General features: G+C 39.6%; 2 protein-coding genes across 2 annotated transcripts; one reads left to right on the top strand and one right to left on the bottom strand.

Moving 5' to 3' along the window:
- The first annotated feature begins 1,745 nt into the window (after positions 1-1,745).
- On the top strand, positions 1,746-2,798 carry LOC125744852 (neuropeptides B/W receptor type 2-like). The gene has a single exon (XM_049017134.1). It carries the CDS (start codon positions 1,746-1,748, stop codon positions 2,739-2,741), a length of 996 nt encoding a protein of 331 aa, XP_048873091.1. The 3' UTR covers positions 2,742-2,798.
- Positions 2,799-16,116: 13,318 nt separating this feature from the next.
- oprl1 (opiate receptor-like 1) lies at positions 16,117-40,070 on the bottom strand. Its single transcript, XM_049017964.1, has 4 exons — positions 39,670-40,070; positions 39,111-39,336; positions 24,965-25,320; positions 16,117-21,268 (listed from the first exon to the last, which is right to left on the bottom strand). The coding sequence occupies exons 2-4, from the start codon at positions 39,317-39,319 to the stop codon at positions 20,745-20,747; spliced, it is 1,089 nt and encodes a 362-aa protein (XP_048873921.1). The 5' UTR covers positions 39,320-39,336; positions 39,670-40,070; the 3' UTR covers positions 16,117-20,744.
- Between the last annotated feature and the right edge of the window lie 32,019 nt (positions 40,071-72,089).

Below are 72,089 nucleotides of genomic sequence, written 5' to 3'. Positions count from 1 at the left end.
ATAGCAGTAAGCAATAACGAACTATTTAGTGAGTTCAAAGAGAACATGAAATGCCAATTCAGCATAAAAGATTTAGCGAAAATTCCGGGCATTCATTTCAAGCAAAAGTGTGAGCAGATCAAAATGAATCATAAGAGCTACATCCTCAAGATGCTTGAAAGATCTGGTATAACAGATTGCCAGCCAAGGTTTACCCCATTTAAGCCGAAGTCAGATGATGATCGTCATGGTGCTGTTGATCACACGAAATATCACATAAAATTGTGGGGAGCCTGATATAAGTTACGATGTGTACTAGACCTGACATTAGTTTGATATACAGTAGAATATCAGCAATCATTAGCAAACCACCAAACAGGAGACTTGATTGCTGCTGAATGTGTATTAAGGTATCTGAAGGGCATTGAGTTTGTTTCAGGAAATCTAAGGACGGCTTGGGTCTAATTGCTTTCAGTGGCTCTGATTGGACACGTGGTACAGCAGCACTACTGGTTATTATTTCAGTCTGACAATTCAAGCCGCCGTTATTTCGTGGAAATCTAAGAAGCAAGCCGCTGTAGCGCTGTCCGCATGCAAGGCTGAATACACGGGGCTACCATTCACAACTCAAGAAAGCCCGGTACCGCTTTACAATAAGGCTCCCTTTTGCCACTTGTAAATGGTAGCAACTCATTAATAAAAATAAAACTGTGTTATAACTTGTTCAAAATTGTCTATTAATAATTTACAAAGTGTTACAACCTAATTAATATCCAGACTATAAACCATTCACAAGTTCTTTATATGGGTAGCCTTATTCTAAAGTGGCACCAAAAACACATATTCAAGCCAGCTCTTAAATGGAGAGGAAGTATTACAATTACACTAAAATCAATGGTGACAAATAGACACCGATAATCGAGGAGCTATTTTTACTGAGTAAGAACCCAGTGGACAGTGTATCCCTCTGAAATATATGAACTCGAACAGAAGTAAATGTTACGTTAAATATGATTTAACAGAAACACATCATGGGGGTAGTGGAAACATTCCAGAAATGGTATTTTGCGGAGCATTTAATGGTGACATCAGGGGGCAAAACACATTGAACCATGTAAATACTCTTACAGAAAATACCTTACCCAATGCGGATTTTGAGAATATCTTTCTGTTATGACAGCCCCCCGGTTGTGGTGTTACAAGTGTGATAAGTTGCAAATGCGCAATTGTTAAATGTATTTTTCCTTTCCGTACCAGATAAAATCTCCATTTAACAGAAATGGGTGCATGACGTCACCAATGCGCGCTCCTCTCTTGAACTACTCGGGGGATGATTATTCGATCGGCACTATATTCTCTATCGGAAGCAGGCGGGGGCTATATGAAGCGTTTCCCATTGTGGTAAGAACATTTACAAAAACCTATTATTGTTTGAGCAACTATTTTTAAGCCTTAAAAAGTCTAAGTCATTTAGACGCCAATGCATTTCTTTATAATATGCCCTGTACTTATGTGTATGGCTTACTTATTGGGAATAATTAATGAATGAAGTTCATTTTAATTAATAAACCCTTGTGATTCTGATTAATTATATAATTTTTATTTATCCCATTCTGTTTCCCAGATCTCGTCATGTGCAACGCCCGAGCTAAAAGAGATTTATCTGAACACCGTAAAACCATCAGAAATCCGGAATTAGTAGGTTGAGAAAATTTTAAGATAAATTATACATTCGATTAATTTTATCTCAACATAGCCAAGTAGTTATGGAAAATATATCCAACTCGGGCAACTTGCTCTCAGCCTGCTACAATTCTATCTTCTTCAACTCTACCAATTGTACATCTTCGGATCAGTTTTTATTGAACCCGGATTTTTACGTTATTCTGCCTATCTTCTACTCAGTGATTTGCGCAGTAGGTTTGACCGGCAACACAGCGGTGATTTACGTGATTCTAAAAGCCCCCAAAATGAAGACCGTCACTAATCTGTTCATTCTGAACTTGGCGATCGCGGACGACCTGTTCACGTTAGTCCTCCCCATCAATATCGCAGAGCATCTTTTGCAGTACTGGCCCTTTGGCGAGGTGCTGTGCAAAATGATTCTCTCCATTGACCACTATAACATCTTCTCAAGTATTTACTTTCTGACGGTGATGAGCGTGGACCGCTACCTCGTCGTCTTGGCCACGGTGCGATCGAAGCGAACGCCGTTCCGAACGTACCGTGCGGCCAGAATCGTCAGCCTTTGCGTCTGGCTTTTGGTTATTCTCATCGTCTTGCCCTTCACCATTTTTGCCGGCGTCTATATAAACCCCGATGACACGGAAAGGAAGAGCTGCGTCCTGAGTTTCCCTACTCCGGAAAGTTTGTGGTTCAAAGCCAGTAGGATTTACACGCTGTTACTGGGTTTCGCCATACCCGTCTTTACTATTTGCCTACTCTACGCCATAATGCTTTACAGACTGAGAAACATGCGTTTGAATTCCAACGCGAAAGCGTTAGATAAAGCGAAGAAGAAGGTGACGGTCATGGTGTTCATAGTGTTGGCAGTGTTTTTGTTCTGCTGGACTCCGTTCCATCTCAGCACCATTGTGGCTCTCACCACCGACCTCAGGACAACTCCCTTTTTGATCGGGATATCTTATTTTATCACCAGTTTGAGCTACGCTAACTCATGTCTAAATCCTTTCCTTTATGCTTTCCTGGATGATAGTTTTAGGAAAGCATTCAGAAAAATGCTAGAATGTAGACCTGCTTGAACTTCTTTAAGAAGAGAATGAAACTGCAGTAAGAAATTAACTTGTCTTGACAATTACCTTGACACTTTTCGACTTAAACAAATTTTAATTAATTTTGTTGTATTTTTATGTACTTTTATTATAATACGAGTTTTTTACTCTTTTTGTTTAATCACGTATTAGACGAATTAACATGGAAAGCTTTATTGGGTATATGATGAATGTAAGGGTTTGTCTCCCCCTCGTGTCCAATGAGAGGCAACAGAACTGAAGAGGCGAAGTTCAATTTGAACAACGAAATGACACAAATCTGTATACGAAATGTAATGTCCAAAACGTGTAGGCCTACAACTGCTGCCACAAAAAAAATGTGTATCATATATTTTTATTGTGCCACTGTATCGCTTTTAAAGGTGTTATGTATGTTGTATTTTAAGTACTCCTGTAATTATACTGTTCAAGATCAGTTAATGAAAGGTTCCCATTGATCATCCCCCAATATTATATTCAGAATGGAATTTGTTTGGTAACCATCTGTATAACGATGTAAATTAACTGTTCTGTTTTTATTGTTTTCGTTTAAATAAATAAATCCGAACATTTCTGTGAATAAACCTTGCAGATCTAAGTATTGCTTGAGATACAAGTTAAGACCAAATACATACAAGAAAAGTTCACACTGACAGTCATGCGTTGTAGCAGCACCGTGACCATCCATGCTGATCCACAGTTACACAGTTAATCTCGTCAGATTGTAATATTTTGCCTTATGAGTCAATGTTCAGGAAACGGGGCTGGGTTTTGCAAAGCAGGGGAAGGGGGAATGGGACTCCCGCAATAAATTTTGCCGGCCATGTCTTAACAGATTCATCCCAACAACAGAATGTACATCTGACAATATGCACATAGCCGAGGAATGTAAATGATTTGTGCTGTAACAATGTGCTTAGCATGCAATATAAATAATCTGCAGTCAAGCTCAGAAATATGTTTGCACTCTACAAAAGCAGATAAAATACGAATTTTAAATAAGACACACATCTCATTCCAAACCGTTGAAAATCCTGCCATTCGGCTTAGCATTATGGAATAAGATGATGATTTTCAGGACTGCCTCCCATCATTCATCCATCAGAATTTTCCGAATTACCAGGTAACAGGTATTTATAGCATCTCTTCACTGCAGGGTAGGTACCCAAATGACTGCCTGTGCCCCCCCACCCCAAAAAAATAACATAATCACCTAAAAATAGAACAAATAAGAAATATTGTACATGTACAGATTATGACTTTGCTTTCCCTGGCGGGTCTTTACCTCCTGGGTTGGCAACTTCCCACCTGTGAAAATCTCCTGTTCGTTCTGGTGCTGACACTTCATTTAACTAATTATCACGAGAAACATCCATCTATTCTTTCATCCATCCATCCATTTTCCAAACCGCTTATCCTACTGGGTCGCGGGGGGTCCGGAGCCTATCCCGGAAGCAATGGGCACGAGGCTGGGAACAACCCAGGATGGGGGGCCAGCCCATCGCAGGGCACACTCACACACCATTCACTCACACATGCACACCTACGGGCAATTTAGCAAGTCCAATTAGCCTCGGCATGTTTTTGGACTGTGGGGGGAAACCGGAGTACCCGGAGGAAACCCCACAACGACATGGGGAGAACATGCAAACTCCACACACATGTGACCCAGACGGGGACTCGAACCCAGGTCCCAGAGGTGTGCTAACCACTGCACCACCATGCCACCCCTCACGAGAAACAGTTTACTAAAATCTCAGCGAACATCTCAGATCGTTCATCTTGTAGCCCTATAGCCTGCGCCCCCTATTTAAAAATAGCACTAGCCATTGGTCCCGAAATAAACCGCTTAAAACACCCAAATAACTTATACAAACAAAGTGACATTCACTACTCTTCAAATCAGTCAGAGGGCATCCAAGCTGATAGAAAAGAAACTACCAACAGCTGGGCTTACAAGACAATCAGTCTACAGAGTAATTTCCATCTAACACTCATTGTTTGAAGCCAAGATTGTGATTCCTGGGGTTGGTTCTACGTAGGTAACTCTTTGATAGATATGCAGTTGAGATGGATGGAAAAGGATGGAAAATAATTTCACCTATTATACTGAGGCATGTACAATATAACAAAATTGCAATTTTGCGGTAACAATAATGGGAAAAGACTAACTTAATTGTCGAAAAAACTGAGTTGAGACATAACATTTTTTTTTTACACAGATGAGAAGAGGAGATCATTTCAGAGCAGTAAGTGTGACATGATTGTATAGCCAATGAAAAAAGGAATATAGTGCGTTTATCTCTGAGAAAAAAGTAAATAAAAAACAAGGAGGGTGACATGGGGGTGCAGTGGTTAGTGGTTAGTGGTTAGTTCCTCCGGGTACTCCGGTTTCCCCCCACAGTCCAAAAACATGCTGAGGCTAATTGGACTTGCTAAATTGCCCGTAGGTGTGCATGTGTGAGTGACTGGTGTGTGAGTGTGCCCTGCGATGGGCTGGCCCCCCATCCTGGGTTGCTCCCTGCCTCGTGCCCATTGCTTCCGAGATAGGCTCCGGACCCCCCGTGACCCAGTAGGATAAGCGGTTTGGAAAATGGATGGAAGTAAAATAACAAAAAGGCTAAACATTGTCTATCTCTGGACCATGGTCAAGTTTTTCTTACAATTTACATACATTCAATACATCCATCCATCCATCCATTTTCACAGCAGAGGGCAGCAGAAGCCTGCAGAAAGGGATTTGCTGTTCACTAATTCTTTCCTCATGTTAACTGTAGTGAAAGATTAATACTGCTGGAAACAGCTAAAGATGCAAATGTGAAAGAATGCAAAGAAACACCAAAAAGTGGTGCTGTAGAAAAGTAAGTACAGGAGTAATACTGTAAATGAATGTGAGAGGTCGGACATTCTAAAGACATTGTACCACCATGTTATAACCTCAGACTGCACTCTCCTTTCTCACTCTCTAAGTTTCTAATGATTCTACTAATTATCTACATCACTCCCTGTGAATTAATCGGGCTGATCAAATGAATACATTGGTCATTTTTGAGAAAACATATTAACATAACATAACATAAATGCAATTTACCCGTACTTCCATCCAATAATATTTTTTGGTAACACTTACCAAAGTTAAGTTACAGATAGTATAGTATAACTTTAAGTTATGCTTAAAGTTATCGATATCTTCATAATGCATTATAATGCATTCATAAAGTATTATAATCATGGCTATAGCTATTTATAAAAATATTTATCATGCCTTAAGAATGCTCTGTGAAGCTCTCATCTATACTGCACTATAGATACCTTCATAATGCAGTTCAAAAGCATCCTAAATTCTTACACTGATCATTATAATGCATTATGAAGATATTTATAATGCATTATAGATTAGAATTTCATTGACATAATGCAAAATAAACATGGCTGTAATGTTATGTCTTTTTATAATTCTTTATAGCCATGTTTATAATACTTTATATTATGCATTACTGTATGAAGGTGTGTATGGTGCATTTATATGACTGCTTTAAGTAAAATGCTACCATTTCTTTCTCTAAGGCTATGAGGTGACTTTAAGAACATGGAGAGAAAAGGCAAATCTGCCATTACTGTTAGGTTCTGCACCTTAACCCTCAACACTAGCTGACTTTACACTGATGTGCCAGTATGTTCCAATAAATCCCACATCTAGCTTGTCACAAAATCAAATACATGCCATTTCAGTGACACAGTTTCCCCCCTTGTTTCCCTCAAGCTATCAGCAATGTTTCCATTCCAAATAGGTTTTTACACCAATTGCTTGCTGCCTTTACATCTATATACTCACTTTAAAATGGCAATTTCCAAAAGCACTAGCTGGCTAACATTTCATATCTATAAACAGCTAAAAAATACAGTCATGCTTTTATTTTACACTGCACCTTGCCTGGGACACATGCATTATGTGAGATCTATTGCATTCCTCGCTGAAGATTAAGTGTTTTACTTAATTCATGTCTTCATATTTGGACATTGATGTGTAACCTTACCTTGTAGTAACTGTTAAGCATGTAAATATGTTCCTGTCTTGCAAGTGCAAATAAAATAAAAAGCTTCATCCTATACTGAATTATGAGGTTTTACCTAAAACTTTATTGCTTTTTTATTTGTACAGCTGACAACAAACCTGAAATAAAATAAAAAATAAAATGAGTATGAAATAAAAATGAGTATTATTATTATTATTTCCCTATAGGATATGTAGCCCTAGCATTAAACAGCAAATTGTGGGTTTTGACACGCCAATATAAAACCTGGAATTTTGTAAATATTTTTGAAATGACATAAACAAAACATAAATATGCACTTTGATATATAATGTTCAAGAATAGCATTTCGTTATTATATACATTTTTTGAGCAATTTTATTCTTCGGTATTTTTTTTGATTAGCTCAAATAACCAAAATTATTTTGCTTTGATTTCCCAGAATTCCCCACTTATCAATCTTAAATTGGCGCTAATTCTTTCACCAGACCACAGCTAAAACTAATCAGCTTTCTAAATATAGATGAGTATAAAAGGACGTTTATGTTTTATTGGTGTACACTTCCCCATCCATTCCCCTGCTGCTCAATCTGCTAATAACACCGGGTTGCATTATTGACTTATCTTGCCACCCACTCACTTATTTTTTTCTGCCTGTACTCTGTGCTAACCTCCATTATAAAGTCTGTGTTTATACAGCTTACAAATCATAACACATAAACTGCAGGCACACTGACAATAGCATAGCAACAGTATAGCTTAATTCACATAACAAATCAACCACACAATCCATTAGCAATCTTAAACATTGTTTGCATTGTAAAGCATCCTTGAGTGTGAGAAAGGCGCTATAAAACAAAACTTATTATTATTATTATTATGTATGGGCCTGCATCTTGGATGATTATTGAACTTATATGCATATAGCCTAAAACTATAATGAGTGACACGTTGGACTCCATTCTAGTCTGATGTTAAGTTAGTCAATGATAATAATAATAATAATAATAATAATAGATTCTGTTGGAGCAAGAAAAATATATTCCCCAAGAGTCCCATCACCCCTTCCCCTATGTAATCCCTACTCCCCCCACACCTTCCAACCTCTGTCTCTTGCCCCGCTACAGTTTTCATAGCTTCATACCATCATACTCTCTGTGCATTACACCACAGTATATGGTATTTTACTGGTATTTATGGGGTGGGGGGGGGGAATGTATTCTGTGAAGTTTCCCATGTACTGCTACCCATAAATTCCGCAAGTCTGCGGTGAATTTTTTTGTCATATTTTCAGAAAATTATCTTACAGCTCCTCCCAATTATATGCCGACCCACAATTTGAGAACCAATGACCTATATAATGTTCCTGGGTAATTTGAATACAATCCACAGAATATATTTAGATTTACTGGGTTCACAAGATAAGCTTCTTCTGTAGCTGCCCTTCCCAGCCTTTGATCCCATATAGTGCTGCTGCATCAATTTTGGGGGATTTATCTACAAATGAAATCAGGTGTAGATCTCAACCATATAATGTTTTGTGAAGGGATAATAAGATCAAATCCAACACCATCAAATACTTTTTGAGTTGTCATGTTCACGAGCTCACATGTCTTCTGAGGTCATCCTTTCCTTTGCTGTCACTAAGCATTGTTGCTTTAACTCAAAAGGTCTAGATCTTCACCAATACAATCTGCTAAGTTTGCAAAAGATCCATCAAATACTTCAACAGTTAACATGGTAAAAAGATCATGTGTCTGAGGCTGCCCTTCTGTTTCCCATCACTATGTGGCACTGCTTCGATTTTGTCACAGTTTTTCTCAATATTTTATCAGTTTTAGATCTTCATTCATTACAATGCATCTTGAAACTTAAAAAAAAAGACCTGTCAAATACTTTCTGAATTACTGCCCTGAGAAAGGTCTGTGTCCGGTTCCCAAACCAGATGTAGTCCCAGTCTGGGGAATACAGTTAATAATATATAATGATATATATTTTATACAGAGCTCTACATATAAATTCACTAAATGAAATTTAATTGATAAGACAAATTAAATCGTATAGATTAAAATGAAAAAATAAATTAAGCAATAAAAGGGATGATAACTAAAATGTCATTTGTAATTTCCTTCACAGAACTGAAGTCCTTTTTTCAATGTTTAATGGAAAAATCATTTTCCGGCTTATTTGTATATTTGTGTGCTTAACTTAAAAAAAAATTGCAAGAAAGGCCACGGACAATGTGCTATTAGATATGAGTCATACATAGACTTGCATTTTCAACACAGACACAAAAACAAATTTCACACTTTCATATGGATTTTGCAAATGACAGAACAGTTTTCAATATGGATCCTTCTGGCACTTTGTATTTAACAGCAATCGGTTTTCAGTAGCAACGGCACGTCAGTTTTCTTAAGTACTGAAAGCAGTTTCCTAAAGAAAGAAATCACATACACAGGCCCAAGCAAGCCCACATGATCTATGAAATTATGAGAAGTACCAGAGCAGCACCCAGGATTTAGCAGAAGGATAACACCAAATAGTATACAGTTATGGGTTAAGCAAATTATGTGAGCTGTCAAAGCTACTGTAAATGCTTTAAAAAAAAGTAATATATTGTATTTAAATATGTCTATGTTGCAATACATATTTTCAGGGGAAGCTTCGGACCCCTGGAGACCCTGAGTACGATTTGTGTTTGCAGAATATGGTTCTATGGATGGATATTATCAGGGTTGTTTTGTTTTTATAATAAAAGGAAGACTCTGTTATAGTATAGAGATACTCTCTCTATAGAACATCTCTTTTGAACATGTAGGATACAGCATGGTGTTATCTCATGCAGCAAAATATGATGAATAGCATTTAATGGGCTTAACATATTAGGTTGTAACTAATAACATCGGGTGGCACTGTTGTGAATCCGATAAATTGTTTTGTGAGTTTTCACCTGATTTGTGGTTTATTTTATGTGCATATCCATCTATTAATTTTAATAAATGGCTGCATTTATGGCTGTATGTTTTAAAATAAAAAGCTAACTGGACTAAAATATATTTAAAAAAACTGTACTTCCTTAATGCCTCAAGTTTACATCTATTTAACTACACAAAACAGATGCAAGTTTTTAAGGCAATAATACAGTCTATACCACCAGAGTACTGTTTCCCAATCTGGTCCATGGGGACCTACAGTCAGTCCATATTTTTGCTCTTTCTGATCTCCCTACCAAACAGTCCACATCTTTGCTCTCTCCCAGCTCCGGTAGAAGGAGCAAAAACGTGAACTGTATTTGGGCCCTCGATGACAAGATTGGGAAACACTGCCCTAGGACCAGAGGTGGAGATTTCAGGTCCAGAAAGTAGAAATCCAGACCAGGATTTTGTTTCAACCAACCATTTGAGCATAAAGAGTCCCAAGTCACATAGTGCTTAAGTGGTTGGTTGAAACAAAATCCTGGACTGGATTTGTACTTTCTGGACATGAAATCTCCACCTCTGCCTAGGACTACCATTTTCTCCTCTACAGAAGCCATCATTCTAGTAAGACTCCTGTAAGGTGCAAAACCAGGGTCTCAGATCCGCTCCCTCACAGTGTGACCCTGTCATGTCATGTCACCTCACACTCCTGTCGCCTTCCTGCTGTGTCTGGCACAAGCTTCTGAGTCCCTCTGTCCGTTGCCTGCTGGATGGCTCCAATAGCAGTCATCTGAAAAGATATAAAGCATACATATGAATGTATTTACCTGAATATACATTTTAGTATGGGGGATTAAACCTATAATAAAATGATATTTTATTTTTATCAATTGAACATATTGGTTTTTATATCATATGATTATTACATAATTATTGTAAAATTATGCTGAATACTCAGCTTTAAATAGTATCGGGAATTACCAGTGTATTTTGCCTGCTATTATTCTGAAAGTGTGTTGGAAGGGAGTCAGCCACTTGACAGTGTTGCTAGAATTTTGTTTGATTTCACTGCTCTCAGGTGGGTTACACTATAGCACACACATGCAAACAAGATTATAAAGTCCGCAGTCATACAATAATCACATCTATGCCATTCAGCAGGCAACAGCTTTGACAACAGAACTGCTGAATGAATGTCTTTGTTTTTATTATGCTTTGAATATTTTGAATATTAGTTAATTAGGATATAGATGTTCATTATCGTTGAAAGTATCAAAGGTAAACATGTCTACGTTAACTTTTTCATTCTCCTAGGAAGAACATCAGTACATCAATATGGAACAGCAGTTGGACAACAAAAATCCAAAAATGTGTACTTGTACAGTTCATGTAATTTGCACAGTCATTGTATAACTGCAGGCAGAATTACGTCACTTTTAATCAAGATCTTTGGCTCTTCTACTTGGTTGTCAATTGCACATAAATCCATGTGACTCACTACTCTCTATAGGGCTTAGGCATTAGGGTTACATCTCAAGGGTCAAATGTAAGGCACCTGAATGAGCATGCTGTGCGAAAGAAACTATCAGGTCCTCAAATTCTGTGGGAGGGATCTGATACCATTTCTTCTTGAGATAACCCATGTCTGTCTGACAGAAAATCGTGAAATAAAGCCATTAAGGCTTAAGAGTTCTTAAGGTCAGTTTAATTTGTGAACTCATTCAACGAGAGAAACCCAGTTGATGATTCTTCTGACTACATTTATTCTCAACAATACTACCAGTTATTTGGTAGTATACGCTTAAAGTTACTTGTAACAATTGAACATACAGTGAGGGAAATAATTATTTGACCCCCTGCTGAATTCTTAAGTTTACCCATTAATAAAGAAATGGAAAGTCTGCAATTTCACTAGTATGTTTATTTAAACAGCGAACGATAGATTATTAACAAGCAAGAAAAAAATCATTATGCAACAATTACAAACCAATTTGTCATTTATTTAGGGAAATAAATATTTGATCCCCTACAAGCCAGCAAGAAATTAGGTCAAGTACATGCGCACATACACAACACTAGTGGTACTTAATGAAGCATTAACAGATACCAAGCCATCATTGTTATTTAATGGCATTACTTTGTTAAATAGTATTCTTGGGTCACTAACCTGTCTACATCTTCAACCTTATCACTGTGGGAAATATGAAAGAGACGTCTAAACATTAAAACAGATCCTCATCCATTCAGCAAATTTCAAGAACATTAATTTTTATGGATGGGGTGTGTAACTAATATCTGTACCTTTTTTGCACTATAATTTTCCTAGGTGTGAACTGAAACTGTGGGTATTGCAGACTATATCAGGGAAGTCAGTATATATGGCCTGGTTGAATGAAACGTTCATCATCTCACTGTAATGGTGCCCATTTCTTGCACTGCAGGAAGCTCTTGGTCACCAACATTGAAACTAAATAGAAACACTGGTCTCAACTGTACTCAGTCTGGGCTGTATGTAGAACAACATTTTACTTAAGTATGGCTCGTAGATTTTCAGAAAACTGAGGTGAAAAAAAAGATACCATAGATGCCTTCATAATGCATTTCCAAAGCATTCTTAATTATTATACTGACCATTATAATGCATTATGAAGGTATCTACAGGGCATTGTAGATGACAGCTTTATAAAGCATTCATAATGCATACGATTCTTATAGGCATGGAATTGATGGAAAGTAAGATGATTATTTGTGGTTCAGCTCAGAATTTTGACACATGGTGGAAAAGTGAGAATAATCCAATAGGCAGAAAGTACAGTTATGTTCCATGGGACCATATAAGTGTCATACTGTAGATTTCGAGAAGTTCTGTATTAATTCAATTTTGATAGTCAGCATACTATGATATGTATGTACAAGCTGTCATAGTCATTCCTGTTATGATATACATGCATACTGTATACAGGGACGGATTACGGACCGGGCCAGCGGGGCCGCTGCCCAGGGGCCCTTGGGGTGCAGGGGGCCTGTGGGGCCCCTAGCCCAAAACAATTTACAACGCTTATCAACAATGTATTTTCGTTTGTCTATTTTAGAGGGCCTACATTCTTTGATCCTCTGCCTACAAGGGCCCCTGACCGTATAGGGAGGGCGTTTGGCTGCCAAGGGCCCTTGAATTGTGGTGGTTGTGGTGGTGGTGCTGGTGGTGGTGTTGGGGGGGGTTGGGAGCCCTCGCGAACGTTTTGCCCAGGGGCCCCCAAAACCCATAATCCGTCCCTGACTGTATACAGAATATACTAAATTAAATATTTTATTGTAAATATATCTAGCAACCAGACCCATGCCTTGTGTTCTTTCCTTTTTTGTTTAATTCCCCCAGTTCTTGAGAAGTTTGGCTTTGTAACAACCTTGCTATTTCCAACCCATATAATACAATACCCTGGCATTCTTCCAGCTTCCTGTACCCTGCATGCGCATTTGCAAAGCAGGCCAATCATTTTCCCAGCGTGTTTCATCTCTGACAGGTTTTCACCAAAAGATACACTTCTTAAAGACAATCAACAAATATCCAGTTACATATACGAGAGGAAAGATTGGGTCAGATGGTCTGCTAGGATCCAGCAGCTCTGCAGTAGTTATGGTTAAAGGCCTTGCTCAAGGGTGAAGGAGTGATTTGATTACTCTGTCAGCCAGAGATCAGATCCCACCACCTTCCAGTAATCTTCCATTAAAATGTTCACATTATTACAGGACATCTTAACCGTAACTATATGCAGTAAAATATCTACTTATGTGAGGGAAAAAAAAAAACTTACAACAACGTGAAATTTAAAATACTAAAGAAGGTCAAGATGTTCCTGTACTCTTTTGATGTCATTTTCTTTTCACACATTCCGAAGATCAGCAAAGCTGCTTCCATTGACATGTGCCTCTATTGGGTCTCATCGTTGCAAATCTAGCAGGAGCAGGCAGTTTTAAAAGAGCTGCAGGTGGGGGGGGGGGGGGGGGGGCGAATAATAAACAACAGGCCCAGGGATTTATCTAACACTAGACACAAGGACACAGCGCTCTCTGTGCCGGGGGGGGGGGGGGGGGGTGGAGCTTGGCTAAGAAAGGGGTACATTTTTCTTTAGTATATTTCGCTAATATTGGGGATGGCTTTTCCCTGACCCCCCCTCAAATCACCTACTGGGTAGAATGTTTATTTTTAAGTTTATAACTAACTGGTGGGTTATGTCCATCCGTTTTTATGAGAAATGCATGTTCCGTTTGTTTTGTCTTTTTGTACTTTAATGAAAGCACTTTATTAGAATGTCCTTTATTTAAGTAGCAGGAGAATCCTTTGCTTATAATGGTTTGATAAATCATCTATTGAATGCAAATGGTTGTAGAAGCAGGATGCAATCTGTTTTAATATAATTGCTTTATTTTTATTACGATACCTTTAGCCAAAAGTACAAAAGTACAGATCTTTAAAACATTTTCACTTAGGTAAAAATGTAGCGCAGCAAGGAATATTTTTTTGCCTTAATCTTCGGGGACAGTAAGACCTATGGATGACATTCAGATATCCTTAATTTGTTCATATGTGTTTCCTTTGACCTACTGTTGCAATCCATCAATCATCCAAATTCCAACGCACAACCAGTACAACGTCACGATGAGCTTGGGGATTATCCCCAGAGGCATAGTGAATCTCTCTCTCTATATATATATATATTGTACAGAAAGAAGTGTTTGTGAAAAAAATGTCTTGACATTTTAAAATATAATCGATTAGTTAATTAAGTTTCAAACATCAAAGCAGGCTGCGATGGGCTGGCCCCCCATCCTGGGTTGTTCCCTGCCTCGTGCCCATTCCTTCCGGGATAGGCTCCGGACCCCCCGCGACCCAGTAGGATAAGCGGTTTGGAAAATGGATGGATGGATGGACATCAAAGCAGGCCAATCATTTTCACCAGGACTTATTATAACCAAGACTGTTATCACAAGGATTTGGAATAATAAAATAATAAATATGGATAAATAACACTGACAAAAGACACTGCAGATAAAATAAAATTGTTTATCAATAAGTAGATTTTTTTTAATGACATGTAATGTATGTGTGACATGACAGATCCCATTGTGCAGCCCCTGGGCTGACTTGACAGCTTGAGTTATTATTTGATTTTTTTTGGAGCTGAAAGACAAAACGAGATACAAAATAATGCACCATCAATAATCCACTAATCAGCACGCAGCAATTCTGCCAGTCTTACTTAACACCTCTGTGGCGGATAGGGGGGTGTCGGGTAACTTTGCTGATAAAATTGACTGTTTCATTTTTCCCAGAGGTGGGGTGGAGCCCTGGTTTGCTGGTCTACAATAACATTAATCGGTCTTCTGCACGGCTGCCTGTGTGCTGATCCCACCTCTGCTCAGTGAGCATCGGCTTTCCAATGTTTGAATGCGGTTACCCCAGTATCCTGGTTTCTTCTTGCAGTTTAGTGACATGTCATTAACATCGTGGATCCCACTGTGACTCCAACCAGGTTGAGAGATTTGAAGATGAATGGATGGATAGTTTGCCTGACATAACCATCACAAAAAGAATGAAATACAACATATGGCCTAGTTCAGCCCATAGAAAATATATAATTCTATCAGGTGGTATGACTGTACTCTGTCCGCACCATTTTGAGGGCTAAGACAAGAGAAGCTGCACTGCAAAACTATGTGAACATTTTCAACAATGGTTCCATGACCTTGTGAAGCAGTCATGATTATAAGTCCGTGGGAGTAATTCTGAGGATGTACAACGCATTAATGAGACCTCACCTGGTTTGTTGTGAAAAAAAAAACCTTTTAGCTCAAAGCATATTCAGTTTTGGAAATGATTTTCGATTAAACAAGATGGCAATATTTTTTTGTATCTATAATGAACTCATACTTGGGAAAATTATAATGAAGTAACCTATCCTGGATATGTTTGTTTAATACAATTATGAATTTAGTTTTACAAAGCATTATTCAATCTCTACAGTGGACTTAGGCTTGCAGACAAGTTCCTATCAACTACTGCACTGTGATGATCGACTCATGAACTTAATTCACTCCTAATATGACATTTTATGAAGATTTTTTTCCCTAGAAAATTTCCATCCATTCCTTCATATCTAACAAAAGGAAAACACACTAGAATCTAGAGCTATAGTGCAAAAGTGGCTTATTAATGTCATGGTCTAAGAAGGATGGAGACAAAGGCAGCATCGGGGAAAACGGAAGGGGTTTTATTCAACAAAATACAATACAAAAGGGCAAAGAAACCGGACCGCGAGGGATAAAAACAAGGCAAGAAGAGTGGGAGGGAAACTGGGTAACCAAAGGGGTAGCGCAGGCAGCAGGATTACAACAAGAATACAACGACCAGACTGAAGAGCTCAGGATGAGGAAGCACTATATACACTACAGATGAGGAGCAGACGAGAGGCACCTAGGATCATCCACACGAGGGCTGAATCAAAAGGCAGGGTTAAATGAGGAACAGGTATGGCTCGTTAGCGCCACACCATGGAGAACACGGGGAAAAGGCATGCGGGGCGTGACAATTAAGGTGCACTCAGAAAACATAGAAGTATTACAGAAGACTAATGTTATTACATAAATAGTGACGGGGACTAACAGAGAAAGGACATGGGGTCATACTTAAGATAACTTTTAATGAGCAAATATTTAAACATAACGTGACCCGAAGTTTTCATTATCCTATGACCGCATATGATTTTCAGTGTCACATTCTATACTGTACAGCCAGGAGGAAAATGGCCAAGAATCCTGCTTGGAATATTAAAGGCAGGAGGCCTGCAGTGAGTGGCATTAAAGAGACTTTACAGTAGTTTAATAAGGTGGGGAATACTCACAATAAAGTTGTATAAAGCATCAGATTGTAGCTTCCAGTACTTAAAAAGCTTTGTACATGTACAGATATGGTGTCATTGTGTGCCAACAGTAGGTTTACATCTATTCAATACAAAAGATAATATGAATGATGCGATTTATTCATATTCTCGTGGTGATGGCTTGGAACTGAATTTGCTGGAATGAAGCTTTGAAGAAACAAGCATGTTGTACTCAAAGTGTCCTGCTACAATTCTGCAGTGATTTCTATGCCCATGCACTGGCTATGTGAATATGTATGATGACTGAAGAGACAAATTTTTTTAAAGGAGACCCAGTAAGCGTGAGATGAGTCCAACAGGCATTAATGATCATGCCAGAAGAGTTTCCGAAACGCTTTGTTGGATGAGAGACCAAGCTGTTCAAATGAAAGTGAAGGAACCACCAATACACAAATCGTTCAGTAGACCAACTTCCAAACAACAACAACAAAAGAACTAATACATAAAACAGCCAGTACTGGGTGAAATGTGTACTTCTAAGATTAGGAACTGAATTCCCTAGTGGATTAAAAGTATTTTGTCATTTCATAAGATGTCCAAGGACATTGTAGCACAGTCCTTGCAGCTGATGTTATTGGGAGAGGGTGCAACACTGACAGTCATGTTCAAATCACCCAAAAATGAATGATTAGATCGGCAGCATCAGAGCCGTCACATATCACTGAAAACAGGGTAGGTCCAAAACCTATTTATATATAAACCTACATAAGAAAAAAATTACAATTTTGCAATGTATCAGTAAAAATGTTGGTAAAATAATAAAAAATGTTCAAGTTTTAACAGTCAAACTTTGCTATTTGTACAAGATATATTAAAAGAGCAGTACTTCAATGACATAATAATGTTAAAAGTAAAATATGAAAATGGTTTATTGATTCGTGGATGTTCTATGATAACAGATTTAAAATTGAAGTGCAGTATCATATTTAATGTTAACTTTCATTGTTTTATGTATTTTTATATTTGTTACAATGCAGATAGAGCTCATTGCTGCAATCAATTGTTGCTTGGCTTGCATTTGAATACAGGTTATGATGCCTCAGTATCTGGGCTTATAACATGTTTATAACACATTTTGGCAGTTTTGGCATTTTCTGATTCCAACCAGGATCTTTTCCAGTTCCAATTTTTAGGTTCAAATAAGTAATTCCCACATGTCTGCTCAGCTACACATATTTAAAGCAGGTCACCCTTGTACAGAACTGATAACTAAAGCAGCAAAAATAGCTGACAACTCTTGAAAAGAAAGTATAACTAGAAGATAATAAGAGGACTCATAACTGTTAGAGGAGTTAATAAGCTGACATTTTCTGTTAGAGCTGTTTGGAAAGTAATAAGGAAAATGAATTCAAGTGGACAAAAAAGGGCCTGACAGGGATTCAATGTATACTAGGCATCATTCCCAAGGGGCAGGTTGCGATAAATGCAGGGACACATTCCTCAAGGCTCTCTCGCTATTTCTGTTCCCCATTGGATGAATTCGGTGTATTATTTTGATTATAAGCAGAAACAAATATATTTATTACTAATATGTAATTTTCTTTTCTGCACAGAGGTATTGCTATACAGTATAGGAATAGCTGTAAATATGCAAGGGCATCACTCTCCGACTGACACGCGTAGCTTATCGACATGAGGGGGATCCGTATTTTAAGTGGTTTTGCTTTTCCACGTTTTCTGCCTCAGATCCCGTATTGAAAGCACTGATGTGACTTGAATAAACTTACAGGTCACCCTAAAAACCTTCCTTTTACGACTATTAAATGTCACCATGTTCTTTGCACTCACATTATCGTTACCAGAGTTGTTTTTTGTTAGTTTTCAGATCCAGACAGTACTGATATTTGGGAATTTGAAAATGAGAAACCGAAATGTCTTTCATGCTTGTTTGGAAAAGCCATGTTCTCATTAATTCATGGGAATATAAAAGTTTGAAGCAATGATTCCCTTAAAAACATTCCTAATTTGTAATGTTAATGTTTATGAGTGTAATTACAGTAATCAACCCAATAACTATCAGCGATGACAAGATGCCTTTTGTGTCATATCAGACATTAGATCAAACATTTAAATTATTAAAAAGAAAAAAATACACTAAGCAATGGAGTTATATGACCTAAAGCATTTTGTTTATTTTACATTTTAAGATTTTAATTTTCAGCGACAAAATTATGCTCGGAATTGTACTAAGCAAATTCAACAAGCTATGATTCACAATTCCTTGTAATATTACAAACATTCATAAAAACCAGGATTCTATTCCTGTACCTCAAAACGTGCATTTTTGCTGGTCTAATGACTGCAAAATACTATTTTGGGCACCTGGTTAACCCCGATTTACATATAGTCTCACTCAAACGAAGGACTATGGTAATAAATGAAGCTAAACCAGCTATAGTAATTGCACTTAAAAATCTATTACTGGCCCATCAAACAGTCACTAATAGCTCGATTCTTGTAAACCGCTACTATTCCAGTCATGCCCGGCTGGTTCATCATTCCATACTGTTTTCTCTTTTTCTATTCTTTGGATTTTTATATTCCTCTGTATTGGTCTCATTTGTACTTATATGTTGTAAATTACTGTAAATATGAGAATTAATAAAGAGCTGATCACAAAAAGTAGGATATCTGGCCCTGAAGGTAAGCATATTACATAGCAGTGAATTCTATAAGAGTCATGTTTGAGGTTTTTCATTTGAGAATGTATCAATGTGTTCCATAAAATGCTGTGAAACTAATGTAATAGAAGGTAAATGAAAAGTAAGGCAATCAATTAACTCAAATACAGAAGCCTACAGGGGGGCCCGTGTAGATATGAATGGGGGTGGAACCAACTGCATATTTGATGAAGTTTGCTTGAGTAATTCTAAACAGCATGACAATTTCAAGATAAAAGCCTTGATGTATTACATGTATGAATTGCTGAATAGTATATACAGTAAGATGGATGTAGTTATTTCTATTTATATTTAAAATTATTTTTCAATGATTTTTTTTTGCATTCTGCATGTCAATACAGTTATCAGCATTTAAAGCAATGAAAGACATCCAACATTAAATGTTGTTACATAAAATGGACAGAAATCAACAAAGAAGGCTACATATAAAGGATCTACCATTGTTTGAGGAACATGTAAAATACAGACAGATATGTAAGCAAATTCAACCAAACAGCTAACCAATAAAATAACCAAAGAATAAAACAAAATAAATGCATCTATACATAATATATAAGACAGAACTAATTATGTTACACCGTAAGCCATTATTCATCTTTCATTATATACATAATGATGTACTAGTTCACATATGTACACATAACTGAAATATAAAATTGACTAACGTGTGTATATTCCACAAGCCCGCCAAAGATAGACAATGGATGGATGAATAGTGTGTACATATATATAAAATATATTCACATACATACAGAAATCACTAAATAGTTTGAAAATGTAAACTGTAATAGTGATAAGCAGTACCTCCGGCATTAAACATAACTCAGAATATACAGGTCTGAGTTACAGATGGAATACAGTTTAAATACACAGTAATAATTTATATAAATTACCAAACTATGTGCATAATATCTATGCATCTGTATGATACAACACTATTTTGAAGCATAATATAAAACAATATAATACAACATATCTTTACTGTTTAACAGAATTACAGGAGCATAGACAATTCTTTACTATTTTGCCAATCTAAAAGCTTAGTTAGACACTCAGTTAATTTTTATTTTTAGATAGCAAAAAGAAATCAATTTATGCACTAAAATTGACAATAACACCTGTCAAAAGTCAAATATAAGCAATTATATAGAATTTAAGGCAATGGAAAGTAATTCATTTTTTCTCTTTTTGTCTGAGAGCAATCATAAGGAAACAGGTAAATTAGATAAGTACACAAACCAAAGACATTTGGTAAAAAGCCCCTTAATCCCAAAAAATGTGTCAGCATAAATATCTGGTCCCCAATTAGGCATGTGTGGGGACACCTATAATGCTACAGAGCTGTTATCTGGGTGAGTTCAGTGTTAGAGTTGCCTGGCTTGGAGAGCTCCGTGCTGACCAGCGGCAGCTCCACGCCTAGTCAGGCAGGGTTAATGTTACCATCCACAGCCTTGCTATTGTACGGCACATCCCGGGCGATGCTCCGCATGCGACCCGACTGTTGCCCGTCAAGCCGGAAGGCAGAGGGGTAGCAGAATTCACGGAAGCAGCGCTTGAAGTTCTCGTCAAGGAAGGCGTACAGGACCGGGTTGAGGCTGCTGTTTACGTACCCCAGGGCGATGCTGAAGTGCATGAGGACCACGGTGAGCATGCTCCCCAGGTTGACCCCCAGGGACTGAGCCAGTGCCATGATCTGGACAGGGGTCCAGCATACCACAAAGACAACGACCACCACCAGAACCATGCGTGTGATGCGTCGCAGGTTGCGGTCCTTCTCTTTGGAACCAGACAGGATGCGTACGCTGCGAAGCCGCTTAACCATCAGGCTGTAGCAGATGCTGATGATGGCCACAGGAATGAGGAAAGAAAAGAGAAACACACAAATCCCAAACACGAGATCCCAGTAGCTGCGTGGGTCGGGAAGTACGACGATGCACTCAATACCTGCATGATTGAAGACAACAGTAATAAGTTAATTATTAAGCAAGCAAGAGCGCATCACACATGCACATACACAACTGGACAACAGAGCGCATCACAGTCCAAAAACACATATAGGTTAAAAGCTTCTTATTATTATTGATGCTAATGATTTTTTTCTCTGCAACCCTGACTCAGGTAAATGGTAGTTAGATGGATGGAATATTATTATGAAGGACTGGGAAATTAAGTCAAGACCTGCAAATATTTTGTCTGACAGAGGTAACTGTCTGACAGAAAGAAAAGCAGGCCACTGAATTCAAAACTGCAAGCAGCGTTGTAAGGTGGATCTTTGTCAGGGGAAAGTGAGACTGAGAGCTACAATCTATCACTGACTAAATGAAGTAGCTTTGAAGGAATATACAGTAGCAACTGAGTGGTGCAGGTTAATACATCAGACAGGGGAGCTGCAGCAATGCACGGGAAATAAGACTGTGATGAATAACTCACAAATTATGCTTCCAAAAATTGGTCTCAAAAATTGGTGCCAGCTTTGAACCTATTGTGAAAGGTAAGAATTCCAGGCAGTGGATGATCATTCAGATCAAAGCACCCTTGTGACAAACAGTGATGCAAAAATCTGCATATGGAATGTAGAAAGTAACGAAAATATGAGCTGTCGAGTTTCACAGTGCTGTGAAATTGCATAGCATTACAACAGAGTCTGGGGAAGAAGTGCGAACAAAGAATAGCAGGAATCTAAGAATTAAGCCTGGAATTATTCGAAGGTCCATCCCATCGGGAAACGGATGGAAACAAAGCCTCTGAATGAAGCCTCTGACAGGTAGGATTACATGTGGCCTCAAGCAGCTCTGGAGCTAGGTTACATGACGGTCTGTTGTTTTTTATAAAATAGAGAGAGAGGGAGGCTGCTCCCTCACAGGGGATAAGATCAGGGCAGAATTCACTGGACAATAACCAGACTGGTCATGTACGATGTCCCGAAAGGGAAGTCAGAACAGCAGAGCTTTCTCTAGTAGTCTGGTTTTGATTTACTATTCTTTTTAAAACATGAAGTAACCAATTTGACATGTATGTATGGCCTGCACTGCACATCATGCTTGTGTTTCATGCAATGAACAGCATAAATTTGAGTTACAGATTGCATAATATTTTGAAATTAGATATTTATTACTTAACAAATAAAGGTTATGTTTCCTTTTTGTATGTCATTAAGCCAATTTTCAGTTCAAGTTACCTCGGGGTATTATGGATGAATAAGCAATATATTCATTAAATGAAACCTAGAAAAATGTCAATTAATTTTATCTGGCCCCTGACAAATAAGTAGGATTGACATACACGGTAACGTTTCACATTAACGGCACCTTCAAAATGCTTTTATATTGCATTCATAAAACATTCAGTATACCTTCATAATGTATTCATTAAGCATTTATAAAACATTCATAAACATCATGCATTAATACCTTGACATCCTAACATCCCTTATCAGCTGTAATATACATTAATAACAAACATCATAATTGTATAATCATGTGATGTTTGTTATTAATGTATATTAAAGCTGTTAAGGGATGGTAGGATGTTAAGGTGTACTTGCATGCTGCTTATGAATGTTCTATGAATGCATTATGAATGTATTATGAAGGTGCACTGAATGTTCTATGAATGTATTATGAAGGTGCACTTAATGTAAAGTGTTACCAAATACATTATATGACATGATTCGTGGCACAGATATATAATTATAACTTAACTAAGAACACAAGTATGCAATCTCTGGCACAGTAATGAACATTAGCAGCAGAATGGGTGAGACAATTCAACTTGGCACCATCATAAGAGGCCATTTTCCCAGCAAGTCAGTTTGCCACATTTCTGCCCTGCTGCGCTGTTCTGGTCATCCGCAACTAAAATGAGCGTGGAGTGGAAATGCCTGGGAGTTCAGCTGCAAAGTGGCAGCAACAGAAACTCCCAGAATGGAACCTAATAGGCTAATATCAATGTCCAACCTCTATGGCAGCAAATCCCAACATCTAATGGAAAGGTTCCCCAAAAATGTAAAGGCTACAACAAAGGGTGGAGCAACTTCATATGAATTCCCTTGGTTTCAGAATGAGGTATTGGACAAGCTGGTGTCCGCATTGTTTTGGCCATATAGTTTATATAAGAACTATGCTTCAGGAATGGAATGCAGTTACCACAATGCAATCACATACAATGCACAAGGTAGTGGTATGCCCTGGATGAGAAGCCAGTCCAAGATCACAATTACCTTAGAACGTAATATCTACATGACCATGCTAGGACCGCAGATCTTCATATATTAAACATTAAATATTTATTTACATAATTTCCCCTCAGGTTGCTGTTATTTATATATTTATTTATACATTTAAGAACTTATTACTCTAAGTAGACTTAGAGTCAGGTTAGTGTGTACAGTATATGTGCAGCTTATGATACTGGTGCTCCATATGGAATGTTAATGTATTGCATCTTACTATCTCACTTTCCATGTCAAACTCCAGGTGAACATTAATCTGTAACATGATGGGACCCTGCGAATATCACATGCTTTTTGAAAATATATTCATCTTTCATATATCTAATATAAGCCTTAGTTGGACCTTGCATCCATCCATATTCCATGCTACTCTAATACTGGGTCACAGTGAAACCCTGAATGTTATTTTCAATATTTATTGAACAAGTATTGCTTATGTAAGAAAAACCCAGAGGTTAAGTCTTTCCATACAATTGTCCATCCATTCATCCCTGCATCTTCTAATTGCTCATCCTCATCAGGGTCACGGGGTCAAGGGAATGCATTATCGTATTAATTCAATAAGCTGTGGTAGATATGGAATATGTCCAGCTACTACCAAATTTTTCCTTTTCATTACTAATCAATCTGTTACACCTTCTATAAAAAGATTTCTCCTCAGTTCTTGATTACAGGTCTGGTATGAACAGCCCACTTTAAGGCCACCCAAATGATTTCTGTTGAGCTAAGGACTGGTTTTTCACTCTGCTAATGCAAAAAAAAAAAACATCTCTTACACTTAAGTGTCATTCTTTAGCAAACATTCTTCAACTTCGACCCACGAACATAGGGGCCTAAGATACCACTGTGAATCCATGACTGCCTCTGATGTCAGGTCTTCTCTATGTCCATAAGCAGGAAAAAATAGCCCTAACTTTCACTTACCCACCACCAAGGTTGACAGCTGGGTTAAAATATTAGTGCCAGGCACTAGGAGCATTTCCCCCCAAATGTTCTAATGCTGTTTCCAAAAATGTCAATTGGATATGATGGAATGAGTCATCAAGAGTATCTTCTGCAAGCCATTGCTACTCAACTTGTGTCATAGATATAAGACATACATATAAATACCATCGGCCACAAAAAGCTTACAGATCCTTGGATGGTGTTTGGGTTCATACATACTGTATGACTTTTCTTGCTCCTCTCAGGAATAAGACAAGACAACCACAACTCGGTGTCAGAGTTGTTTTACATCCAACCCCACTCATACCTTTTATAATTATTTCCATACTGATATTCACATATAACATGTATTTCTGAAGTCATCTAAGGTCTGTTGAGACCCATTACTGCATTCTATATAGATAACATTGGATTTTTAGTAAGCTCCAGTAAACTGTTCAGTAGAACCAGTAAAGATCACATACCAGTAACTTCTACCTCCACATCCCCAACTACCATGGCAGGCACCCCAATGGCAGAAGCCAGGATCCAGATACAGATGTTGATGACTTTGGCCTTGTGTGGCGTACGCATGTCCAGTGCCTTGACTGGATGACACACAGCTATGTATCGGTCCACACTCATCATGGTGAGGGTGAATGTGCTGGTAAACATGTTGTAGTAGTCAATGGAGATGACCATCTTGCACAGGATGTTCCCAAACGGCCAGAATCCAAGGAAGACATCTGTTCCCTGGAACGGCAGTGTGGCCAAAACAAGAAAGTCTGCCAGTGCCAGATTGAAGATGTAAATGTTAGTGGCAGTCTTCATCTTAGTGTACCTGACAGGAAAGATGAGAAAATAAGGTAAAAACATGAAAAGGACAAATTCAGTTATTTACCAAATATGTCAAATCACCAAGGTAATTTGGTTGATGAACTGCACTTCATTATAAACAAAAGATGATAATTTTCAAGGGCTATATAACACACACACACACACACACACACACACACACACACACACACACATACACACACAGTATCAGTCAAAAATTTGAACACACCTACCCAAAGAAAGATATATTTGTACTATTGTCTACATTATAGAATAATTATAAAGACATCAAAACTACAGTGCCGTCCACTATTACTAGCACCCCTTGAAAAGTTTTGTAAAAAGGGTTAGAAAAAAATCCACCTTTTGATGAAGTAGCTTCCTGTCACACTGAAAAATTTTACAAAATCAAACCTTATACTGAAATAAATGTAATCAATTTTTTATTCAAATTTTTTTCAGTGGGACATGAAGCTACTTCACGAAACGCTTGATTCTTCTAAACCTTTTTGCAAATATTTACAAGGGGTGCCAATTATCGTGGAGGGCACATATATGGAATTATGCACTGACCAAAAAAGTGTGAAATAAAAAAAAAAATGATTTGTTGGGGGAGCAGCTCTGTGAGTTGGGAAGGTTGTCAGTTCTAATCCCTGGGTCGTCACAGGGACCTCACCACTAGCACTTGAGCAAGGCCCATAACCCCAATTACACCAAGGACCGGCTCACCCTACTGTCTCCTCTACACGTGTCTAATGAGGGATGCTTTTCCAGCTGTAGACCCCACATATCAATTGTTGTAGTTTATTTACCATGTATAAGATTTGCAGTGGACATGCTTTAACAATGTATCGCAATTATTGTTTTTCAAATATCGTTCATCTTGCGCAGCAGCAGCTGTTTCATGGTCTATTCTATTGCTTATCAATTTACCCATCCTCCATATCCACGTATCCTGTACTACAGGCGTGGGCAATCTTTTCCAGAAAGGGCCGGTCTGTATGCAGGTCTTTGCTGTGACTCCCTAATTAGATTATTAATTAGAAGACTGACTGAAGATTCCTCACCCCTGGGTTGGAACAGCTGACCTAAAGGTTATCCCAAAAACCAGCATACACACCGGCCCTTTGAGCATAAGATTGCCCACCGCTGCTGTAGTGTATCATGGCCAGCCTGAAATTTATTCCCAGAAGCACAGAGCACCCTGGATGGGATGCCAGGTTACCACAAGGTGCACAGCCATACTTCGAGGAAAATTTAGCAACTAATACTCATCCAGAAATCCACAGAATCCTGACCAAACATTCTTGATCATGGAGAGAATCCAAATCCACAGACAGAAGGGGTGGGAATGACACATGCAAAGATGTGGGGTCACAGAACTAACCCCAGAGCCCACAAGCTGCTAAAAATACTTTTCCTGCTTTGTCTTACTTTATATTAATACTACATCCATCTGTACAACCCCTATCCACTCTTATAGTACAGAGTCATGCAGTATATTAATATTTGAATGCTTGAAGAAGTAGATAAACAACAGGAAGTCCAGTCAGAATCCACCTCTATTCAAATACAGGCACTTAGCAGCAGACTCACATAAACAATGTTCTTTCAGTAGTGAGTCACAGCCGAGAAAAGCCGGATTGCTGCCCACCATGGAGCTCAGCTTGTTAATCCGAACGAAAAACACATTTGTGGTAGCTATCTAGAACCCAACAGAGAACATTTAAATCTGGGGTCTGCAACTCCGGTCCTGGTGAGCTACCGTCCGGTAGGTTTTCTATCATACCTGGCTTCAGATGAGTTACACCTGCTCTCAGGTAAATACCAGGAACAGGTGTGGCTCATCAGAAGCCAAGTGGGATGGCCAAATGAGAGCCCGTTAAAACTGGTCCATTGCATTTATTTTGTCCATCTACTTTCTGTAATCACTTGTCCTATTCAGGGCATGCAGAGTCTATCCCGGACACAAGGAAGGGGTGCCAACCTGTTGTCGGGCACACTCACTCATGTACACCTATGGGCAATACGGTAACCTCAGCATGTGGGGGGGAACCGGAATACTTGGAGGAAACCCCACGACAACATGGGGAGAACATGCAAGCTCCACACGCATGGATCCCTGGGGGAGACTTGAACCCTTGTCCCAGAGATGTGATGTCACTATGCCATCCTCCATGCATTTGGTCTCATTTATAAATTTAAATGTGTGTATTGTATTACCGATGTTATTTCGACATGCTAACTCCACCTAAATGCATTTATTTAGACTCATGTATTAAGAATTTATTGGGTATAAACAATAAACAAACATATAAAAATGCAATCATGCTATATCATGCAAACATGTTATATCAATGACACATGCATCAAACTTAGTGGTATTTTCATCCATCCATCCATTTTCCAACCTGCTTATCCTACTGGGTTGCAGGGGGTCCGGAGCCTATCCCGGAAGCAATGGGCACGAGGCAGGTAACAACCCAGGATGGGGGGCCAGCCCATCGCAGGGCACATTCACACACTAGTCACTCACACATGCACACCTACAGGCAATTTAGTAACTCCAATTAGCCTCAGCATGTTTTTGGACTGTGGGGGGAAACCGGAGTACCCGGAGGAAACCCCACGACGACATGAGGAGAACATGCAAACTCCACACACATGTGACTCGATCCCGGGTCCCAGAGGTGTGAGGCAACAGTGCTAACCACCGCACCACCATGCCGCCCCCTAGTGGTAATTTATCAAAAGTAAATCTCTTCAAAATGACTGGTTTACTAGTTCAGGATAATATAAGGTGGTGGGAAAATGGCAGCAAAAATGGTCAGGAATGTTCTTCTTAGCACATATTCACTCATCTCCTTCTTGATTTTAGGGTTTTAGAATAGGCTCTCAGCACTGGTGTGTTGTGAGCCGCCTAGGTGCTGTACTTTGATGGAGTAGCCGTACAGAATGTCCAGCCACCAAGTAACTTGCCCCCCAGAAATGTTATCTCTTCAACATGTGACATCTCTATGAGTTAGTCAGTTGCACCCTCTCTGACTATGCAGGTTCTTCATTGCCATGTTCGCATGTTCCAACAAGTCGTCCAGGTAGATGATGCGGGCAGAAGGGCTTACATCTGAAAAGTCCTCTCCATTAGCCTCTTAAAAGTTGCTAGCCTGTTACAGAGTCCAAAAGATATCAGTGTAAATTTGCAGAAGCCTCAGCTAATGGTGAAAGTTGTCTTTGGTCTAGCATCAGGAAACAGGGAAACCTACCAGTACCCACTGCGGAGATCGAGCATGCGAAATCCAGACTGACTTCAATAAGTAATCCAGAGCATTATGAATCGATGACAGGGGATAAGAGTCACACACAGAACTGGAGAGAAACAACTTTTTTCTTAGCCTGGACTACTGGTGATGACCACAAGCTATTGGAAGGTTTGAAGATATGTGTTGCTACGATCTTCTGTATTTTCTGTTCAGCCACCCTTCCCAGAGCCAGAGGTAGCCTCTGAGCACATTGATGGATGGGCATCTGTCTGGTACTGTATCATCACTGTACACCACCACTCACAGTCCTGAATTGCAGACATGTGTTAGAACTCTTAGAGGTCTTGGACTTGGCCTGGATAGCCAGTGTAAGCCAAAGACTACCCCAAGCCATCAGTTGCTACAAAGCCTCTGTCAGGGTCAGCACTTACCGGACCCTACCCTTTGTGTTTCTTCCTCGTTTGGCCAGCAGGTGTCGCTGGCCATCCCGTCCTGTCACTCCTCGTCATACCCTTGTGTGTTTTCCCCTATTTCTCTGACCGCCATATAGCTCAGTGTGTGGCTCAAACGGAGTCTTGTTGGTCAGGAATTGAAGGCTGGCTTTGGGCCAGCTTCATCTATTTATTTTTATTTCTTGTATTTCGTTTTTCAGTGTACATTTTCCATATTAGTTTTCTTGCCCTGGGTTGTGCTTGTGCTCTGTTTCTTTCTGGTTCTGTTTGATTATCCTTGGGTTTTATTCCCAGTGTTTCATCCCCAATTAATACGGCTTAGTTTCTGGTATTTGTAAGGATCCATGCTTTCTGTGTCCATTAGTTATTAGTTCCACCTGTTGCTCGTTTCCTTGTGCCAGTGTTTGTCGATTGGTTAATTGATTGTCTTACACTTGTTCCTTGTTTGGCCCAGTTTTCTGTGTATTTTGGTTCCTGCCCTGCTTTGTTCCCCAGTGAATCATTGTACTAGGTTTCTGTTGCTTTGCTTGGTTTCCCTAGCGCTGTTCCTTAGTTGTGTTTAGTTATGGTTTCTATAGGTTGTTATCCCCCCTCCCCCCAGGGTTCTTTGTTTAAATCAATAAACCCTTGTTTGTCTCTGAGCTGCAAGTGGATTGTCACCTTTTCCCAACCATACCATGCCCCAGGTCCATGACAGCCTCTGTCATCTCAGCGCTGATGCTGCCTCGTGCCCTCAGTATGGTTCTGCCAGTTAACTCCACCTACACTGCTGAAGCACTTCTGTTGTTGCTTTCCGCTGGTCCTCCTTATGTTTCTCTCTGGCCTGTTGCATGATTTGTCCAACTTCAGTTAAGCCTTCCACATGGTCTGGATCTGGTGTGTGTTCCTCAACAGTAAGGAAAGGCGCTGCTCACTGGATGCTGGCTCCCAGAGTTCTTCAGCACATCAAAGTCCAGGATGCAGTCATCAGTGATGTCAGCAATGCAGAAGTGGTGTTGATTTCATGTTCAGCCCAGATGCACCATGACCTGTTGCTTCTCTTCCATGGATACTGTCCTATGACAGTACATGTGTGGTTGAGGCTTACTCTTTTTGGGCCGACGTTACCTCATCTTCACTGGTCTCCCAGAGTTTCCTGCAGTTTGTCTCTGCTATTGTCTGCTGATGCTAACATTGCGCCCTGAAGTGCCCAGACGTTTTGCAGAGGTGGCTTCTAGCTTCTTGGACTGCCCAAGCTCATAAGCATTTCTTCCTTTGTACCACTTTCTCATGCTCCAGTGACCTGCACTGATGCTTGGATGGTTCCCTCCCTAAATATTGCTTTATCTGCAAGGATTAGCCAGCACAGTCTGCTGTTGTAAAATGGAGGGACAGAGGGCATGTAGGAAGGCAACAAAAGGTAGACTATCCGGGACCATGTGGGGAAGGTCACAGTACGTGAAACCTGCCAGTCGCTACACCAGTGTACCCCCCGCCCGCCCCGGTGTTCCTGTTGAGGTTGCTCTTTGGAGTGCACAGCCGAATGCTGAGCTCGCAGTGCTGCTGTTTGACTTTCCCAACCGGGTTGTCTGGGGGGCAGGTCCCTCTAGATGGTCCATGTGGATTCGTCCCATCCTGTAGCATCTGCCACCATTATGAAGTATCGCAGACAGGCTTCCCAGCTGCTCAGCTCGTCATGGCCGCACCTTGACAGCTGGCCGTGCTATTGTTTTCTCCCCACCCCTGAGGTCAGCTTGCAGGGCAGCTGCTGGTGTGGGAGTCATGGGGGGTACGCTATGCTCCCGTAACAGAGCTAGTGACTGCTGCGTGTCACTCAGGAGCATAGCTAACTTAGGGGTAGCCAGAAGGCACCACTCTTTTTGGCCACTCCCACTAAGTGCTGACCTGAGAATACATAGTGTTCCTTAGGGCCAAGGGCTATCATTACCCCTGGGGAGCCATGTTTCACAGCTCCCGTGGCCCCCACAGCACCACTTCCCAAGAAAGCTCCATTTCCTCCAGTACCGCTCCGAGTACTTCAAATCCGGCAGTCCATCTGTTGTCTGATCTTCTGTTTTGTAGATCCCACTTCCGACACAACTGTAGCTCTTGAAGATGAAGCCAGGCAACAGGGAGTCCAGCCAGAAGCCATCTTTATTCCAATACAGTCTTTTTAGAAGCGCACTCACATAAACAATGCTCTTTTAGAAGTGAGTCATGTCTTAGAAAAATCCGCCTGCTACCCAACATGGGGCTCAGCTTGTTAATCTGAAAGTAACACACATTCACGGCAGCCCTTCCAAGTGCCAATTCACTCTCTAGAACCAGGCTTACAGTAGAACACGAGGAATTAAAAAACAAAAACAACAAAAAACTTTTTACAAAAGTATGAGAGCTGTTTATGTACTCTAAAACTAACGAACCAATGCACCTCAAAGCATGCTGGGTGGCTGTGGTACAATTATACATTAAATAAACTCAGGCATACAGTATGGTGAAAGTCCAATGTTCTTCACATACCTGTACTAGATTGGGTTTGTGTTAGCACGAAGTTGGCTGTGATATGAAAAATCTATCAATATTACTTAGCATGCAGAAGAAATCAGTAAGTTGCACTGGTATGAAAAAGGTATTACTGAGTGCTGGTTTAAATCTTTATACCCTTCAAAATATAGACTTCCCCCTAATTTCATTAAGTCCACATCCCTAATAAGTGAATGTTCAGAGCCGTGTCCTTGAAATTACAGTATATGACATACAAACTGTATGTTATATTTGTATTTTTTAAATACTGCATTATCCTGACTGCTGTTTATAAACTCAGTCTGTCTCATAGAATGTTTAGGAATGCCTTCTGATAACATCTGTTTGCAGCTATGTGCTAATAAGCAATTTACTTGACATTAACTGAAATAATCCGTAAACACAAACATTATTAATTCTCTGATAGCATTTAAAATTTAAGACTGGGTTGCTAATCAAATTAACTGCTAAACTGGACACATAATCTATTTTATCTATTTATTGCATAATTAACTTCCACCGCCATCGACACGTACTAGGAGCAACCAAGTTAAATACACGATTACCAGCCTAATCATGTGTTTAACTGCATTTTTTGCTTTGTCTTATGTCCATGTCTAGATATTACTGTCTGGTGTTTTATGTCTTACGTCTACAAATTTATACTGTATTTATTGCTTTTTGCCCCATGACCAATGAAATTTCATCTGGGTATCGAACTCGTAAGTCACAGAACGGAGACGACAGTAACGTTACTTAGACTTTGGAAATGGCTCTAATTTCAAAACAGTAAAAAGAATCCTACTGTGCTGGGCCCAATTACAGACGAGGACTATAAAAATTAGATAAGAACCTAATGAAGAAATTCTACTCCCTGTAAAAACCTCATGTTCTTTAGCTGCAGTCAAGACTGCATGCAGGATCAAACTGCCTTGCTTCATAACACATCATAGCAGGAACTAAAGTACTGGGTCTGCCTACATCAAGCATCACATGACCAGTAGAGTTAGTGATGAGAAAAAAAAAACAGCTCCGAAAATATAGGAAACGTGAAAGTCAAGCAAACCAGATTAAAAAAAAAAACAGAACTCAATTCAGCAGATCAAAGAACAATCAAACGCAAGTAGACTCTGCACAAGTACAGACACAGTGACCTCAAAGAGGGGAGAGTCTCATGAAGCCACTGCAGAAGGGGCGGAAACAGAACTGCACTTCCTGCCCGAGATGAAAACACATCAGGGAGTGCTGTGCCCCCCAAAAGTACAAATTAAATGCCAAGCCTGACACAGCTTCCATTAACAAACTCCCTGCTCTGCTGGGTGAGCAGCAGATGTTCTCATTAGCAGCTCAATATGTATTTTCCAGCCCCAACTAGAAGAAAAATGCATGAATCCCATTCATATAGGCACTGTATAGGGAGTCATTACAATTCACACTGGTTAATTTAATTTGTATACATCCCTGCAACTCCAGATTACTACTGCATGAAAAATTTAAATACCGGGACACAGTCTTTTCCAGTTTAGACTGTAATATGCAAATTTCATTTATAAAACATAACATTTGTGTTCATGGTACATTTCCAGGGCCAGTGTGGTCTCTTTGCTTTAATATGGTACAAATAGATGTCCGTTGGTAATAATCAGATTACACACGTTGTTTCTTTGTATAGGATGTTTGTATGTATGGAGTTTGCATGTTGTGTGTTGGCCCTGTGATGGACTGGGATCCTATCCAGGTCCTGCATGGGACAAGCTGCAGGCCCTCCATCACCAAGATAAGATGGATGGATGGATGATATATTTGTTTTAACAGTGCATTATATTTGGTCACGCAACATATTGTGTAATAAAACAGCTACATTATAGTGAAGGAAAAATATGGCAAGCATATAATGCAGAAATAACTACTTTGTAATAACTTGTCACCATGACCTGCACTAACACAGGACGGCTTAACATGAAAAATCCATTAAGTCTTTGGCAGTGACAGGTTCTGGCAGAGCCTGAGATTTCTACAGGATTTACTATAGATAATTATAATGCCAGATAGACTGCAGACAGAATAAAGAAGAACCTTAAGCTTTGTTTGGATCATTTATGCAAGCAATATTTTATTATATCCCTGGTATTTTTAGACTACAGAAAGATTCAGCCTTGTGATCAATTATATTTGGTCTGAAATCATAGGCTTGCATGAGCTTGCACTTCAAGGACAGTAAAGCACAAGGAGGTCCTCACATCTCCTTTCCATTACGGATAATTCATTAAAAATGACCATTTTCTTGTTGTCCTTTAATCCACAGCTTACCCAGTGTTTTAGGAGAAAGAAATGATGGATGCATTCCGGCGTTGCAAACTTGATATTTATTATGCAGTAAAATCTCAATTTAATGGACCAAAATATTAACAGACAACATTTTATGGTAGATTTTTTACTTAGGAAACTACACATTATTATTATTATTATTATTATTATTATTATTATTTGTCATGTTAAGAGTATATGGGTAATTTTGTTATTATATTGAAATGTATGATATGTAATGTATATGGCAAAATTAGTAATTTTTTTGCACAAATATATGTAGGTTTGTGGTTCTAAATACAACATTTGTTATTTTAAATTTCACATACCTGCTGTTTTATGGACATCTCTGGATTTGTCCAACATTTGACAATACTTGACACACCTTTCTCCAGTGAGATCTGATTAAATGTGGATGTATTCTGTCTTAGAATTACATCTTGAGCTGCACTGGCCAGTGAGTGTTGCCATCATGTCACAGAGACACACAGCAGAGGAATATAATAATATATTATATAATAATATAATAATAAACACATTCATTACAGTAAAATTATTCTAATAAGGGCAGACTAGCCTAGGATACCCAGATACCCAGCAGGCTTTGTCAAATGAAGAAGCGTGGGTTGGATGAATGACAGACCAACTGTCCAATTAGAGAAGAGTGTCGGATGTGAGCCCTTTACTGAGAGGCTAGGGAGGGTTTGCCTTGAAAGGCACCCAGTGCTGCATCTGTAGATGCTTACAGTGGGAGTTTAATCAAGTCAAATGCTCTGCAGCCAAAAAGCAGGAGCTGTTCAAAGATCCTCTGCACAGGTTTCATCATTCCAGTATTATATAGGTGCCCCCAGGTTTACATAGAATACACTGTAATGAGGAACTCACCGATACCCAAAACACCTGCCGGCATTACAACCTCACTTAATTAATTCACTTAATGACTGACTGCGAGCGAAAACCAAAAACCCCACTGTCCTCGAAGACCAGGCCTGAGCATTGTAATACATAACATTCTTTCATCACTAAACCTTAAATTATTTTTTTTTTATTAAATTTACAACACAAATTACAACTGTAGTGAATGAGTTCCTTCGCATAATTTTCTTTTGCAATATTTTTAATTTTGTTATATATCTTGCCAATTCGTCTGTGGTATAAGCACACTGACACCACATGCCCCATGAATATGAGTCATTGTGACATATGAACTATTTGATAATAGGGGAAATAGAAGAAGTAATCCAGAGCACCAGATGTCAGTAACATCTCTTACAATTAATCTATGGGCCAGAGCAACAGATCACATTCAGGAAGTTCTTTCCGTGTCACTGGTGAGATGCAGACTCATGTCTGCACTCTATAAATTTAATACCCCAGACACAGAAAAAAACAACGGATGTGATTGGGCTCCGTTAGTCCTTCCAAAAACTAGCATAGCGGCACTGCTACTACTCAGTCTTCCTTATTGGCTAGCTTATTTTGTCTGGTGCTTGCTGGTTCCACTTCTTTCATGCTACTTCAGTACTCTACTACGTCATTCTATCATCGAATGCAGAGACAAATGTCTCCTCTTGAACAGAGTGACTGGTTTTCTCAGAAAACATTCATTAAATATCAGCCATTGCTTTTTGTTTCTGAGACACTCACTACAGCTACCATCTGCATCCTTTTTATTGCACTAATTACGAGAACTAAACACAGGTTTCTCTACTATAGCTACAGGTAATACAAAATACTCTCTGTGATCTCTCTGAGATCTGTTGCTCTGTAAGTGACATGTATATATTAGATAGGACCAGATCTTCTGTCACATAGTCAAGGCCTGTGAAGATGCAGTGGCATCCATGTCCCAGGTTGACAGACACTGTTCATTTTTCACATGCCACACATGTGCCATTCATCAGCCTCACATCAGTCATTTAATCACGGTTCGTACAAATTCTGCGCTGTGCAGCTGGCTGTACTGTCCTTCGAGGCGATGGTGCGGAACGCCCCCCGCTCAAGAGCAGTGTCGATGCTATGAAATTGTGTGGCATGACATTTTGCATTAATTACACATCGGTAAGCCTTATTGTGGCATAAATAACAGTAGAAGAAGCCTCTACACATATCCAACAATAGAATACATATCCTTACAAATCTTAAGATGCACTTCTTGAACACTCCTGTAATGTCTTATGCAACATATCTGAGATTCTTTGAATTCCACACTCCATCTAATCTAGCAAATTCTTGTAGTAAAGGTGATTATTGCCCAGCTTAGACCCTAAACATGCTAGCAAGGTTTTTGTCTAACAATAACTTAACTGAATTTTAGAGTAGCGATTCCCTATACTCTTTTTGTGAGTGTACATGATGTATAGAGCATATTAAAAAAACCTGCTACCTTGATTAGGATGAGGAGTTACAGAAAATGAATGGATGGATGGATGGATGGATGGATGGATGGATGGATGGATGGATGGATGGATATTCCAAAACAATATTAACAGCCCATTTTTTGGTCAGAGTTCCTGGGAGTCCCAGATGTCATGGTCATACTCCGAACAGAATGCCAGTTCATTATAGGGCACATACACACTATGTCATGGAGACCAAAAAGCCTAATTGCATGTCACTGGAGCACAGAAGGAAACTAGAATAACTGGAGGAAACCTAAGGGACACTGGAGGAACTGCAGCTGTGCAACCAACTGAGCCAGTCCGCAACACACAGCCATAATAGGCTTGAATGTCATACCCCTGAGTCCTGCACTAATGTGTCTAACAGTATAAAGCTTTAACTAACTCTCTCATTCCCGAGTACATTACAAAAATTTAATTATTATTATGCTGCATCAAAATATTGGTATTCATAAAAAATATATATATTCAAAGGTCTCATGTTTTTCTATATATATGTGACCCTCCAGCACAAAAACGTACGGAAGTCGCATGGCCATATTTTTAGATATTATATATATCTTGACCACAAAAACATCTGCAGAAGATGCTTAATTTTTTCCAGCTTCCCCAGAAGCTCATACATATAGTCCCCAAATGGAGTCCAAAAATGAAAAATGGTCACAAGATCAAAAAAAAAACTTCACAAATTGTACAAATTGGCAACGCAGCCTTTCGCTCATTAGCACAAGGCAATCTCCCAGCAGCCCACGGAAGATTCTGTCATGTGGCCCAGTATGGAGCCCAGGCTGAACATGTACCTATAATGTACAGTCTCACAGTGGCACACTGAGCACAGCGTCTGGGGAAATCTGTATCTCACTAGGAAATAATTTCATAGAAGAACGCAGCACAGACTACAACCTTCCCAATTCTCAAGGAGGGGAATTTCACAGCATGATACTTTTATGAGGTTGTGAAAACAAAAAATTATGCTTTTATGTGCTTTTGTTTGTTCTTTGCCTTGTATTTCGCTGTTTTTTAAATTTTGTTTGGATTCAAATTCCCACTGCAAGCAGCTTTGATTGGATCACCCCAGTTATTGTGGCAGCATTATAAGACCGTAACCAGAATTAGATCACTGAGTAGACGATTGACTTTGGTTGTGCACAGACCCCGTTGTACTGGAGTTTGTGGATCTACGATTCTTTATTACCCAGGAGTCCCCTAATACCACAGCGGTGTGGCTGACAGGTTAGAACCGGTGCAAAGAAATTAACTTACACAGCAAAGGGATCTTATGGTTTCTGAGTGAGAGGAGAATCAGTGACAGAAAGAAACACGTTATTCAGTCAGATAAAAGGAGAGAATACTTAGGCAGGCATGGAGGACTTGGTGCAGCTAACTCTGCTGGTGTAGCAGTGATAGTAGTTGGCTGATTCAGTCTTGCATATAGATTAACCAATGAAACTTCATCTGAGTAGCAGTATTTTATTTTATAACTTTGTTAATTTATGTGGTCCATAAAGAATTATATGAAGGAAAATCACAAGTCACAGTGTATGCCATTTGTACATATAGGAATCTTGAAAAAATAGCTGATCACTAAAAATATCAGCTAACAGAAATAACTTTTCACAAATGTAATAGATTATTGACTGATATTTCCTAATTAGCAGGGGCAAACTGCCACTTAATTATATTTTTGAAAAGGCAGCACTGACAGATGGAGGGTTCAGGCACAGAAAAAGCAGACTAATCATGTTGTTCCTGTGAATCTGGGTGAGACCTGCAAAAACTGCACAATGGCTCTTTTGAACACTATGTATTGGGTAAAAGTGCTACTATGCATCAGCATCAGTATGGAAATCAACTGGTTATTCATCACATCTGATGAGTGGGCAAATGGGTCAGGACACTGGGAAATGCATGGGCTGGACTGTCGTTGATGATGCTTGCTTGTTTTATCTATCTATCTATCTATCTATCTATCTATCTATCTATCTATCTATCTATCTATCTATCCATCCATCCATCCATCCACCCACCTATCCATCCATCCATCCATCCATCCAATGTAGCTACATCTACCCTATAATTACTATGTTATTGTATTAGTATATAGCGAACTATTCATTAATACATGCAGAAAACTTCACATTTGTTTTATATAAATGAACACTTTAGGGTGTAAGGACATCGCACTGGCTGCTTGTACAAGCAACTCAAATCAGTCTAGATTATTATAATTATTATTATTGTTGCTGTTGTTGATGATGATGTGATTGGAAAAATATTCAGTTACTTGGGCAATTGGCATCATCACCCAAAAACCACCATTTAAAAATGGGCACGTTCCACTTTTACAGGACTTTTTTATAGGATTATAGAAATTGTGTGCTGGTAATAAGAATCTGTCACACATAATGGGGAATGGTAGGTGACACATATTGCCTGTAATGAAATTACATACATGCACATATACACATGATTACAGATCATGATTAGAGATCTATTGACATAACCCTTGTGCAGACCGGAAGCGTATTGATGTGTGGGGATCTACCTTGTGAAAGAGCAATGTGTTTGATTCATCTTAAGGTTTAAATGACTATGTGAGTTAAGCATAATAATGATGTCATTCCACCTGAACAAGGGGATCGACTAAATAACATGGTAATTGCAGGAGACTATAAATGCACCCTGCTTAACATTACACAGATCATAACTATTTGACTATTTGTCGTAAGCTACTACCAAGCATTCACCATGGCTAATTTTTATTTACGCGTATGTGTGTAGGGTAAAAGCATATATGACATACTAACAGAGCAATAATTGCTTGTCCATCCCTGAGCAACTTACATTTACTAGGCAAAAATTGAGTTTTACCTGATGATGACGTACATGACCAGACAGTTTCCAATGAGCCCCACCATGCAAACAATCATGTAGACCACAACAATGGTGATCTTCACGCTTGTTGGCAGAAAGGCGTCTGTCTCGTTATACACACTGAAGTTGGTCTGCAGGAGAGTCTCGTTGTACCAACGCATTTGCTTCGAATCTCTGAGACCGACTGGCACATCTGAGATCTCCATCAGGAAGCGTATTTGACCTAAACCGTATAGGATAAAATAATATGAACCCATTTAAAGAAATACATCTTACACGCAGGTAAATGCATATTCAAAGATTTACACTTTCTACACAACCACTTTCTACAGTAAGGAGAATGCAGACGGATTAAGAATCTCCGCTGCGCTGTATTTTTCCATAACCACAGCTGGAAGTATTATTCGGAGAATTATATTTAAAAGTACCCTGATATTTCATCTGTACATAAACACATGCAAGATATTTCAAACACACCACAGTCGTCTAAAAACACTGAAATAAATACTAAAGTACACTTAAGCAAAAGCAAGATTTGATAAATATATATACATACCGTTATCTAAGTGGCACTGCACCTGTTTAAACGGCTCCAATGTGTGTCCTTTTATCCCTGAAATGCGCAAACGATTTACGTTTATTTAATTTTTTGTTCGTCTTCTTGGTCCTACTGCTAAATTTCCCCTGTGGGCTCCGTTTAACACACTCAACTGGTATACTTTACTGCAGATCTGGAATCGGACGGAACATTTTCTTTTTTCTCTCTTTACGAAAGAGAGAATGTAGAGGGAGGGAAGAGGTGTGGTTGAACGCCAGCGGAGTCCGATTCTTTCCTATCAGTTCACTGCTGTGATTAAACGGACCGCAACTTTCTGCTTTCCTTCTCCGTTTGCTTCTGTTTCTTCCCCGATATCTGTTAGCTTGCCGTTCCGATTGCGCACAAGCTGTGCAGCGTTTAAAGCAATAGATTCATTTTCTCTCAGTTATGTATTTCAAAGCACCTCAGGCTTCAGCTGAAGGGAAGAACTCTCCCCTCCCAGCAATGTGTCCTTGTGTGACTATTTTTTTCCTTAATTATGTCATCTTGTGCATGAGGAGACTAAAAGCCTAAATACTTATATTTAAACCGCGCACAGAAACCTATTCATTAAAAAAATAATAAGGCTTTAAATAGATCGATGATAACAAGCCGACTGTGGCAAAGGTATATATTTTTTTCAACTTTAAAGATGGCCTGTTCACGCATCACAACCTCTATTCTTCTAGTCTGACGCGTATTAAAATGTCTTTTTAATTACAAGTGCTGCAGTACTTGAAGTAGCTGACACACCATAGAATATTGTTAGACTTTTATTTTGCATTCTACCACTGCTATTGTTGACCATGAGGACATCAATGCGAAAGAAAACAATGTTCTTGGCCTCACTGTGGCATAGAACCAGAATGTCAAGCCAGTCTCATAAATCAAGACAATAGGGGAACAAATAGGATATGGTATATTGCGTGGATACGTAGGTGTATAAGATATAGAGGTAAGGAGCGTACGCTGATTACAGCACGTTGACGCACTCACCACATGACAAAGCACCTCAGGGATGAGACCCGAGGGCAGTCTGGAATGGGTGATACCTCAGCACCACACTAGTCCGATTGGAACAGTGTGAGTTTTCTTCCGGTGGTTAGAGTGTCAATTCTTCCACCGACCTCCAAATGTTACTGTAAGTTAGAAAACCTCCTTGCAAGGCTGGATGTCAGTTAACATCATGCCCAGAACAAAGCAATTGCAGGTTAAGGGCCTTGCTCAATGGACCAATAGAGTAGGAACACCTTCACCAAACGCTACAGTAAGTGCTGTCCTTGGTGCTAAAACTCAGTCGAAGCTGTCTTTATGCCAACCTCGCTGTTCATAAGACTTAACAGGAATTTGACAGCTTGTGGCTTTTTTCAGTCAATCAATCAATCAATCAATCAATCAATCAATCTATCTATTTCACTGTTTTGATGGAGCTCGACATCAAATATATATATACAAACTTTTGTGATTAAATATTGTGAAAATATCAAGTAATTTTCTTTCTAATCAATATAATTCTGTGTTTTGTTATTTGTAGTAGAACTGCAGCCCCCTTTTGAATGTGTTTCTATACCTTTATTTACAGGCTTATAATAAATATCTCTCGGCTCTTCTCTGTCCTGGCACCTAATTGGTGGAATGAACTCCCCCTCGATGTCCGAACAGCTGAATCCTTGAATGTCTTCAAGCGACGACTCAAAACTTTTCTTTTTCAGAAATACCTGACGTAGAACTTCTATATTCTTACTCGACTCTTTTTCTGGTGTGTGTTAAAAAAAAAAAAAAAAAAAATTCTGCACTACTCAATGGCGTTCTCAGAGATAGTATTCATAGCTTGGGTCCTTATTGAGCTAGCATCGGAAATTCATTGCAGAGTCTCAAAGCACTTATGTAAGTAGCTCTGGCTAAGGGCGTCTGCCAAATCATGTAAATGTAAATAAATGATAAAATATATATTTTGATAACACCTTCTGTGAAGCTCATATCCTTCGACGTCTGAGTTGCATTAAGAGGCGTTTGAGTTCTAAGGTTCCTCTCTGCCTTTATCCTTTGTATACATCAGCACTCAGTGCTGAGGCACAGATGACAAAGATGCAGTTGTGTGATATTCGCACAAACTATTTTGATCATGTTTCTCCTAGAAGAGTTTTTGGAAACGAAAAACTCTAACCTGTCAGGGTCAGCCCCTGTTGTCCTAGTCTTTTGTGTCCCTTCCCTGTTTGGCCAGCAGGGGTCGCTGGCCGTCCTGTCTCTCTTGTCAGTCTTTGTTTCCCCTGCTTTTTGTCAGCTGCATGGCTCAAAGCGTTGAGTATGCGGCTACTTGTAAATATCTGTTTTTTGTATTTTATTCCCTAGTGTTTCATTGTTTTTTTGTTCCTGTGTCTTGTGAATTGTATTCCTGTGTCTTGTGAATTGTATTTGGTTTTGACTTCATGTTTTGTACCCCGTGCTTGTTTTTTTTCCTACTGTATCTGTTGTTCCCCTCATGTAGATTCTGTTTTCTTAGTCTCTTTGTTAGTTTGAGTTCCCCGAGTTTAATTATTAGTTTCAGCTGTTGCCTGTTTTTGTGCCTGCCCTTCTGTGTTTACCTGATTGCTCGTTGCCCTGCCCCTTCCTGGATTGGTTAATTGTCTCTCGCTCCTGTTGTGTCGTTACCCGGTTTAGTTTTGTATTTAAGTTCCTGATCCTGCTCTGTTCTTGCTGGAGTCATTGATGTTTGTTTGATGTCTTATCTTGTGTTCTTTGTTACCTGCCTGCCCGCCCCTTGTTTTAATTAGTCTTTGTTTTTTCCCGTTATAGTGCATTATAAAATGTAATAATGTTGTCAGAATGAATATAATCCTAGATGGCCAAGAAGATAAATCTTTATTTATAAAATATAAGGTTTGTTAAGTCACTCACTTTTTGGAAATTCTCACACTTTGAATGGTGTGTGTGCCCTACAATGGGTTGGTGCCCCATCCTGGGTTATTCCCTGTCTTGTGCCCTGCAATGGGTTGGTGCCCCATCCTGGGTTATTCCCTGTCTTGTGCCCTGCAATGGGTTGGTGCCCCATCCTGGGTTATTCCCTGTCTTGCGCCCTACAATGGGTTGGTGCCCCATCCTGGGTTATTCCCTGTCTTGCGCCCTACAATGGGTTGGTGCCCCATCCTGGGTTATTCCCTGTCTTGCGCCCTACAATGGGTTGGTGCCCCATCCTGGGTTATTCCCTGTCTTGTGCCCTACAATGGGTTGGTGCCCCGTCCTGGGTTATTCCCTGTCTTGTGCCCTACAATGGGTTGGTGCCCCGTCCTGGGTTATTCCCTGTCTTGTGCCCTACAATGGGTTGGTGCCCCGTCCTGGGTTATTCCCTGTCTTGTGCCCTACAGTGGGTTGGTGCCCCGTCCTGGGTTATTCCCTGTCTTGTGCCCTACAATGGGTTGGTGCCCCATCCTGGGTTATTCCCTGTCTTGTGCCCTACAATGGGTTGGTGCCCCATCCTGGGTTATTCCCTGTCTTGTGCCCTACAATGGGTTGGTGCCCCATCCTGGGTTATTCCTTGCCTTGTGCATGTTCTGCATTGATGATTTTTGCCAGTGTTTATTAATAAAAACATATTATAGCCATATCAATGTGGTGTCTTATGCTTTTAAATACTGTAATTCAGCCAAGCACATTTATAAAAACAAGAAGTTTGCCTTTATTAATAGCACGCTCTTAGAGATAAATAGCAGTGGCATAGACAAGGAAAACTGACATTTTACACAATAATCACGTTCAGGGTAACTGCTGTGCGACCTGCGACCACATGCACACCAAGGCAGAAAAATAATATTCGGCATTTACAGCAAAACACAACAACACTTAATGTTTACAACATAAACATGCCTTTGTATACATTCATTTACAAGTTATTTACAATGACAGTCTGAACAAGGCCTGCTGGTCTGTGAATAACATAAGTCTGTATTGCCCAGCCCAGCATCACATTGTCCCCTCCTGAGGGGTTAGCCATCCTTGGCGACCCCCAGATCAAATACGAGGCTAACACTGCTGCCACGGCCGGTATGTCATATTCCCCGGCATACCTTTGTCTCCCACTGTCATCCCGATACAGAAGCTCAGCATTTTGTTGCTTGGGCCGGTGCAGGTGATAGACAACATCAGAGATGCATCTAAGATTCTCCCCCAACCTTCTACAGTGACTGTCCAGCTTGGGCAACCGCCCCTTCTTGCAAATAAGGCAATATACATACATACAACATCAGGTCTCCGAAGTCCTGCCTGCTCCCACCCAAATACTGGTGCAACCAGCCAGGGACGGATTACGCACCGGGCCAGAGGGGCTGCTGCCCAGGGGCCCTGGGGGTGCAGGGGGCCCGTGGGGCCTCTAGCCCAAAACAATTTGCAACGCTTATCAACAATGTATTTTTGTTTGTCTATTTTAGAGGGCCTACATTCTTTGATCCTTTGCCTACAAGGGCCCCTGGCTCTATAGGGAGGGCGTTTGGCTGCCAAGGGCCCTTGAATTGTGGTGGTTGTGGTGGTGGTGCTGGTGGGGGTGGGGGGGGGGTTGGGGCCCTCGCGAACGTTTTGCCCAGGGGCCCACACAACCCATAATCCGTCCCTGCAACCAGCATGCACTGAGTGCTCTCCTGCACTGCCACTCAGTATGCCCACAGGACCAGGCACAGGTGGCAGTGCCAATAGCACTGTGACTGGTCGACCAGGATGGCACGCTGAGCTGTGAGCATCACATTAGACTGCTCCACCAGCCCATCACTTTGAGGGTGTAGTGGGGTGTTACTGTTTGGCAAATTCATATCTCGGCGTGTGTGACGTACAGAAATGCAGTTTATCCCTGCCTTGAATTGTGCGCTTGCTGGGAGAGACTTTCAGCTCCCTACTGGACTGTCTGCTGGATAAACAGTTGGAAGATGATGATGAATGGATAGTTGAACTGCAATTTAGATTAGTTGAACTGCAATTTTTTTATATTCATAAAAACGGACAAAATGTACCTGTTTGGCAGTTTTTCTTGCCAGGACCTGGATTTCATTTAAATCACTGAGTTCTTGCTGTGTGCTGATTGGTCCGTCTGCTATAACCATGCACGTGACACTAATGTTAATGTGATACAACTGGATGAGTCTTTCAATCGAAGGAACAAACCAGCAAAAGCACAAGAAAAACTGAACTATTTTGCCAAGCACAGGAACCTTTCACTTTTAAAGCACTTTGAAAAACCTCTCACACTGCCCTCCCCTATATGGATTATCTGGCCACCCTATAAATTAAGTAACGATAAACAAAAAATTCGACAGAACGGAGAACCAAAACTTTCACATGGCCTCATTGTATACAAGGCTTTTGGGCAACAAAACTAAAAGTGTGGTGCAGAATATAGTCCAGAACAGAAGAGACTTATTTATACTGAACGTTATTAGCAAGAAACAGGTGGAAAAAATAAATACAGATTAATTCAGTCACCCGCCTCTCCCTCCTGAGGTGGGCATCATCCTGACCTTGCTTCTTGCGTCTAGGTAAACAGTGCCATCTGCTACCAAATGTGGAAGGGCAAAGGTTAAAGGCACATCACATGTGGTCAGCATTTAATGCAAAAGTTTGGGAGTTTGAGCACATACCTATTAATGCAACAGATGCTCAGCAGCTATCTATTAATCCATGGTGCCCATCCTATTGTTATCTTTTGTGACATTTTAGTAAACACAGTATGAAGTCACAGTAGGATCAACTGTGTTGATAATTGTACGGTTAAGTAATATAAAAAGAAAATACATAACAGCTGCCTGGGTATGATCTATGGACTTTCAGATGTAATGGAAGGCAACGGCAACACTTAGTCCCACTAAGTACATGTAGGATGCAGCCTGAATTCGCACATTAAATATGACAGATGAGCCGCTGAACAAACTATGGAGCAAAATAATAAATGAAGTGAGTAATTGGTAACCCTTATATTACTCACCCTGCCCACTGAAAACCCCCTTCTTGGTAGAACGCCTCACAAAACCACCCATCTGTCTCACTCAGATCACTGCTGTTCCTGCTCTTCTGCACAGAGGTTGGTCTTGACAGCTGCACGTGCCGCTAATAGCATTTGCTTTGCTTTCCATTCTGAGATGGATAGTGAGCCTTTTAAGCCAGAGCAATACTCCTTATATTAATATTTGTTTACTGTCACTGATTACACAAGATTTTTACATCATCTAAATAAACTCAAATGATAGACACTCATTGTATTCAAGGAAAATATATAGAAAACAGTCATAGATAAAAGCATGGTGCAGTCTGAGAAGCATACATGCATATGTAGCAACATCATGAGGATATTTTAGGACATCCTCCGAGCATCAATCCAGTTTCTGCAAGCACAATGTAAAAGGAGTAATCTTGTATTTTCCTGTTTGAAGTCAATACTAACAGTGAAAAAAATATCAATATGGATGTATAACAAATGAGTGTTCATACAGTCAGATAATTAAGTGAAATGACTATTTTTGAACTAGGAATGAGAAGCTTATATGCGCACTTACATTTAGAAATAACGCAGCATGAAGTTTGAGTATCTATAAAGTTACACACTTTTATCTGATGTTTTTAATCCATCAGTATGAAATCAGCAATGTGTGCTGTGAAATGTCACCTTTTCTGAGAGATTTTGAGGCCATCTCCTTTTAATGTTATTAATTTAACAAATAAGCCCAATACATGTAGCAGGGACACATTATTAATGAAGCATGAAACCAAATACTTGCCAATGTTTGCGTTATTTGTTCACTGTTTTCCAGCTACAGAATATCAATTTCTGCATACCTAACTAAAAGTAATACTTGCATTCCTCTCAAGAGGTCAGCAGTAGTGAATTTATCTTTGTTATCTGTTTAACTGAAGCTTTCCTGGTATGAAAATGATTATGATTATGTTTATGTCATGAACAAACTATGTTTATATTTTTAAGGGGCTTTTGTACAAGACTGAACCTCTGTTGTTTGGTAAAAATGTATAAACAACATGACATATAGTCAGCAATCAGATACATTAAAACAACTGCCTTCATTGCAATTTTTAGTATTATCAGTAAAAAGTAGATTACCTTAATCATTTAAATTTTACTATTAATCTTAATGCCAGCAACAACATGCATGTAGATTTGCATCCAGTTCACTTGCTACCTCTGAATTTCCCTCAATGTGTGATTGTGTTTAAGTGGACTGGTGTGGACTGGTGTAGACTGGTGTGCTGTCCAGGCTCCAGACTAACTGCAACCCTGTACTGGATAAGCCATTGAAAGATAAATGGTTTGGTGTTGCCTCTTCCTGAGAAATTTTAGACACTAACATACAAAGCATTTTCATATTTACAATTATCTACGCAGCAGTATCAGTTTCAAATCGAGGATGATTCTAAAAGACATAATCAGGTATGTCAGTCTTCAGGTTATGTGTTCAGTCTTAACAACAATCTGTTTGTATTTGTAATGTCATAAAGCATAAGGTCCTTTCTGTGTAAGCCGGATAGCTGAACAAGTCTATGGAAAGATTTTGCCATAAATGTGGTAATTAAACCAAACTGCTTCAAATGGCACTAGCTTCATATGTGTATAATTAGTATAATTCAATATACCTAATTACAGCTAGCCACAGGGTCTGCTACACAAATAAAGATGCAAAATATTTTAATAATGTTCACTTGAACCTTCTAGTTAGAATGTATCTGTGGGTTTGTGGCTCGGGTTCTTTGATGATGGAGTGAGATACAATTTTCTGGGCACATGGCAGCTCCAGAAGGACGGAAAAGCAAAACACTCTTCATTTTGCACCTCAGTGACTCATCTGGTGCTCATCCCAAGAGATAGCTGATGCTGTATTGGCGACGTCGCTGTTTCTCCATTCCGGGCTGCAGGCGACATGAGGGCAGAGGCTGGGTTCAGAAACTATAACATTATAAACAAGTCAAAGTCAATAGCAGCACTTCATCCTTACAACATTTCCTGTCTGATAAACAATCCAAAATGATGTGCAGATTCGACAGAGCTAATCAGGCATCACAAAAAAACAGGAAGGGAATAGAGTTAAAGATGAATATGATGGCAGATTTGTCAGGGAAAGTGTGAACATCTTACTGAAGGGAGAAAGCCAACAGTAGTGTAAAAATTTTAAATGACGTTTTGTAAGAAAGGAGATTTGTAGTCTGAAGTGCTCAAATGTCAACATTACAATCGATATACGTGATGGATTTTTGCTTATAACTGTCATAAAGATGAACAAGGCTGTGTAGATGTTAGTGTTGTTTTTTTGCCCTGCCTGTAATATATTCAGAGCTTCTGCACCTACCCAACAGCTCTAGGCATGTGACACTAACTATGCAAAGGACAAGATCTTAACCAACCCTGCCACCTATGGGCAGTGAAAGAGCATCGACTCAGTCTGTGGATGTCCACTGGCTGATGTATATGAAGTAGATGACGAGATAAAAGGGAGGACGGTGATTACAGATTAGAAACCTCAGATTAGCAGACCCCACAATGGAATCACAAAGGATTTTATGATAATGTAGTAATATAGAATTGCTTATCTTAAACTAGGTAATCTTTTGATTGGTACACAGAAGATTGAGCTTGGCGAGGCAATAATGCAGCATGTACCAGTATACCAGTTAATGTAAGCTAACATGTTAAAAACATTACAGAATAGCTTTTCGTAAGTAACTCGAACATAAAAGGAAGAGGTATCATTAAATTGCTAATGGACCACTTATGGAAGATTTATATCTTGTCAGTCAGATGTGGCTGTGTACTTCAGCTTAAAATAAATGACTGCTCATTCTGCTCTACTGAAAATCTCCTTATAACATGTTTGTGCCTTAAACTGAGGAGGTTTATTAGAGATCACTTTATTTTTTAAAATCCTGGTGTGTGTTGGCCAGGCATGCATTACATTGTGAGGACCAAATGTCCCCACAATGTGATAAACACCTGTTTTTTTTTTTTTGACGTTGTGGGGACCATTTTTCATTTTATTTGGTTACTTATGGTTACGTTTAGGGCTGGGTAGGGGTTAAGTTTGTATTTTTAATTTTAAGGTTTTTCAAAAGTTATAATCCATAATTCATAAAACCCATTAATGCAGTGTTAATACACGATACAGTCCATGGATAGGGTATGGACTCCTATGTGTAATATTCAGTGAATTGTTGTCAAAAATGATTAAACTCCTTTTGTTTTGGGGGTATCAAGTGAATTAGCATATGAGTTGCAATCGTTAATACATATAGTTCGCTTAATTGCTTTTTTTTCCAGCAACAGTGATTGATTAACTTCCTTATGCTGTTTATCTGAATCACTTAAACAATGAGAAAATTGTCCATTTGCATGTAATTTTGAATAACCAGCTGTCAAAGGAAAAACATCCTTTAAATTTATCATCACATTCTGGGTAATGAAGCTTCTATTGCTGTGATTAAGGGGTACGAGGAAAAAACAGTGAAATGCGTGGAACAACTGTTAATGCAATTACGCTGCAGTGAAATGGCCAGAAGCAGAAAAGCTCCTTTTACCTAACTGTTAGTATTCCGAAAGGTGCTGCATATTTTAGGAACATATTTAGCAGATAAATTCAGAAATAAAAGAGATGACACAGCGCTGTGTGACACAAAGCAATTAGGCTGCTTCTTTGGCTGAGCCAAATGATGTATTAGTGGTGAGGGAGCCCTTTTCCAGGAATGCAGGAATAATTCACTGTAATGATATCGGGTCGGTTGAGACTTACTGGGGACGGCTTGTCCTTTCTGAAATACCAACAATGCTGTTGCTATGTGAGAAAACAGCCAGTGTAAGAGTTTAAAGAAGTAGGGGTGTGCATCTCTCCCTCTTAGAAGATATAATATGCATCAACATACATGATCCTGAGTGCAACACGAAAAATGACAGTTAAACATGCAATGATTCAGGGCACTTTGATTAAGCAATGAGACTATACTGTCAGGGCTGCTCCAGGAACCTACTTTTGTAGACCCCCCGTCCTTCCTCTGGTTATGCTACAGTAGGTACTTCTGTGGGTCTGTCTCCTCCTACATCCTGAGCTTTCCACTCTTGGGAATCACCTGACTCACACTCACCTGCCTCCTGTTTGCTCGTTACCCTACTAAGCATTTAAGATCGCAGTTTCCTGCGAGTCCTTGCCTAATTGTCTTGTGTTTTTTTTGCCATGCTCTTGTGCCATTGTCCCAGTTCCTTAGGCTGTGTATAACCTCTGCCAGTTTGGTGATTATTTTTGTGCATAGTGTTTTGGATACCGTAGCCTTATTTGTTCTTCCTGATCTGACCTTAGCATTTTTAAATTGCACCTACCTTTGGCGGTCCATGTATGACCTCTGTCTGGCTCTGGACCCCCTGTATTACTGTTTTCTTCTATGCCATCTGCTAATACACTTTATTGGCTCTACCCTTTCCTATAATTCTTGCCTGTGTTTGAGTTCGCTCTACACTGACCCAATAGAAAGCGATTCACTTGAACTCTGATTGGATATGATTCAACTCAACTGTATATAAGATATTATGTCTGGCATATATGGAAATAAAAACACTCAAAATAGAAAAAAATACACAGTAAGTCTTTGATATGTGACACTCACTTCTTTGCACTGTTTTGCCAATACTTCACATGTGTTTTTTTTACCATGTGTGTTTGTATATCTGTTACTGTGTTTTTCTATGTTTTTAATCCTTTACTGTGTTTTTACATTGCATTTGTTATACTGCTGGCTGGAGAGCTACTAATCCACATTTTACGGCACTTTGTGCAGTGACAACAAATAATCTTATTCTAATATCTGCTCTGCTTCTCAGTCGCCATGGGTGTGTTTGCTTGTCACAGCTTTATTGATTTTGGGCTGATTAGAAATTTGAGCTGGATAGAGTGTTTTCAATCGTTACATCTGCGTTGTTGCTCCCCTGTAAAAACAAAAACACAGAACATACTAGTTAATGCACTGCAATAAACAGATGCAAACAGAACATTTTGTGTATTTATATAAAAGCTTTATGAAATGTAAGGATGTTAGAAATTGTTGTGGCCTGCACAGTGAAGTCAGGTGAAGTGAATCTCACAAGGATTCCATATGGACCCCAAAGGAGCTGCTCCGGGTACATGCTGAAGGGGCACAGCTAGGGATTCCTTAGAATGAGCTAAAATTTGTGGTCATGTCAAAAAAAAAGTCTGGTCTGGTCTGCTCAGCATACTGTTGCTACAGCACTGACCCGCAGAAGCAAGAGGAAAATGAGCTGAGATTCTGTTATTAGTTCAATGCTGTGCCATATAGTCATTAAGATTTAACTCTTTCAAACAATGGTTTTCAGTAGTTGGTGGATAGTGTCTAGAGCTCTTTTCGATACCTGTATTCATAGCTATATTGTATGCCAAAAATTCTCCCATTTTTCTGAATGAAGTCCTTACAATTCTAATCTAGTGGGTGTTTGGGCTTTTTGTTTCTAAAATAACACTTTTGGGGTAAGTGTGGAATCCAGTGACACAGGGGTACAGTGACACAGTACAGTGACACACCTTCCAGCCTGAGTGTCTGAATCCCGTTTCCACTGTGTGTGGAAGTCTAATACTCTCCCTCTGTTGTGTGGACTTCCTCTCACAGCCGAAGGATATGCAGTTACAGTGGGTGAATCAGCAGTTCTCAATTGCCTGGTGTGTGTGTGTGTGTGTGTGTGTGTGGTTGAGACATACATTGCAATGTGGTAAAAACTTTTTGAAAAATCTGTCACTCCAATAAAAGAATTAAAAATGTCAAATATCTTGTATGTTATTTGGTTACTTATGGTTAAGGTTAGGGCTGGGTAGGGGTTAAGGTTGTCATTGTTGGGATTAGGGTTTAGCTCATTGAAATTAACAAACAGTTCCTATAAAGAGTCAGATTGTGTGTGTGTGTGTGTGTGTGTGTGTGTGCCCTGTGATGGAGTGGTTTGCAGTCCAGTGTGTACCCCTGTCCTGTGTCCTGTGATGTAGTGGTCTGCAGTCCAGTGTGTACCCCTGTCCTGTGTCCTGTGATGGAGTGGTCTGTAGTCCAGTGTGTACCCCTGTTCTGTGCCCTGTGATGGAGTGGTCTGTAGTCCAGTGTGTACCCTTGTTCTGTGCCCTGTGATGGAGTGTTCTGCAGTTCAGTGTGTACCCCTGTCCTGTGCCCTGTGATGGAGTGGTCTGTAGTCCAGTGTGTACCCCTGTCCTGTGCCCTGTGATGGAGTGGTCTGCAGTTCAGTGTGTACCCCTGTCCTGTGCCCTGTACTGCCAAGGAAGGACATGCTGTACTGCAGTGTATCTCAGTCCAGTCCCCAGGGACCCCCAGACAGTTCATGGTTTGGAAGAGAGCAGAAAGGTGGACTGTCTGGGGTCCTTCAGGACCAGGCTCAGAAACACTGTACTGGATCGGCAGCTGGAAGATGCATAGAAATATATGGATTTTTTGGTATCACCTCACCGTACAATAAGAATACCTTTATAATGGGTTTATCAACGGTTTATAAACGGGTTTTTAATCAGGTTGCAACACTTTGTCTATCTTCAATAAACAATTATAAACCACTTTATTGATTTTTTATTATTATTTGGTTACTACCATTTATAAGTAGCAAAAGGGAACCTTATTGTCAAGTAGTACCCAATTTTCTCCAAGTTTCAGTTAGTAATAATGTAGCGGCAGTAGCAAAACTGTCTTACAATATGTTCACATATACAGTTACCACTTAATTTAATCTCATGCAGCCAAAACAACAGCTGGGTCTTCAACATGGTCATTGCAGGTTGACGGGTGAAGTGGTGGAGTAGAGTGGAAGGTGACAAAAACAATTCTTCTTGCACTACAGCATTTCCTTTCCCAAGTTGCACTTGGAAAAGATGACATTAAAAGAGCCTTGAAGCATTTGTCTACTGGCACGCCTGTTATCACCAGAAGATCATGAATATATGGGGAGAGTGGACATGATGCTGACCTATCAAGTACCCCACACTGCAATATTTCCAAAGCTGGTGTAACACTTACTGCAGTATCCAGTCAATTTCGATATTCCATACAATTCTAGTCAATACGTATTACAATACCCAGACATGAGGGCTAGGCTCGGTCGGTCTTGCTCCAGAGGTAATTGGGTGAAGACTGTACAAATTTCATCCATCCATCTTCCATAACTGCTTGTCCAGCAGAGAACTGCACTGAGCCTAGAGGCTTCTCCAAGGTAAACGTTAGAGACACCAATTCATATGACTGTATGTGTGAGGAATCCTATGACTTTGCAGCGCTACCCTCTTTCATCTATTACAAATCTGGGATGCTGCATTAGGTGACATATCCTCAGATCATGGAAAGTAGCTGATAATAGCAACATGCGAAGAAGCACAATAGATCAGGGTTTCTCAAAGCCATCCTCGGGGACCCCCAGCCAGTCCACGTTTTTGCAAGGAACTGGGATGGAGCAAAAACGTGGACTGTCCCTGAGGGGGTCCCATAGGAACAGTGTTAGAAACGCTGCTATGGATTATGCATTGTAAATGTGTGGGTTGTGTTTATGAACACCTAATTTACCACCGTGTTATTTTTCATTTATTGTTCTATCTAAAAAAATGCAATTCAACGTCAACAACAACTTTTGATAAGTACACTGCTCATTCAATTACATTTAAAAGGAACACTTTTTAATCAGAGTACAGCATTGAGTCAATTAAACTTCTAGGATATTGATCTGGTCAGTTAAGTATTGGAGGGGGTTGTTAATCAGTTTTAGCTACTTTGGTGTTAATGAAATTAACAACAGATGAACTAGAGGGGCAACAATGAGATGACCCCCGGAACAGGAATGGTTTAACAGCTGGAGGCATACAGCTATGCACAGGAAACTGCGATCTTAGTAATCAGTGTAGCAAGCATACAGCTAGTAATCATTCACTAGAGCTTTGTAAAGTAACCTTACAATGTAATAATTCAGTTTCCACTATGGATTTGTGAACAGATTCCCTGATGAGAGAAGAGCAGAGTTAAGTGATTGCAACAAGTACAATATAGTACAGACGCTCCTCTACTTACGAACGAGATATGTTCCAAACGACCGTTTGTGACTTGAAATGTTTGACAGTCATTATTCAGCATCATTTTAAGGGTACTCAAATCTGTATGCATAAGTAAGTCTGATATAATGTCAATACATGTTGTCTTATGCTACAACACATGACTAATGATACATAAAACAAAAATAATCTCAAGAAAGCACGTCTTACCGATACACAAGTTCAAAGAACTGGGATGCTGGGAGCACGCACGCTACGCTGCCCTGCAGCAGCCAGAAGTCGTACTAGGCAAAATTGGCACACTGAACAAAAAATTAATATTACGGGAGCCCAACGAACAGAATTTAGACTTCGTATGCCTGAAAGTTTGTAAGTTGAAAGTTCGTAAGTAGAGGAACGTCTGTATACTATACATTGTACTGTAAACTACGAGAATATATTGCATGGATTCCTTGCCTATCCCCAGGTAATTGACTACAGGTGCAGGACCTGTGAGACTACAATCCAAGAAGGGAACTAACTGGAAATGAGAATGCTCTGTGTTAATGGTTTGGAGGCTGAAAATGAAATGGTATTAATCGTCATATTGTATCACCAAGATTTTCTGTAACCTCAATCAGGCAGTACATCCTTTATTGGTTTTATACCCCAAGCCTCAATTACTGAACCTTGAATGAGGTATCAGGCATTAATACCGTACTACACATTGAGGAAAATATAAGCCTGTAATTGAAGGCTTGTAGTCTCCACTACAGACTGTGCTAGGGGTATTTATCAGGGTCAAATCTACCTACATCTGAACAATGAAAACAAAGGCATAGAATGCCATTCTTGTCACTGTACAGACAAACACAAGTCTAGCTTGGTGTGTTAGTCAGAGGGCTAAGCCTGTAATTGCAAGGTCACCGATCGAGCTTTGGCTTTGGTAGAATAGTCACATATTGATGGGCTCTTGAACAAGGTCCTTAACCCCCAGCTCCTGGGGTGCTGCATACTGACCGACCCTGTGCTATGAACCCCCCCCCCAAACTTGTTCTCACTTGTATATATTTCTGTGTGAGGGTAAGATGGGGCACACAGTACGACAATTTTCTCATTAGGTTAATAGAAGCATCACTATTCCACTGAAATTCATTCTTCACTTATGCCATCTTGCTCTTCCATTGAGGTGAGAGTTAACCGAACAGTGCACAGGCAGCCCTGGAGAAGTTTTTGGGAATAAGGGCCTTGCCCATGGGCCCAATAATGATAGTTATTCTGACCCTTTAAGCCCCTCTGTTTTGCTGGATGCCATCCCATGCAACTTTGATATCAGAGTTAAACAGGAAATGCTGGGGAGCAAATTTGTGTCGGAAGGGTAGTTGTAGTCCTGCTCTTTAGTGAAAAGTCTAAATGTTACTTGAGTCAGATGCTCTTTGGTATCAAGGGAAAAGATTCCATGAAACAAAAGAGAAAAACTCTCCAAATCAATGCCTAACTGGACTGTTAAAAATGTCTGTGCATAGAGGCTCATGCCTTCTTTTGGACATAATAGCCTGCAAATGTACTGCGGAAGGTGCATATATCCGCTCACTTTTAGCAGTCCGGTTAGGACGTCATTATAATTAAGACTTTTTAGGAGTGCCTTGGTTTGGGGAGAGTTTTTCCCCCCTGAAAGAAATATTGATCATATTTGTTAGTTATTTACCAGTTACTTTTAAACACCAATTTAAAACCCAGGTTTACATTCCTGTTGGTGGCAAAGTGGATGGCAAGTTAACAATCGTTAATTTTGGATGCTAAAATGGGTTTATTTTGTTCATTTCAGACAGTGACTGCATGTTCAGAAACCAGTCATTAGCATTCACCAGATGACAATATCCTGCATGCAAAAGTGTTTATCCCAAGACCAAAGGAGCTGAATAACAAAGAAAAGCATCCCTGCATGAATTCCATTAAACACAGGATCATCAGGTGCTTTAGGACTTTCAGGCAGCAGTGTTTTAGGTGCGATGCAGTACCTGTTTGTGCTCCGAGTCTGAGAGCGTTACATGCTTTTCATCACGTCTCTGGTGTTTAGTTACTGAAGACAAATTTTGAGTTTCTCTCTAAAACCAAGTAATTATCTTCATCCTTAGCGAGTGTCGTGCTGTATTCCTGGATCAATGCACGCAGAGTACAGGTCAATAGGTCACGAAAAGTGAAAATTAATGTAACATATGAAAATTTGAAATATTGAAAATCTGACATTTAAAATTTAGAAATTACAGTTAAGACTGATGAAAACTAGGACACATGAAGTTCCTCTCTCCATTCTCCAGCTTATTTAACTTGGTTTTTTGTGTCTTAGCTCATAGCGCTGTAGTAAAACAAGCTACTTACTTGTTGCAATAATGCAATATAAACACATGAAGACAATGCATTTAATTTATTGCAATACATATATTATCTTCTTTTGACTGAAGTTGAATAAACAGCAGATTGATTATCTCTGACGTTACTGTGCTCGACAGTACACTGCAAACTGAATAACTGGTGAAAAAATAGCAATTAAACACCAGCGGAAAACAAGATGTTTTGTTTCTGCTTTCATAGAACAGCTAAAATATCACTGACAGAAATATAAATAAGTAAGAGATTGGTGTGGTTACTGAGATCAGTGAGAGAGGTACCTGTGAAAGTGAGGTCATCATGAGACGCAATTAAGCTGACAATGCTAACATTCAGAGCCCTAACCTGTAAATGTTAATATTTTTAAGTGTTTTTTTTTCTGGGTCCATTGTATCACCAACAGAATAGATCAGTATGTGGTGAGAGATGTATATTTCAGACTTTTATTTTTAAGCGACACCCTATTACACACACTGCATAAATTGTACTCTGGCCAGGACTTGCTTACGGTTGCCAAGGCTCCTCAACCAAGCGCCATTATCTGTGTATGAAATGAGTATGCAGCGATTTCGGGCAGCATGACTACAACTGCAGCATACATTATGCCTGATTGATTCGCCACACACGGCACTAATAGATGACCTAGGTTGTGTAATATAAGGGTTGACGACTCAAACAATTACCCCGAGCTAGGTACTCAACCTCATACTTCACTTTAATGACTCCCGTAATGACATTCAGCTGTTAAAAGAAGAGAAAAGAAGAAAAAATAAAAAGTGTTAAATTACTGAACAGAAACACAAGCAACAGCCATTTGATAAAACCCCCACTCTGCAGCAAAACAAATATGATTAACTTCACACATGATTTTTAAATTGATCTGATTATCGTAGCCAACAATATAAAGACACTTTAAATCAGTTGAAAATTGTTTTGTCTTGTTTTTTTTTTTAATTCAGTAAATTACAGTTTCAGGCTCTGTGGGTTTTGTGTCTGTGGTATAAAAGGGTAATGACTTGTATTTGGCACGGAGACCGAAGGGAGGCACACAGACTGCTAAGGCACAATTGCTGATCCATTAGGGCGTCGTAAACTGGAAAATAGAGATGGAGTAAAGCTGGAATGCTGCAAACAGCTCATGAAATGTACCATTTGAACTGATTTTTATACTTGGTTAAGTGCGATTTACAGTCTTGGGGATTTAAATAAATCCTTCCTGAAACACTAGACCTATGCCAACCCAGTCACATATTGTTTGTTTTTCTTCATAAATTATTATGCAGGCAATAAAATGCAACATTTGGGAAGAAGCACCAAGCAAATAAATTAGTAACTTAGATGCTTAATTGGACGTAATTCACGGTGCACAACTATTTGCTTGCATTTGGTTGACAAAAAGTGAATTTATTAGAGTTCATACTGAAAAAATATGACATCTAGTTTCCCGGATTTCCTCAAAATGTCAGCTGCATACATGCACACAGTTTAGTTATGCGCATCTGTCTGGGGGGAAAAAATGGATCCGAATATAATTGCAGTTGATTCATCTTTGCCTGCCACACATCACTGACTGAACGGATTAAAGGAAACAAGCTGGACATTTTAAATGGATGAACTGCCAATGGTGAGAGCATGACTGAGAAAACCCAGTTGTGATAAAACTCAAGCAATAATTTAGTCTGAGATAAAAGGAATTTACAAGCACTTACAGATTAATGGTGCTGGCAAGCTTTATTTTCTATGTTTTTAATCCCAAAGTGAATGTGGATCTGCGTAGAATGAGTTGTGTGTTGACTTTCCTCTGCCCCCACCGCCTCATCTCCATGCACTCACTTGTACTGGGCTTACATCTGAATCCCAAGGGCAAGTATCTTCCTAGATGCCTGGGAGACTGGGCACCCTGAATGCCTCTGGCTTTATCTCAGGAACACCGTAAATTGAAGTAGCCATAATCTCTTAATGTCTCTCCTTAGCATTCCCAAGGACCACCTTGCATCTAATATGAAGGCGGCAACGTAAACTGACATACATGCATCCATGTCATGAATCTTCCTCGTCTTTCAAATAATTAGAGCTGTGCCCTTGCAATATATTTAGTAATCTTCCTTCAACTCCTACAATGCAAATAAACATGTTAGTGGGACTAAAGGGATACAATTAATTGATATTCAGGCTAAATTTGTCTTGTCTGACATAAATCTAAGTGTCCTGAAAGGTAGGCAAACAAACAGAAGACCCCGTTTTCATGAATGCGGCATTGAACAAAACATAAAAAAATAAAATCACCTTTTAAGCCATATAGACGATTAAAGCAAACTCAGCCTCTAAATCAATTTGCATGTGTTCATTTATCAAATACTTCTTCTTAACAAAGTGACTTTGAGCGAGGTTAACAACATAGAAGAGTCAGGCAAATATTTAGTGATTCATCGTCTGGGCGTAAATATTTGGTCAAACCAAACACATAGGTTAGTCTTCAAATATCAGCTTTGCTACGGCTTTTCACTAACCAACGACTGGCATCCGATCGATAGATCTCTGTGATGCCTGCAATGCTCTGATCTGGACAGAGGACAGAGTCATGTGATTTAGCCACTATAGAAAGAGACAGAGCTGAAATGAGGTTAACAGAATCAGAGCACTGAGAGAAAACAAAGGAAAACTACTGCACCGTGAACTGGAGAAACAGATAACATTGGGCATCAGTCAAAAGTCATTGTTAAGAGGATTAGGAAGGAAATTTGAGGCTGAGAAAAATGCCGCATTTCAAGGGAAAACAAAAATTAGCTATTCATAGCACATGCAAATAAAAAAAAAACTGTGAACTGAGTATGCTCAGTCCCCCAGTACCCTGACATTCCCCCAACTCACATGCAACACCATGCGTCCAATTGTTTGCACTTTAAAGAGGGAGCCGGTGCACCAGCTAGTCTTTATCACCATGCCGCTCGGCTGTTTATAAACGTCGCTATTTTCCTTAGTGCTGCTCCTTCACAGAATTTTCAGAATTTCACGTTTTTAAGATTTTTGCAGAGGGTTGCGGAATTTGATTTGTAATGTTTACTATTGCCTTTGTAAACATGAAATATTAATTTTGACTATATTTGTATATTTTATGTGCAATTCTACATATTCCTTTAGATGGTTACATGTAAAATTGCACCTCTGCACACTGTTCACACACACACACACACACACACACAGCTTTGTAATTATATCTTTGTGGGAACTCCATTCATTTCTATGGGGAAATCTCTAAACCCAAAATGACACCCTTAACCCCTATCCAGCCCTAAGCTTAACCATAAGTAACCACACAAAATACGAGACTTTTGGCATTTACTTTTTTAATTGCATTCACAGATCTTTGTGGGGACCTGAGAAATGGACCAAAATCAAAATGACAGGTTTTTATGGGATTTGGTCCCCACAATGTAATAGAAACATACTGTAATCCACACACACACATTAACCCTGATGCATAAATATATTTATGGCTTTCCTCTTCATTGATTTATTCCTGGTGAAATGTGTTCCTAAGGGACTGTAGGTGGGCAGGTGAAGGAAGATAGATTTAATGATTGATCTCAGTGCTGATTGGATGGAGTGATTTAGACCAGAAGCCAACCAGCTTGGCTTATGCCACTGAAATTCATATGCCATTACCTTGTCCCACAAAACTGTCTAAAAAATTGGATAATAAGACTCTTGCAATCTTTTCTGTTGGATGGCTTCTCTGTGATGTCTGTAAATGTGAGTTTGTAAACCAAATCATTTTCTGTCTGAAACAGTCACACAGTTGTTTTTTTTCCTATTTTTTTTGTTTGTCTGGAGACCATAAAACTGGTTACAGTTCATTTGTTTATATATTCTTTGCAGATTTTTCATAAGGCATGTTAACATTAAAAAAAATTGTATAATGAGTTACACTAAAATCAACAAAGGAAATGAATTACCTTCATTACCTTAATATGAAAAAAAAACACTTCCAGGCTTTCTTCCATGAACATTGTTTCACCTGGAAATAACACAAAGGAGATAAAGAGAGAATGGGCCACTTTAAATTAAAAACTAGCAATTAAAAATGTGGAGATTTGGGGGAAAGGACTATAGACCTACAAAGACAATGAATGATGACACTTTGATCTTGAGGCTGCATGCTCTGCATGCTGATGTTCAGCCCGCTGTCTCCAGGCTCTTCATCTGCATGCACGATGCCACATCTTATTCTGTCCCTTACCTTCACTCGGCACCTGCTACATCTTGCTGATGACATCCCACAAGGTGTCATTATAGCGGCCCTGAAGTCCAGCCCTGCACACACAAAAAAGAAAAAAGACATTTCAGCTCTCTGCACCATCGGAGAATATTCTAATAGTGTTAGATATATACAAATGTATCTGCACTAATACTTGGCATGCAAATCAATTGAGAAATGTGATGGGATTTAATAGAGTAAGAACAAACCCTAGGCCAACTCTTGTAACACTCTCCTTTAATTGTACCTGGTGTTCTTTGCTGAGTTTCATATTATTATCATGCTCCTTTCTCTGACATACTCATTTGTTCAGTCCCACCAGAGGCTCAGCTGTGTGTTTTCTTTTTGTTTTCTGCCTGTCTCCACACTTTCCCCCTCTTGGCTATACATCTGTAATTACAGCACCTAAACTGTTGCTCATAGTATTCCATACCCCAGAATGCATCTTCTGCCTCAGTAAACCAGCCAGCGCTTCTGTTAGTTTTGAGATTTATGACTGCTTACTTTCAGGCTCCCCACTCTCTCTAGCCTTATCAGTCGTAATACAATAAAAAGGCAGGGAAATGTCACATCAGAGCTCCACTGGTCATTTGATCAAGGGCAGTCATGCTATAATATGGCTCCCTGCCTGCTGGAATGGAGGGTACCCTTGCAACGAGGGGATGAACCCGTGTCATCTGTCAGTGCCAATGACTGATCTCGGTCACTCTGCACTCATAAAATGTGTACTGCCTCCTGAAGGACCTTACAATGCTGAAACATTTCATGCTCCCAGCACAATCGATGCAAGCTGAACTTTGGTAGTATCCATATCACCGGAAATGGTTTCATGTACGACTAATTAACTGCTGCAGTTGCTGGCAAAGTGATCATTTTCATTTCACCTTAATTGGCTACCAAATTGTAATGTGATAAAGGCTGTGCCCCCGACTTAAGTGCTGTTCTACCTGGGGTAGGATCCAGGTCGTTGGTGACCTTGCTCGGGATAAAAGGTTGGAGGATGGATGGATAACCTCCCCAACAATACTGTCAGATCTTTGTTATTTTATATTTTATATGTAATATGTACAGATATAGTCAGAATAGCCCCATTTGCAATTTACTGTATACAGTGTACATAAAAACTGTCAAAGAGTTAGATGTTTAATGACAAGGGAGTGCAATAGATCAAAGTCTAAATGTCTCTTAGCATAGTCACCGGGTTAATGAGTTCAGAGATCAGGAGGATCCTTAAAACAGAGTTGTTATTTTTTTGGAATGAGAAGAGTCAGCAGAGGTGATGTGAACATTATATAAGAATGCCAGACGGAAGACAGAAGTTACCCACCCAGTAAGCAGTATAATAATGCATTTTATTTATTGATGAGGTGAGAACCAGAAACGGAGGACCTAAGATTGCAGGAAGGCTGGTAGGGGGAGAAGCAGTTCAGAAAGATAAGATAGGGATTGGTTGTTAAAAGCTTTGAATGTCAGAAGAAGTATTTTAAAGTGGATGCATTCTTTTATAGGGAGCCAGTGAAGGCCCTGAAGTATGGGAGTGAAATGTAGAAGCAAGTGTGGGTGAACAGGTGGGTGGGTTCTGGATTATTTGTAGTTTATTGAGAGATTTACCAGTAATACCAGTGAGTAGTAAGATGCAGTAATCCAGATGGTTAGAGATAAAAGCATGAATGAGCGACTCGGATTTAAAGACTGGAAAGGCAGGGCCAAAGCTGGACGATGTTGTGATGGAAGAAAGCTGTTTTTGACTCTGGAATGTATGTGTGCGTCAAATGAGAGGGTTGGGTCAAAGGTAGCATCAAGGTTGTGAACCAGAGGAGAGGGGGAGATGGTGGTGTGGTCCTTTTGGAGGGTAATCGGCCTAATTTTGCGAGTATGAATTTTGTCCCAAAGACAATAAATTCCATCTTATCACTGTTAAATTTTGGCCCATCCATAGTTTGATTTCGGAAACACATAATTCGATGTGTGCAAGTGGCAGGTTGTTTATGACCTGGGGTAGCAGAAATATTGTGATCAAGGGCATTGAATAGTCTCTTGACATTATAAAACAGACATGTGGGTTCCTGTTATTGCTATTTATGATATTGGAGTAGTAGACAGATTTAGCAGCATGTAAAGAATCTTTATAACAAGTAATGTTTCGTTGCAAGCCTCAACATGAACAGTAAGGTGAGTTTCCCTGAGTAGTCGCTCAAGTCTATGGCCTTCCTGTTTCATGTGACAAAGCTCAGGAGTATATCAAGGAGCAGGCGTAGTATGAAAGCACACATTTTCAAAGGGACAACAGAATATAATGAGTCAGATAGCACCGTGTTAAAAATGGGGGCGAGTTCATCAGGGGAGGAAGGGCTACATTCCATGGGTAGAGTTGCCCAAATAACTTAGGACAGGATGGAAGAGTCAGCAGAGTTTGAGATACAAAGTGAAATATGCCATTTATCAGACTGAGGAGCAAAATATAGTGGAAGGAAAAACCAGATGGTCATAAGGTCAGAGAGCAGGAAAACAGAAGAATGAAGGTTGGAAATAGACAAATCAGATGAACACACTAAGTTAAGTGTGTGGCTTTTACAGTGGGTAGGGCATGAGACATGCTGTGTAATATGGTGGCAGTCAAGGAGTGAAAAGAAATCATCTTGCTGACAGGTTGGTCAATATGAATAGTAACATCACCACAATATAGCAGATGCAAGGAGAGGTACAATGAGGTGGTAAGGAGTTCAGAGAGTTCAGAGAGAAACATAGGATTTTTTTTTGGTGGACAGTAAATCAGCAATACTGTAACAGAGCAGAGTGGGAATGGAAGGCAGTAATACCTGGCACTCAGTACATTTACATGCACAGCTAAGTTGAGCTACTTGACTATGCCATTTAATCGGACTACTGTCTGTGTCCTAGCATACATACATGGGAGGGGAATTGATTTATTGACTGACGTATATCTGACTCTGCTACAATAGGTGACGATATGGCTTCTTTCAGCTTGTCAGTATTTGGCTTTTTCCCGTTGACCTATCACGCCACAGACGAAAAAAATAATAAAAATAATAATAATGGGTATGTGGACAAATTAAGTGACAATCTGGTCGGAAGAACAGATAGAAGATGATCAGGATAGCATAACAAGAAATGAAATATTTTGTATAATATACAGACATTCTTTCAACCAGCTTCTAGATGTTGCCACCTGGAATGCTCCAACAGTCCAGAAGGAGCCTCAACAAGTTCTGGGCACAAGTTGGACACCTTGCTCTTATTCTTTGATCCAACTCATTCCAAACCAGCTCTATAGGATTTCGGTTGGGGGATTGTGGGGGCCCGGTCACCTGTCACAGCACTCCATCTCTTTCCTTTTTCACAAGATAAAACTTACTACATAACCTCAAGGTGTGCTTGTGGTTGTTATCTTGCTGAAAAATAAACTATTTTCAGTAGATGTACCCAGACTTTTGACAGGTACTGAATAATAAGATATTGCTTAGGACAAGAGGCAGGGGTTACCCTTGATGTGATTCCAGTCAGTCACGCACACACATTCACCAATTCCCATAACTTCAGCTCTATGGATTGTAAGAAGAGACAATCCTGGAGGTGTGAAGTCACAGGGCAGTCACCTCACTGCTTTGTTAAGTCTAAAAATTGCATAATATACTCTTGTTAAAGGACAATGCTATTTGGATTCCGCTATTTGTTATTCTTCAGACATTGTTAGAAAACCGGTAGGTTTCTAAAACTGGCAGTAAAATAGATAAGATTGGAAAGAATTACAGGAGAAACAAAATCTTGTAAATATTGATACTGTTTTACCCTTGCATGGCCTTTGGGGGATATTAAATTGACATTTACAGCATTTACTTTTTTATCAGATGCTTTCAACCAGAGTGATGTACATTCTTTGAGAAAGGAGGGTCAGTCAGTCCTGGCACAACTGAGCTCATGTCCTTACTCAAGAGCCCAGGGAATAAATCACGCTGCTAATGCCAGGATTTGATCTGGTGATTTTCAGCTCACTGACACAGCATTCTTAAAACACTAAAATGGAGTCATTTTAAACATAAACATTTCTGCAGACATTCACACACATGAAATGTGTGCAGAACTGGAACCAAAAGCAATCCCTGCAGTGATTTCTAATTTAGAAAAAAAAATAAAAAATGTGCGCGCGCGCAGACACACACACACACACACACACACACACACACACGCACACACACACACGCACGCACGCACACACACACACACAGAGTTCGGGGAATTATATTGCAGCAATCACGTTTAGTTGCTGGACAAGCAGAATAAATTTCCATAGTGAATAAGTGAACTGAACTATTAGTCCATCAATCTTTCATAACTTCCTATCCCAGAAAACACAGGGCACAGGGCAGGGGACACCAAAAAGAGAATGTCAGCCCACTGTGAGGAGATCTCTCTCTCTCTCTCTCTCTCTCTCTCTCTCACACACACACACACACACACACACACACATAGTCCAGAAAGCCCTGATGAATTTTATGTAGGGCCTTTGTCAGCAATGAGCTACACTGATTTATATCTAGAAAGAAGAGACACAGCATATAGCCAGTGCATTTTCAATAAAAAGCTGGATACGGTTTTGTTTTATGCTTTTTTATAACACTGCTGTTTTCTGTAAAGGTGTGTGATGATAAATAGGCTCAGATTCCACTTGTCGCTTTCCCATAAAGGAGGATGTTGCTCCTAGTCGAGCTGAACTGCAAATTGCAGTCGATGTGCGAGCAAACGCAGTCTCCAGGCCATCAACAGGATAAATAAAATGAATTACAGAATTTATGAGTTCTGTAAGACGCATGCTAAAACAGCATTTGCACACTTGATGTAAATTTTTGGCATTATTTTTCTAATTTCATTTACAAATATTAATATACACCACATTCCAAATTATTATATGAATTATTATGTTTTTGGTTTGCTCTAAAAACAGGTAGTTCTGTTTAGGTAATTTTTCATTATCGGCAATTCTTTTAGAATGCTGATGTAAAAAGAAGCAAGAATACCCCAAAATAACATGTTTTTATTCATTCAAGCATGAAATAAAGTGTCCCAAACGATTATGTAGACAGCAATTCTTTCGACATTTAATATGCCATAAAAGACTCAAAACTGATATCTGTTGTATTTTTTGTGTAAACATATTCTTCCTAAAAGAAACATATTATGATACATATTAATAAAACCCCTCCTTGAAAGATGCAGCAGCACTGTTTGTATTTATAGGGGTGCGAAGTTTGGGGATGATTTGGTTCCTACCAGGAACAGCCCCACCTATAGGCGATATACTATAGGCAATACACTGTAGGCGATATACTATAGGTGATATACTATAGGCAATATACTGTAGGCGATATACTATAGGTGATATACTATAGGCGATATACTGTAGGCGATATACCATAGGGGATATACTGTAGGCGATATACTGTAGGCGATATACCATAGGGGATAAACTGTAGGCGATATACTATAGGTGATATACTACAGGCGATATAGTGTAGGCGATATACTATAGGTGATATACTATAGGCGATATACTGTAGGCGATCACCTAGGGCACAATTTGATTAGGGGCTGCAAAGGAGCCAGTGAAAAAAAAAATACCTGTGGTTCTATTTCATTAAACTACAGATTTTCTTGTGAACAAGGTAAGAACTAGCTAGTTAGTAGCCAGGTACTGTGTTGTACTGAAATGTTTTTAATATAAATTAATTTATCTAAATTAGCGAAATTTATCTATTGCTCAGGGTGGGGGGAAGGGGGCTTGAAACCAAATGTATGACGTTGCCTTCAAATTTCTGTAACAACCCTCTCATCCATGATACTTGTGAGTGCACATATAGTCGTTGCCCCAGTCTTATTAGAAGATGCCAGTATAGCCTTCCAGAGCTGCTGGATTAACATGTACTGCCAACAACCCTTATAGATTTTACTTTTCAAAATGCTCCATAAGTTCTCTATAGCTCACTATAGCATGGGGGGGGGGGGGTGTCACAGTGCTCCCAACAATGTAATAAAAATCTGCTATTTTGATGTTTTGGGGACCATTTTACAGACCCTTACAAAGATCCGTGAATGCAATCAAAAAACTAAAAATACCAAAAGTCTCGTATTTTGTGTGGTTACTTATGGGTAAGGTTAGGGCTGGGTAGGGGTTAAGGTCATCATGTTGGGATTAGAGTTTTCCCCATAGAAATGAATGCAGGGTCTCCACAAAGATACAATTATAAACATGTGTGTGTGTGTGTGTCTTGCCCCATCCACTGCCTTGTGTTCTGTGCTTCCTAGGGTTGATGTTTATGGATAAGAGATGGACGGATGGCTCAGTTTACTCATTCACCATGGAAATTAATTCGGCCTGTCTAGCAACTAAAAGTGACACAATATCAACCCATTTTTTTCATCATTAGGAATTATCGCAACGATTTTTCTCTTCTGTTTCCAGTATGAATGGAGAGAATAAATATAACGTCCCAGCTGTATGTTTTGTCCTTGGAGCTAATGCTTTTAAGCTTAAATTAATTCACATTTACTCTGACCTCTTGCATATTTCATGTTCATTCTTCTTTACTAAGGTGAATTTGTAGAAATAAAGCTGATACTACAGTGTACAGATAAAGCTTTCATGGGCAATTTGAAATTCATTAGCAGTATCACCAGCAGGGGTGTAGCTGGAAATTCTCGGCCCCATTACGTACTGTCATTTTGGCCTGCCACTAAAATGGGTAGGCCTTTCAGCTTTCATTCTGCAGAAATGCGGGTCTCACAGCAGACAGAATTTGCGAGGCCTTACATTTTGGGGCCCCGATAACATGCAGGGCCTCCCAAATGGGCCCCGGTATCTTGGGTTATGGGGTTTTTAATATTTATCATCTTTCCACATTTACCGTCGCGTGATTGCCTGTGGTTGCAATTTAGCAATGATATGCTTAACTTCATACATGGTCTTGTCTAATAAAGTTATTGTTCTTTACAAAGATAACTGTTATTTCTTTTCTTCCAAAAATTCATTTAATATTGTCTCTACAGGTACATGTACTAGCTGACTATTGCTGACTATGATAGAAAGGTGTCCGAATACAGTGCATCACAGCTTGTTGTGTATTGGGCTGCGTAGCCATAGTTCTGACCAAGTACCCATGCTGACCCCTCTCCACTACCAAAACCAAAAGTCGGCATGTGAGCATCAGAGCTGGACCATGGAGCAATGGAATAGGGTGGCCTGGTCTGATGAGTCACGTTTTCTGTTCCATCCTGCCACACTGCAAAAAATTGTTCGGAAATGGTCTGTGGAACATGAAAAAGAGTTCAAGGTGTTGACTTCCCAGAACACAATCCGCTCAAGCATCTGTGGGATGTGCTGGATAAACTAGTGCCACTTACTCGCAACTTACAAGACTTAAAGGATCTGCTGCTAACATCTTGGTGCCAGATACCACAGGACACCTTCAGAGAGATGATTTGGTGGCATAAGGGTGACCCGCACAATATTAGATAGGTAGTTTTAATGTTATGGCTGATCAGTGTAAGACAAAACCTTGAATTCATACGACGGACTCTGAACTATAGGCAAATCTCACTCTTTGTTAATAAGCCACAGGTATTCCAGAATGAATATCAATGTAACCACCAAAGAATCTGCTTTTGCTATTGCTTTCTAACTCACTAAAGGCATTTCTATCTCAGGTGGCCGAACAAAATCTTACCACGCATAATTTATCTAGTCTATGATACGTACAGCTATTGTTTCTAATGGGAATCTTCACCTGACAAACAGGTCATGACCTCTACAGAGGTACTGCATGAACTTGAGTTTCCCAGAGATTAATTAATCTTCAAAGCCTCTACTTCCAGCCAACAGCAAACATCAATGCAGGTTTCACAGCCGATACGTTAGAATGCAGTGTTGTCTTCTTCTCAAAAATATTTGTGAAGTTGGCCTCGCATCTGTTTTTCAAGGGGAGGCACTCGAATAGGAGAAAAATGTGGGTGTTTCATGAGAGAAACTTTTGGAAAGGAGTGGGAGTAACAACAATTTTTGAGCTAAGTAGTTTCACAAGTGGAAATCTCAAAGGACTGCAGCCCTCTTTTGGAGGATCAAAGCATTTCCATGTACACTCACTGTCTATGTGGAATTCAAGTTTATGAGCTCGTCTCAGCGCTGAGCAACAACTCGGGGTTTCTGCAGAATGGGGCCGTGGGGCTGTCTGAGAGCATGCAGTGCCTGCGGGCTGAAATTCAAAGCTATGTTCAGGATATCAACATGAGGCTCTTTGAGCTCTCTGTGAATAAAGTGAGGTCTGCTGAGTACTTTGAGACAGGCACCAGGCAAAGCAAAGTGACAAAGCCCATTCATTCACTCCACATCTTCCTCATTGCTGGACATATAGCAAAACTGAATTCTGCTTTACACTCAGCCCCAGATAATGCCCCTCTGTTACAGTCCCCCCCCCCCCCCCCTCCATAAACCATCCACCCATTTACCAGCATTTTTTCCCTATTGCTGCCTTTTGTTTTTTTGTTCCCATCCCTCACTTCCCCAATAAAGCCTCTGCTACTTCATCAATCTCTCCATCATAGTGTTTCCTAATCTGGTCCTCTGAGCTCCCTGCTAGACCTATCAGTCCACATTTTTGCTCCCTCCCAGGTCCCATCTGTGGGTCCCCAAGGACCAGATGAAGAAATACTGCTTTGTCACATGTTTCTGTTCCCCAACTTGACCTGAGCAAGTTCAACTTTTACCAATGGGGCCCTTAAATATTTTGTGTTTAAGTCCAGAATACAATGCAATGCAATACAACACCAGACATATTTTTTATTTTTATTTACAATATATATTTCCCTTGACACTTTCATATTCATGAGAATTATTATTGATAATTAGTCTTGTTTTTCAATTATGCAGATTAAACTATAATAATAATATGAGGATATACTGTGGTAACAATTAGCATATATTTCTTAAAACCACAGGTATCAGAAAAACGAACACTCAGGTTCCCACAGACATAAACACAGAAGCACAGTGTTGAAACAAAGGGGAAAAGGAAATTACAGGAAAGACCACTAGGGACAGAAATTTCAGGTCCAGAAAGTAAAAATGCAGTTTCAGCCAAGACTTTGTTTCAGCCAATCAGTTGAGTGTAAAGAGTCACAGTCACATAAAACTCAACCGATTGGTTGAAACAAAGTCTTAGTCTGCATTTTTACTTTCCACCTCTAAAGACTATGTATGAGGAGCATAAGAAAATCTGCTGCCTCGTTTGCTAAAAACTACCTGCAAAACAACAGTCTGCATCCTATCAAGTCAAGATGAATTGCCTGTGCAGAAAGTATAAATATTATAGACAGGTAGGGAATGTACCGTTATATAAATGAGGGTCCTCCGAAGCTGGAGACAGAGATTACTGTAAGTGGAACAGACTAATCAAATATGGCAAACGTATGATGAGAATCTTGGCAATAAGCTGCTTAGTTAACACATCTCAAAAGTTATACCCTGACTGATTATACCCTAACATTGACTGAACTTTTCCCATCTAAATCACAAACATGTCATGCACATATATTTTTCTCCATATAACTTTTGCTGTTGTGTGCTCATCTTTCTAAAAAAAAAGGATCATTTTTGCACACATGACATCATCATAGATAATATAGCACCTGCATTCCCAAACACGACACCTTACAGGGGCTGGTGTATTTTGGGTGCATGTTTAAAAAGCCCCACTCTGTATCACAGACTTGTCTTGAGCACTTGTCAACCACTTCAAAACCAAACAAAGTAATAGCCGTCATTAGATCTTTTTAATGCAAGAGGAAGGGGGGGGAGTAAGGCGACCACAGTCATTAGGGTTACTTACATCCACCAGCGACATTTTTGTGCTCTAATTTGTAACACTGTTAATGACTGGGCCGGAATGTGATGCCTGAGATGTGTGACATGCTCACTTGGGTTTCCTTTTCCAAAAACATATTGGTTCATATTGTACCTGCTCAGCCTTGCTATTTTGGGAACCTCCTTCATTTCTGACATCTTTCAGATGGTAGATTGTCCCATTACTGCCCCGGTTCCTCTCTATCTTGGGAAAGGGGAAACAGAGACAGGTCAGGTCAGCAATCCTGCAGTGAGGTCCTGGATTCCTACTGTAGTGCATTTAGCTCCCCTCCCTCTCATCAGCATAGCCCCGTACAGGTTGTCAGGTAGAACAGTGCTCTGCTCCAACCGATATGCATCGCACTATGAACCATGTTGCCTGCGAAGACCAATGATGTGGGCGGCTGACACTGGAGGTGTCTGTACATCTTCAACACCCGTGATTTGGCAAAGATGCTGGAACTCAATATGACCTAATATGGGAAAAAATGAGTTACACTATATATATATATATATTCCCAATAAACATGGTTCAGTGCTTTATCTCCTTATGTCTCTTTGTTACATGGTTCTGATAACCATCCCTGCACAAGATACTCATGAATAGAATCATTACTGATCCACGCTGGTCTGCTTTACCAGAAATTCATAGGAGACCTATTATAGCACACTTGGTTAAACAGAGTATGTTTAAAATTTGCAATAGTGAAGCACAGATGAAAGACTGATGCCTCATCCAAAGGGATACTTGTTAAATCAGTTGAGTCCAGAACTCAAAATAACAGGACTAGATAATAAAAAACACAGAGTTCAATCTACATACCTAATGACCTCCTGGGAAAATCAGGAGACAGTTAATAAAAAGAATACCATATGGATTTTCAAGTGTTGTTGGAGTAGAAGGAGATGTTAGATGCATCAAAGTTTTATTTCAATATATATTCACAGAAATTAGAAAAAATAGAGCATCTTTTATAATACCCTGCAGTAGGCAAAAATCATTGGGGCCAGAGTTCTTTTATCAAAGCTCACAGAAAAGTCAAGGATCATACATCAAAATACTTTATGTATCGACCATGGAAAGTCCATCCATCCGTCCATCCATCCATCCATCCATCCATCCATCCATCCATCCATCCATCCATCCATCCATCCATCATCTTCATTACAAGTAAAGCCTATAAGCCACTGGTGTTGAATAGTGCAAAGTAATTTCAAGTAAAGTTATTGTAAGTTAATGCCTTACAACAGCTTTACAGTTTGTAAAAATAATGTGAAGAACAAAACATGCAGCTTCAAAGGACCATTGATGTCTCCAGAGAGTTAAGAATGCAGTCGCAGTCTTTAGTCCATTGAATGACATGTTGATACACATGTTCATTGTTTAAATTGAAATTGACCAGTTACAGTAGCCACTTACCCTTGGTAGGGTCTCAGGCAACCTTGAGCCTATCACAGGCAGCATAGCAAACAAGGCTGGAGGCTGGTTGAGATGCAAGTCCTTCACAGTGCTTTCACACTACGAGCAATTAAGCCCAATGAGCCTACAGTAACTCAACACACAGCAGGGGCAAGATTCAATCCCCCAACTCTGAACATGGAAATACATATTAACATAATAAATTTAAAATTCATTTATATAATTTGAAGAAAAGAAAGTAGTGGCCTTGCTGTTTATACAAGGCAATGTATTGATATCTTTGTTTAAACAGTTTTATGTTAAATGGATAAGAAAAGACTCCGGGTTGAGATGTAAAGAAATCATTACTTTATTCCTTTGCAGTGCAGCCGGATCCTC

Source organism: Brienomyrus brachyistius, chromosome 6 (assembly GCF_023856365.1).
Source record: "Brienomyrus brachyistius isolate T26 chromosome 6, BBRACH_0.4, whole genome shotgun sequence".
Taxonomy (NCBI): Eukaryota; Metazoa; Chordata; class Actinopteri; order Osteoglossiformes; family Mormyridae; genus Brienomyrus; species Brienomyrus brachyistius.
Note: the sequence above shows the minus strand (reverse complement) of the source record. Positions and strands in the feature narration are given on the sequence as shown.

Excerpts from the sequence above, each read along its gene's own strand:
- LOC125744852 (XM_049017134.1), top strand. The coding sequence starts at position 1,746 with ATGGAAAATATATCCAACTCGGGCAACTTGCTCTCAGCCTGCTACAAT.
- oprl1 (XM_049017964.1), bottom strand. The coding sequence starts at position 39,319 with ATGGAGATCTCAGATGTGCCAGTCGGTCTCAGAGATTCGAAGCAAATG. Across the intron at positions 25,321-39,110 it reads GTCATGTACGTCATCATCAG|GTACACTAAGATGAAGACTG; the intron begins GTAAAACTCAAT and ends CTTTCCTGTCAG. Across the intron at positions 21,269-24,964 it reads TGTGGAGGTAGAAGTTACTG|GTATTGAGTGCATCGTCGTA; the intron begins GTATGTGATCTT and ends TCAATCATGCAG.